The sequence below is a fragment of the Aegilops tauschii genome, chromosome 3 (assembly GCF_002575655.3).
Source record: "Aegilops tauschii subsp. strangulata cultivar AL8/78 chromosome 3, Aet v6.0, whole genome shotgun sequence".
NCBI classification, from domain to species: domain Eukaryota; kingdom Viridiplantae; phylum Streptophyta; class Magnoliopsida; order Poales; family Poaceae; genus Aegilops; species Aegilops tauschii.
This window is the reverse complement of record NC_053037.3, coordinates 295,637,424-295,709,512: the sequence shown is the minus strand read 5'-3', so window position 1 is coordinate 295,709,512 and position 72,089 is coordinate 295,637,424. Positions and strand designations below refer to the sequence as shown.

At 44.1% G+C, this 72,089-nt stretch overlaps 1 protein-coding gene across 2 annotated transcripts; it reads left to right on the top strand.

Annotated features, from left to right (window-relative positions):
* The first annotated feature begins 33,628 nt into the window (after positions 1-33,628).
* On the top strand, positions 33,629-48,066 carry LOC109757483 (myosin-17). Of its 2 annotated transcripts, none has more exons than XM_020316303.4 (39): positions 33,629-34,040; positions 35,495-35,623; positions 35,903-36,046; positions 36,137-36,282; positions 36,383-36,539; positions 36,641-36,699; positions 36,820-36,979; positions 37,091-37,240; positions 37,322-37,458; positions 37,560-37,706; positions 37,801-37,902; positions 37,983-38,040; positions 38,126-38,227; positions 39,990-40,024; positions 40,175-40,301; positions 40,394-40,564; positions 41,795-41,926; positions 41,994-42,103; positions 42,220-42,280; positions 42,786-42,963; positions 43,112-43,317; positions 43,474-43,593; positions 43,679-43,777; positions 43,870-44,091; positions 44,414-44,553; positions 44,706-44,820; positions 44,913-44,966; positions 45,060-45,140; positions 45,309-45,479; positions 45,737-45,889; positions 45,967-46,173; positions 46,262-46,402; positions 46,477-46,547; positions 46,626-46,725; positions 46,792-46,848; positions 46,939-46,995; positions 47,082-47,162; positions 47,326-47,408; positions 47,498-48,066. In XM_020316303.4, exons 1-39 carry the CDS (start codon positions 34,038-34,040, stop codon positions 47,619-47,621), a joined length of 4,590 nt encoding a protein of 1,529 aa, XP_020171892.1. In that variant the 5' UTR covers positions 33,629-34,037; the 3' UTR covers positions 47,622-48,066. The 2 variants fall into 2 exon arrangements, with proteins under 2 accessions (XP_020171892.1, XP_073366538.1); XM_073510437.1 differs by having other exon boundaries at positions 33,635-34,040; positions 44,913-44,951.
* The last annotated feature ends 24,023 nt before the right edge of the window (positions 48,067-72,089 follow it).

Here is a 72,089-nt window from a genome sequence, read left to right as displayed (position 1 = left end):
TTATACTATGTCACTGACAGCATTTGTGTAGTGCCATACTATGACACCCAGTCGTATTGTATGAGAGGAGCAGCTCCACGTTGTTTCTCTAGTGTTTCCACTAAACAAGACATTTATTTTCATTCAATAGATGAAGTACTCTACGTATTTCCAAGAAGTCCTTTTCAAATGGAAGCCACACGTAGCAGAGAGTGCGGAGATATTTGTTTAAGTAACTATTCCTGTACTGCATATGCTTACCTCCATGGCAGAATATGCTCACTATGGTTCTGGGAACTGCCCAAAGTTGTGACAAAGTGACACGGATCTTGCCTCTCGAACTAGCTAGACTACGGATTAATCTCTCGAATTCAGGATACAAGTCTTTGGGTAGCAGCAAGAAGGGGGATCTGGGAAGGAAGAGCCGGAGGTGGGAGGAGAAACACGCCACAGGCGGCCGGGTCGGGGTTCACTTCTTTCGTGCCCCTCACACACACACCAACCACGCGCTAAGTAAGGGCAGGCACGTTCGCTGCGTCACTGGCTCCAGTCTGGCCCGGCGTAGCGCTGGTTGGGCTGCTTGCTGCGCTGCGGCCTGGTGGGCTTCACTTGGGCCGGCTCACTCTGGTTGCTTGGTGTAGTTCCCGTGACATTTCCCCTTCCTTTACGCTTGGCTTGACCCCAAGCCAGCGCTCGGGGAAAACGAGACCGCAGCGGAATCTTGTCCTCCCAGGTTGCCAAGGATGCAGGGAAGCCCGACCATTGCACTAGAACTTGCTTCACTTGCCGAGCTCCGCGTTGGACACGACGTTTCTTGAGGATAGCTTCGGGTACTTGTAGTGGAAGAAGATCCTCGTCGAGTACTGGAAGTTCTGGCATCGCACTCGTGGCCGGGGGAAGGCCGGCCCGCAGCTGTGAGACATGGATGACGGGATGGATCCTGGAGTGCTCTGGGAGTGCAAGCTTGTACGCCACTTCACCCACACGTTGCAGCACCTGAAACGGTCCAAAGTATCGAAAGGCAAGCTTGTGGTTAGCGCGTGCTGCCACCGACGATTGTGCGTATGGTTGCAGCTTGAGGAACACCCAATCTCCCACAGCGAACACTCGGTCTGACCGTTTGCGGTCTGCCTTCACTTACATATCCTGCCGAGCTCTGTTAAGGTGCTGACGCAGCAAAGCCACCATGGTGGCACGTTCTTCAGTCCACTGAGCCAGATCAGTGACCGCGGCATCAGCCACATTAGAGATGCCGAAGAAGCGAGGCTTGTGGCCATAGAGCACTTCGAAAGGGGTAGACTTGAGAGTGGAGTGGTAGGAAGTGTTGTACCAGAATTCCGTGAGGGAGAGCCAATCCATCCATTTGCTGGGACAGTTATGGACAAAACAGCGGAGATAGATTTCCATGCACTGGTTGACACGCTCCGTTGTGCCGTCAATCTGCGGGTGCCGCGCAGATGAGATGTTGAGGGTCGTGTGTGTCAGCTTGCACAATTCTTTCCAGACCCGACTGGTGAAGACTCTATCGCGATCGGAAACCATGGCGTCTGGAGGTCCGTGTAGTTTGAAGACAAAATCCATATACGCTTTCGCCACTTGGAGAGCGGTGAAAGGGTGGCGAAGGGGAATGAAGTGAGCATACCGGCTGAGCTTGTCCACCACCACCAGGATAGAGTTGAAGCCACGGGAGGTCGGTAACCCTTCCACGAAGTCAAGAGTGACCACTTGCCAGGCTTGCGTAGGTACCTCCAGCGGCTGCAGCAGCCCAGGGTACTTTACATGTTCCGGTTTAGCTTGCTTGCATACAGCACAGAGCGCCACGAAGTTCTTGACAGTTTGCTTGAGTTGCGGCCACGCGAAGAGGCGAATGATGCGGCTGTAAGTAGCCTGTGCATTGTCAATGTCGTCAACAACCGAGAGGAACAAGGAGATGACTGTACGTGGAGAGGATGATAGTAGGGACCCACCAGCGTCATGGCAGTACGCAAGCAAGTGCCTCGTTATTACAAGCCCAAAAAAATGGTTCCTCCTAATGGTTGGACATCTGGGGCTCACGCCATTGTCAGCGTAGTCAATAAACGAGAGAATTACACAACGAGCGGCTGAGACGAGGGACCCAGCAGGTCGCACAGTTGTTATTTACTTTTTTTAGGAACAAGCAGTTGTTATTTATACTAGTTTTAGCGATGGATCAGGGTAACAACGGGGCTATGCGGGGGCTGTGGCCCGTCTAGCCAGGGTTTTATTTATCTTTACCTCATCATGAGCCCAGTTGTGTTTTTTTCTTGCTGAAAATGGCTAGCCCAGTTCTATTTTTTTAAGAAATACCCAAACGATGCCTACTTGCTTTATCAGCCCTGCTGGGCTGCAAATCTTTCAAGACAAGGAGAGTTTCATTCGGTTTGCCCAGAAATGGGCTGTACATTTTTTAAACACATCAAACCGGGAATTAGTTTCATTTTTTCATTACAAGATTTTAAATTCCATTAATTTTTATGCCTGGACAATTATTTGGATTTTATATTTATATAAATTATTTTTCAAAATAGTTTGAATGTGACTCGATATTTCGGGATTAAAAACAGTTGACCGCACCAAAATATGCAAAATTTCGTATAATTTTTAACCGTGGCCACAATATGGGGTGTAATGCTAACAAAAAGAAGATGGACTCCAAAAAATTTATTAAGAATTGGCAAATGGGCTGTAAATTATTAGAAATAATGGCAGATGGGTTGTATGTTGTTTTCCACAGATTTGAGGCTGACTTGTGCGCCTACTACAGGTTGATGCGTATACTTTCCTAAAAAAAGGTTGACGCACACGCAACGCCGTGTCAACTTAGTCAACACACGAGAGCAGTGACTGTTGGATGTCCATCCAACGGCCATCGTGCTTCTTCAATCTCTGCTCTTCCTGCTCCAGCCGCTCAAACAAGCGCCGGCGGGACTGCCTGCTCCCTCCTCCCGCGGCCGGCTATGCTGCCGCGCAGGCCTCACCGCCTCACCGCCCCATCGTTCTCCATCCCTCTACTCACCCACACCTGACGTTATTCTCCGGCGACGACAGACGAACCAGTAAACCCTCATACTCCCCTCCGCGTGGGAAACAACTGCCGAGTCTTCCCTGGCTCCGTGTCGTTCCCTTCCTAGGCCTCGCCGTCGTCCACCGCCCTGGTGCTCTCGGCGCGACGTGGTCAACGTGGTCAACGAATGACATGCATCGAAAGTGGACTGTACGTGGAGAGGCTGACAGCTGGGTCCACGACCACACGCGAGGAAATGCCTCCTTATTACGCGCAGAATAATAATTCCTCCACCTGACAGCTGGGACCCACTGGAAGGGCCTCTGTATTTCGCGAAAAAAATGTTCCCCCGCTGACAGGTCAGACCCACCAGCTATATCTTCGCACGCAAGGAAGTGCCTCCTTATTACACAAAAAAAAATGAATACTCCCCCTGCTAGCTGGGACCCACCATAGTGGGAGGCTGACTTGTGGGCCTACTAAGATGACGGGGACGGAGGGCTTTGTCAACTTAGTCAATATGAACGATTCTAGCTCCATTGACCGTACGATGTCCATCCAACGACCGTAGTGCTTCTTCAACCTCTGGTCTTCTTGCTCCAGCCGCCCAAACAAGCGTCGGCCGTGCCGCCTGCTCCTGCCTCCCGTGTCGATTGTGCTGCCACCGCTGGCCATGCCATCCCTCTATACTCACCCACACCTCCTGTTATTCTCCGGCGACGGAAGCCTCACACCGCAGCCGAAGCAGTCAACCCACGTAGTCCCCTCCGCGTGGGCATCCACTGCCGCGTCTTCCCCGGCTCCGCGTCATCCCCTTCCTAGGCCTCGCCATCGTCCACCGCCCTGGTGCTCTCGGCGCGGCGTGGTTAATGTGGTCAACGAACGACTTCCATCGGAAGAGTACTGTACATGGAGAGTCTGACAGCTGGGTCCATGGCAGCAGCAAGGAAGTGCATCCTTATTACGCGCAAAATAATTATTCCTCCACCTGACAGCAGGGACCCACCGGACGGGCCATCGTATTTCGTGAAAAAACGTTTCCCCCTAACTGCTGGGACCCACCAGCTACATCTTCGCACGCAAGGAAGTGCGTCCATATTACGGGCAAAAAAATGATTCGCCCCCTGACTACTGGGACCCACCAGCTACATCTTCGCACGCAAGGAAGTGCCTGACAGTCGGGACCCACCTGGTCGAAGCGTACGTAGCGTTGTCATTCTGGTTGCGAACGTGTACGTACATACAGGTCGATCGGTCGCTTTGCAACGATGAACCGTGGTCGAGTAAGTAGCGGCACATGTCATAGTAGAGCCCCCCACGTAGCAGTTCAGGCTGTCCCGTCTAAACTGTGTACACGTACATACAGCCACACGCCAAAAAATACGGCCACGTACGTACATACGGGCAGGGTCTCGAACGCCTACTCACGCATACGTACGGCCAGGGCTCGTGTACATGGCTAGGTCGGAACGGAGAAACTACGTCGTCGTCGTGTTCATGGGGAGCCAACCGGCTGGGTCGGAACGGAATGCGTCGTCGTGTTCATCGGGAGCCAACTAGCTTGGACGGAACAACCGATGGAAACGAGGCATGGTGTACCGCAGAACGGAGGAAACGACCTTGTGTTTGACCGGCCACGGTCGAAATGGTATCCTGTTCATCAGGAGGGGTCTGGCGTACCGCAAAACGGAGGAAACGGACTTCTCTTGGACCTCCTACGGTCAAAACGGGGTCCTGTTGATCAGGAGGGGTGTGGCATATCGCAAAACGGAGAAAACAAACTTGTGTTGGAGCGCTACGGTCGAAACGGGGGTCCTGTTCATCGGGAGGGGTGTGGCGTACCGCAAAACAGGACTCCACGGGACACTGTTCATCTCCACCGTTGACCTCCTCCACGGGCTACTGTTCATCCACCGTCAACCTCCTCCAGCCTCCACCTGCGACTGTTCATCCACGGGCTCCTGTTCATCCAGCCTCCACCGCGCGCTCCTCCACCAGCTACTGTTCAACCAGCCCTCTCCACGGGGTCCTGTTCAACCACCCCTCCATGGGCTACTGTTCATCCAACCCTCCACCGGATACTGTTCAACCAGCCCTCCACGGGGTCGTCCTGTTCATCCAGCCCTCCACGGGGTCGTCCTGTTCATCCAGCCCTCCACGGGGTCGTCCTGTTCATCCAGCCCTCCACGGGGTCATGTTCATCCACCCCTCCACCGGCTCAATCGATCGGGGTCCTGTTCATCCAGCGGCAACGACCTCTACTACCACGGGGTCCTGTTCATCCAACCCCCCACCGGGAACTGTTCATCCAAACCCCCCCAACAACGCTCACTGTTCATCCAGAGGCAGCATCGATCGGCTTCAGTTAGCAGCAGTAGCAAAGGAATCACTCAGGTTCAGTTAACAGCAAGGGATTGATCGATCGCTCGGGTTCAGTAACGCGTAGCCTGCAGTGAATCACTCGGGTTCATTTAAAGCCCAACGCCTCGCTTGGGTTTAGTTAGAGCGCAACGCCTCGCACACACGCGCGTATGTACGAGAGAAACGCGCATCGCTCGGCCCCCGACCACCCACCGTAACTGGGAACTCCCCCGATATTTTCCTCGCCCTTGCTTCTACCACGATTTTTTTCCGTCATGGACGGCCCAAAGAATGTCATGCAGCTACGTCTCCGGCCCGCCCAGGATGAAAAGCCCATTTTCTGTCATGATTTTTTGTCATAGAAGTAGGAGCCAACCACATCTATGATGATACCGGGTTTTGTCACAATTATCGTCATAGAAGTGTCATAAGCATGACAGAAAAAATTTCGTTCGGCCCAAAATGTCACGGATGTGTCTTTTTTTTGTAGTGATAGTTCGTAGGTTCGTCATGGTCTAGTAACATGACTTCCAGAACAGGATTATCGTACCACTCTGGTACGGAGTATACTCTGGTTGACCTATGAGGTTCGGTAGTAACTTGATCTGAAGTTTCATGATCATCATCATTAACTACCTCACTAATTTGTGTAGGCATCACCGGAACTGATTTATGTGATGAACCATTTTCCAATTCGACAGAAGGTACAACTACCTCATCAAGTTCTACTTTCCTCCCACTCACTTCTTTCAAGAGAAACTCCTTCTCTAGAAAGGATCCATTCTTAGCAACAAATGTCTTGCATTCGGATCTGTGATAGAAGGTGTACCCAACAGTTTCTTTTGGGTATCCTATGAAGATGCACTTCTCTGATTTGGGTTCGAGCTTATCAGGTTGAAGTTTTTTCACATAAGCATCGCAGCCCCAAATTTTAAGAAACGACATCTTAGGTTTGTTGCCAAACCATAGTTCATACGGTGTCGTCTCAATGGATTTAGACGGTGCCTTATTTAACGTGAATGCAACTATCTCTAATGCATAACCCCAAAACGATAGTGGTAAATCGGTAAGAGACATCATAGATCGCACCATATCTAATAAAGTATAGTTACGACGTTCGGACACACCATTATGTGTGGTGTTCCAAGTGGCGTGAGTTGTGAAACTATTCCACATTGTTTTAAATGAAGGCCAAACTCGTAACTCAAATATTCGCCTCCGCGATCAGATCATAGAAACTTTATTTTCTTGTTACAATGATCTCCAATTCACTCTGAAATTCTTTGAACTTTTCAGACTTGTGTTTCATCAAGTAGATATACCCATATCTTCTCAAATCGGCTGTGAAGGTCAGGAAAAAAAGATACCCGCGCGAGCCTCAACACTCATCGGACCGCATACATCGGTATGTATTATTTCCAATAAGTCAGTGGCTCGCTCCATTGTTCCGGGGAACGGAGTTTTAGTCATCTTGCCCATGAGGCATGGTTCGCAAGCATAAAATGATTCATAATCAAGTGATTCCAAAAGTCCATCCGCATGGAGTTTCTTCATGCGTTTTATACCAATATGACCTAAACGGCAGTGCCACAAATATGTTGCACTATCCTTATCAACTTTGCATCTTTTGGCATCAATATTATGAATATGTGTATCACTATGACCGAGATTCAGTAAACCATTTACATTGGGTGTATGACCATAGAAGGTTTTATTCATGTAAATAGAACAACAATTATTCTCTGACTTAAATGAATACCTGTATCGCAATAAACATGATCCAATCATATTCATGCTCAACGCAAACACCAAATAAAATTTATTTAGGTCCAACACTAATCCGGAAGGTAGAGGGAGTGTGCGATGGTGATCTTATCAACCTTGGAATCACTTCCAACACACATCGTCACCTCGCCCTTAACCAGTCTCTGTTCATTTTGCAACTCCTGTTTTGAGTTACTAATCTTAGCAACTGAACCGGTATCAAATACCCTGGGGTTACTTTGAATACTAGTAGAGTACACATCAATAACGTGTATATCAAATATGCCTTTGTTCACTTTGCCATCCTTCTTATCCGCCAAATATTTGGGGTAGTTTCGCTTCTAGTGACCATTCCCTTTGCAATAGAAGCACTCATTTTCAGGCTTAGGTCTAGCTTTGGGCTTCTACACGGGAGTGGCAACTTGCTTGCCATTCTTCTTGAAGTTCCCTTTCTTTCCTTTGCCCTTTTACTAGAAACTTTTGGTCTTGTCAACCATCAACACTTGATGCTCTTTCTTGATTTCTACCTTCGCTGATTTCAGCATCGCGAAGAGCTCGGGAATCGTTTTCGTCATCCCTTGCATATTATAGTTCATCACGAAGTTCTAGTAGCTTGGTGATAGTGACTAGAGAACTCTGTCAATCACTATCTTATCTGGAAGATTAACTCCCACTTGATTCAAGCAATTGTACTACCCAGACATTCTGAGTACATGCTCACTGGCTGAGTCATTCTCCTCCATCTTGTAGGCAAAGTACTTGTCAGAGGTCTCATACCTCTCGACAAGGACATGAGTCTGAAATACCAATTTCAACTCTTGGAACATCTCATATGCTCCGTGGCGTTCAAATTTTTTTGAAGTCCCGGTTCTAAGCCGTAAAGCATGGCACACTATACTATCAAGTTTTCATCATACCAAGCTTGCCAAACGTTCATAACGTCTGCATATGCTCCTGCAATAGGTCCATCACCTAGCGGTGCATCAAGGACATAATTCTTCTATGCAGCAATGAGGATAATCCTCAGATCACGGACCCAGTCCGCATCATTGCTACTATCATCTTTCAACTTATTTTTCTCTAGGAACATATCAAAAATAAACGGGTAGCTACATTGCAAGCTATTGATCTACAACAACATAGATATGCAAAAACTATCAGGACTAAGTTCATGATAAATTTAAGTTCAATTAATCATATTACTTAAGAACTCCCACTTAGATAGACATCCCTCTAGTCATCTAAATGATCACGTGATCCATATCAACTAAACCATGTCCAATCATCACGTGAGATGGAGTAGTTTTCAATGGTGAACATCTCTATGTTGATCATATCTACTATATGATTCACGTTCGACCTTTCGGTCTCAGTGTTTCGAGGCCATATCTGCATATGCTAGGCTCGTCAAGTTTAACCCGAGTATTTTGCACATGCAAAACTGTCTTACACCCATTGTATGTGAACGTAGAGCTTATCACATCCGATCATCACATGGTGTCTCGGCACGACGAACTGTAGCAATGGTGCATACTCAGGGAGAACACTTGTACCTTGAAATTTAGTGAGGGATCATCTTATAATTCTACCGCCGTACTAAGCAAAATAAGATGCATAAAAGATAAACATCACATGCAATCAAAAAATGTGACATGATATGGTCATCATTATCTTGTGCCTTTAATCTCCATCTCCAAAGCACCGTCATGATCTCCATCGTCACCGGCTTGACACCTTGATCTCCATCGTCGCGCCGTTGTCGTCTTGCCAACTATTGCTTCTACGACTATCGCTACCGCTTAGTGATAAAGTAAAGCAATTACATGGCGATTGCATTTCATACAATAAAGCGACAACCATAAGGCTCCTGCCAGGTGCCGATAACTTTTACAAAACATGATCATCTCATACCACAATTTATATTTCATCATGTCTTGACCATATCACATCACAACATGCCCTGCAAAAACTAGTTAGACGTCCTCTACTTTGTTGTTGCAAGTTTTATGTGGCTGCTACGGGCTTCTAGCAAGAACCGTTCTTATCTACGCATCAAAACCACAATGATTTTTTGTCAAGTGTGTTGTTTTAACATTCAACAAGGACCGGCCGTAGTCAAACTCGATTCAACTAAAGTTGGAGAAACAGACACCCGCCAACCGCCTGTGTGCAAAGCACGTCGGTAGAACCGGTCTCATGAACGTGGTCATGTAATGTTGGTCCGGGCCGCTTGATCCAACAATACCGCCGAATCAAAGTAAGACATTGGTGGTAAGCAGTATGACTATTATCGCCCACAAGTCTTTGTGTTCTACTCGTGCATATCATCTACGCATAGACCTGGCTCTAATACCACTTTTGGGGAACGTAGCATGCAATTTCAAAAAAAAATCCTATGCTCAGGCAAGATCTATCTAGGAGATGCATAGCAACGAGAGGGGGGTAGTGTGTCCACGTACCCTCGTAGACCGAAAGCGGAAGTGTTAGGTTAACGCGGTTGATGTAGTTGAATGTCTTCACGATCCAACCGATCCAAGTACCGAACGTACGGCACCTCCGTGTTCAGCACACGTCCAGCTCGATGACGTCCCTCGAATTCTTGATCCAGCAGAGGGTCGAGGGAGAGTTCCGTCAGCACGACGGCGTGGTGACGGTGTTGGTGATGTGATCCGTGCAAGGCTTCTCCTAAGCACTACGACGCTATGACCGGATGAGTAAACTGTGGAGGGGGCACCACACACGGCTAAGAGAACAATTGATGTGTCTTTGGGGTGCCTGTCGGTTCTATATCCGGCGTATCTCGTAGTAGGGGTCCTAAGCTAGGCGTCTTGGAGCGATGGTAACATGGACACGGGATTTTACCCAGCTTCGGGCTCTCTCGAAGAGATAATACCCTACATGCTGCTTTTGATTGTATTCATATGGGTGTAGTACAGAATACATGCATCTACCACGAGATTGTAGTAATGAATATGGGATTGTTCATTGACTAGCCTGGCCTCGGTTTATATATGCACCATAGGCCTAGGGTTCTTTTCTTGTGCGCCAAGTCTTGTGGAATCCTCCTTGTATTCGGCATGGGCTGCCCGAAGTGGCCCATTAGTGAATCATCATGGGGGTCCTCGGCCCGATCCAGCTGGTCGGGAGACGACGCGTGAGTATCCCCTAGTCCAGGACACCATCAGTAGCCCCCTGAACCGGTCTTCAAGTTGGGGACGCTCCTCGATTCTTCCGAACTGTTCTCCATCTTCGGTCGTCGGTCTTGAAAACTGGTTCAACGAATCTTCTCATCTTCGATCTTGAGGATCGCCGAAGTGAATCCGAAGAGTTTACACGTTGGGTATCCAAGGAGCCCCTTTAAATTCTCGGCCTTTATCAGTGCCTTGTTATTTTTTACGCCACATCCTGGGTTTGAAGTTGTTCCCATGTGGCGGTGTCCTGTTGCATCCGAGCTCCAACGCCGGACTGCATTCGAGATATCTTTTGCAGCCGAGCACCAACGCCGGACCGCTTCCGAGCTCCAACACCGGAATGTATCCGAGCTCCAACACCAGACTGTATCCGAAGAGTCTTTTTACATCCGAGCTCCAACGCCGGACTGCATCCGAGCTCCAGCGCCGAACTGTATCCGAGGTGTCATAGATTACCTCGGTCTTGAAAAAGTTAAAAGGGTTCCACCGAACTTAATGCCAGAGATGCCCTCTATAGAGCCAGCCACTTGCAACCGAGCTTTATACCGGATAGGTCCAGATGGTACCTATTGCTGTCCGAAGACGCGTTTGCCTATAGTTCGGCCAGGCCGAACATTGAGCACTTTTGAATTTTCTACATTGAATATGCAATGCAGTAGCCCCCGAGACACTTTTCGGATGGCAACACTAGATCAGGGGATCGTTGTGCTCCTTTAATATTAGTAAATGATAAGCCCGAAGCCCAGTAGCCCCCGAGCCTTAATGCGGGTGTGGGTGGCCGAATTAAGGATCGATATCCAGAGTAAAATAACAGATTATGTGTAATGATTCTATGTATCCAAGTACTTTACATCATTAATGCTCGGATCCACATTGTACAAAACTTTGTTGAATGACCATTGGTTTCCACCTCCTCGGCCAGTAGCCGAGGAGTGTTTGTCCTACTTCATAAAGCCTTTATGAGGGCAAAGATTTACGACAAACAAGGCAATCCGGCCATATGGTTTTATAAACAAAGGTATGCAGAGAGAATGTTATATTACTTTGTAATGTAAAAAATATCTTCCAAAGAAAATAGTCTCGCTATCCGTTCCTTTATTTGGGTTGTCATGCCGACCATGATCATGAAACCTCACCTCCGATCAATGCGGGAGAAAAATATTGACGATTTAGTTTGGGGAAAGTTCCCGAACTATGTGGTCTTTAGCGAACCTAAATTTTCACTTTCGTCGTTGCCGACCAATTATATCCTTTAAGATCGCTAGCTTTCGGCTTCACCTAGTCTGAGGTACTAACTCGGATGACCCGATAGTAACAATCACAGAGGTGCTCCCTTTATCACCTAGCCGAACAATCGGGAACGTAGGGGTAAGCACAGGAGCCAGGCAACCCAGCTTGGCCAAAATCTTAAGTCAAATTGATGCATATTTATGGCTTTATAACGATATTTACGGAAGGCAGTCCTCGTATATTAAATACAAACGCCGATGATATGTTTATTTTGACTCCGTTGCGACCGTTTATCAGTTGAAAGTGGCCCATCGTCGGCTTCCACCCCCTTGTAGATGCTACGCAGGGTGTTTCCGTAATAACAAAGCAACCCTTAGCCGATGTCTCGGTGCCCGAAGGCGGTTGTGTTAGCGGAAATGAGGCAATCAAATATGCGGGCTTTATAACTTTCACTAAGTCATAGGAGCTTAGAGTTGGGAGGCCAGTTACTAGCCCCCGGTTAGTGTTCGGCGACAGCCAAGGTCAAGCCGTAAACACTTCGGCCAATGTTATGAACGGGCCGTCATTTAACACGGGGTGACCTCTATCGATCTTATAGTTTAACACAGTCATCGGATCGCTGAACAGTTTGCGCTTATTGTGACAGTCAGTTTTTGGCTTTCTCCATTGAGGTGCTTTAACCATGCGAGCTGGAAGCACAATCGCAGTGGTTCTCCCTTTGCACACCTAGCCGAACAAAGCGGAATGTAAGAAGCAAGCACAGGAGCCGGGCAACCCAACTATTGACCGAAGACACAATTCGAAACTGATGCATATATAGCAATATCTGAGAATGTTTTTGCCGAATCTCTAAAGGTGTCTGGCGTTTGCACTGCGAGACTTATGCTGGAAACACATCAATAGTTTAAAAGTGCCATAGGCTTGGAAAACCAAAAAACTTCAGTGAAAACTTGACGTCTGAACTAGATCAAGTGTTCGGTGCCAATACGAGAATTGGTCTTAGAAAAAAATTGTGCTTCTGTCGTGCTTTAACATGACACATCATATCTCAAGACTTCAAGCGGGTCGGCCTACGGCTTCATCCTCCTATCCCGAAGGCGCAGTACTTCTCGTTAGGCCAGTTTAGCAAACTAAACTCTAGCGGTTTTGAGAGAGAAATTAGGCTCCCCGGTGCTACCTCTTGAGCACTGCGTTGGTTTTCCCATGAAGAGGAAAGGGTGATGCAGTAAAGTAGCGTAAGTATTTCCCTCAGTTTTTGAGAACCAAGGTATCAATCCAGTAGGAGGCCACGCCCAAGTCCCTCGCACCTACACAAACAAATATAAACCTCGCAACCAACGCAATAAAGGGGTTGTCAATCCCTTCACGGTCACTTACGAAAGTGAGATCTGATAGATATGATAAGATAATATTTTTGGTATTTTTATAATAAAGATGCAAAGTAAAATCAAAGGCAATAAAAATAACTAAATGTTGGAAGATTAATATGATGGAAAATAGACCCGGGGGCCATAGGTTTCACTAGTGGCTTCTCTCAAGAGCATAAGTATTACGGTGGGTGAACAAATTACTGTTGAGCAATTGATAGAATTGAGCATAGTTATGAGAATATCTAGGTATTATCATGTATATAGGCATCACGTCCGTGACAAGTAGACCGACTCCTGCCTGCATCTACTACTATTACTCCACACATCGACCGCTATGCAGCATGCATCTAGAGTATTAAGTTCAAAAGAATAGAGTAACGCTTTAAATAAGATGAGATGATGTAGAGGGATAAACTCATGCAATATGATATAAACCCCATCTTGTTATCCTCGATGGCAACAATACAATACGTGCCTTGCTGCCCCTGCTGTCACTGGGAAAGGACACCGCAAGATTGAACCCAAAGCTAAGCACTTCTCCCATTGCAAGAATGGTCAATCTAGTAGGCCAAACCAAACTGATAATTCGAAGAGACTTGCAAAGATAACCAATCATACATAAAAGAATTCAGAGGAGATTCAAATATTGTTCATAGATAAACTTGATCATAAACCCACAATTCATCGGTCTCAACAAACACACCGCAAAAGAAGATTACATCGAATAGATCTCCACGAGAATCGTGGAGAACTTTGTATTGAGATCCAAAAAGAGAGAAGAAGCCATCTAGCTAATAACTATGGACCCGAAGGTCTGAGGTAAACTACTCACACATCATCGGAGAGGCTATGGTGTTGATGTAGAAGCCCTTCGTGATCAATGCCCCCTCCGGTAGGACGCCGGAAAAGGCCCCAAGATGGGATCTCACGGGTATAGAAGGTTGCGGCGGTGGAATTAGGTTTTCGTGGATGCCTCTGTTGGTTTGGGGGTACGTAGGTATATATAGGAGGAAGAAGTATGTCGGTGGAGCAACATGGGCCCCACGAGGGTGGAGGGCGCGCCCAGGGGGTAGGCGCGCCCCCTGCCTCGTGCTCTCCTGGTTGATGTCTTGACATGGACTCCAAGTCCTCTGGATCACGTTTCTTCCGAAAATCACGTTCCCGAAGGTTTCATTCCGTTTGGACTCCGTTTGATATTCTTTTTTGCGAAACTCTGAAATAGGCAAAAAACCAGCAATTTGGGCTGGGCCTCCGGTTAATAGGTTAGTCCCAAAAATAATATAGAAGTGTATAACAAAGCCCATTAATCATCCAAAACAGAATATAATATAGCATGAAGCAATAAAAATTATAGATACGTTGGAGACGTATCACCCGGCTATTGACCACACACTCGCGTCGAAGAAAGGAGTGATAATAAAAGACTTTGCAATGACTAAGAAGAAGAAGACTTATTATAAAACGACTCACATAAATTTAAGAGCCCCCGGTTAACATGGAAAGGAAGTGTTTTTAACAACCAAAGTTTTTGTTTAACATAAATATAATGCATGGTCAAACCGAACAAAAATTAATCATTAAAACAAAGTGAGCATGAAAGGGACTTAGCTGGTTAATGTGTTCGGCATTGATGACGCAGTCCAAGCTTGGTGGAGGACAAGGTCCCGGCCACCAAGCCGGTCCTGAGGTAGCAGAGCGAAGAGGTCGGCACTTCGAAGTGGTGACATAGCACGGCCAATCTGGCGAGGTGGAACCCCCAGTCCGACCGAGGCGACGGAGCAGGCCGGTAGTATGACGCCGAAGCCCCCGGCGTGGGTTAATGAAGTGATGACGAAGCCCCTGGTCAGCCGAGGTGACATGGTACGTCGGTACACCGAGGTGACAGCGCTGCCCAACCCGGATCATTTACCTATGCACAAAAAATAGTGCAAGCCGGAGATAATAATAATAATAATAATAATAATAATAATAATAATAATAAATCATAGCATAATTAATAATTTATGCAAAGTGAGTAATAAAAAAATATGACCCGTGTGCCGAACACTCGATGAGGTAGAGCTCTCTCAACGATGCCAAAGTCCCCGAGGCAACCGAGCATGTCTGTATGACAATTCGACCAACAAGGTGATCATGCGAGCCGATTTATGCCGATTGGGATGACGACGTCGGCTTGCCGAAGTGACCACGTACGCAGTCGAAGTCGATTACCTACACATGTAAAATAGTGCGGTCCAAAAATAATAATATAAATATAAAAAATCCTCGCATAATTAATTTACGCAAAATAATTTATTTAAAGAGATGTGGCCTGGTGCTGAAGTCAATGTCGATGCGGGACATCGGCGTGATGCGGTAAAGGCGTGACAAAGCCTGAATTCACAGGTCGGTCCGAGTTCCGGATGTGGCGTTCGCCGAACTGTGTACGAAAACTGATCGAACCACCAAGCGACCGTCGTTAATGCGGCCACCATTTGACAGACCTGTGTGTAGAGAATGGAACAGACCAGAGTAATAATTCCTCAGAGAAAATAAACTCACGTAAGCAAAAATTGCTAGGATTAATAGCACCTAAGGATCTTAATAAAGAAAAGGAAGGATTGATCTCCCTATGGGTTGCCGAGGAGGAAAATTCATGCTGGGCCGCCTGTACTCTTCCGTATGTGCAGTATTTGCTCGCGCGAACTCCTCGGCTGGATCACCACAGGTTGTCTAGAAGATAGCCAGGTTGGAGCGGCACGGAGGAGCTTTTTTAATGATGAGCGGTACTTCCCAGAACGAGTTTGCACAATGATCAGGCCTTGAAAATCAGGAAACAATTAGCATCATGCATGTAGTACGTATCCGAAGATAGACTGTTTATTAAAGTAGTCTATTTCCTCAATGCTTATAATTAAATAAGGAAGAAAGAGAGAGAAAAGTTGAATCTCCCTCATGATCTCCTAGTGCGTTGGAATGTATCAAAATCAATAAGATGAAAGATGTACAATCCAATTTCTCGATTCAATAGAAGCCCAAAGAGGTGCATATGGTACCCAAATAAGAATAGGATAGATATGTCAAAAGCAGGTCTGATTACACTTATTCCTAATCCTAAATAGAATGTAAGGACGTAGGGATTTCTATGTAAACAGAGTATCCTATTTCCATAGGCTCGAATGACCCCTTCTCATAATAAGAATGTGCACGGTCTGGAAGGGGCTTGACTTCATTAGAAAATGTGCTGAAAGCAACAAAGTGGCACATAGCAATTTTGGAGAGAAAAGTAGGCTTTGGATAGTCTGTCAGGTGAAGTTGCAGCCACGCCCTTGAAGTAGGAGCGCCAGATTTGACTTCTTCGTCCGCTGCCAAACAAAATTGATTTGTCCGAAAACCAGCAATATGTGTTGCTGTGTGGACGCAACCAAACTTAGATCAGAATCATTCTCGGACGAACCTGCTAAATAAAATAGCGAACCGAGAATAATAATTTTCAAAGAATTTGATCTGTGTGGAATAAATCAAGCTGGAAAAAATTATTTATGCGAAATAAATTATTAAAATAGGTGTGGCCTGGCGCGAGGCCGATGTCAACACAGGGCATCGACGCGACGAGATAACAAGATCCAAATTCGCGGGGTCGCTCGAGTGGCGGACACAACGCGCGTGGGACAACAACAACATATCGGATCGCCCTGTAGCATAAACTGGATTGCAAAACCTGCAAAACCAGACATCATGGACCAGCAGAAAACACTCTTTGGAGTTTTATTGATATACGTACATGAAAAATAACTAGAACAACTGCATCTGATGATTTATCCGATGATATGTGAACTAGTAGCAGACAAGACAGGGACGCATCAAGGCTTTGTCCGGGCAAACCGACGTCCAGGACGGCCGATCTGAGAGAAAAAGTACTGCTTGTACTGTAGTAGCACATCTAGTATTTTACGTGGAGTGTAACACGTGTATCAACTAGTATTTGGATCGTAGTACTAGCACATGCACCATCAATTTTTAGGTGACAAAGGGTAGCCATCCCATCAGACGTGGGATTCCTTCGAACTGCTCCATCGATCATGAGAGCTTTTGGTTGGGCCTGCCAGCGTCCGCACGCATGCCTCCTGCCGCCCCTGACCAAGACATGCATATATTGAATTGACCTAGACGAATCGTCATCGGACAACTGCATGTTCTAACCCCCGATGTATTGACTGCGGTTCTTCCTGTCGGTTTCAATCTACAACACATCTGCGAAGAAAATTACGCAGACTGACAAAGAATAATTTTCAAGAAATTGATATGTACAAAATAGATCTAACTGAAAAAATATCACCTGATCATCCCATTGATCCGTGACGAACACCTAGCAGGCTCTCAATGAAAGCACCAATGTCGGTTCTATATCCGGCGTATCTCGTAGTAGGGGTCCTAAGCTAGACGTCTTGGAGCAATGGTAACATGGACACGGGATTTTACCAAGCTTCGGACTCTCTCAAAGAGATAATACCCTACATGCTGCTTTTGATTGTATTTATATGTGTGTAGTACAGGATACATGCATCTACCACGAGATTGTAGTAATGTATATGGGATTGTCCATTGACTAGCCTGGCCCCGGTTTATATATGCACAGTAGGCCTAGGGTTTAGAGGAGTCCTTGTCTTGTGCGCCAAGTCTTGTGGAATCCTCCTTGTATTCGACATGGGCTGCCCGAAGTGGCCCATTAGTGAATCATCATGGGGGTCCTCGTCCCGATCCAGCTGGTCGGGAGACGAAGCGTGAGTACCCCCTAGTCCAGGACGCCGTCAGTGCCCCCCGCCCCCGTATATAAAGGAGGGGAGGAGGAGGTGGCCGGTCCTAGGGGTGGCGCGCCATGGGGGGAGTCCTACTAGGACTCCACTCCTAGTAGGATTCGCCCCCTTCCTTCCAACGAAGAGGGGAAAGGGGAAAGAGGGGAGAGGGAGAAGGAAAGGGGGGCCGCATTGGGCAGGAGGGAGGCGCGCCACCTCCTGTGGCCTACTTCCCTCTCTCCACTATGGACCATGAGGCCCATTAACTTTTCCGGGGGGTTCCGGTAACCTCCCGGCACTCCGAAAAATCCCCGAACCTCTTCGGAACCATTCCGGTGTCCGTATACAACCTTCCAATATATCAATCTTTACCTCTCGACCATTTAGAGACTCCTCATCATGTCCGTGATCTCATCCGGGACTCCGGACAAACTTCGGTCACCAAAACACACAACTCATAATACAAATCGTCATCGAACGTTAAGTGTGCGGACCCTACGGGTTCGAGAACTATGTAGACATGACCAAGACACATCTCCGGTCAATAACCAATAGCGGAACCTGGATGCTCATATTGGTTCCTACATATTCTACGCAGATCTTTATCGGTAAAACCGCATAACAACATACGTCATTCCCTTTGTCATCGGTATGTTATTTGCCCGAGATTCGATCATCGGTATCATCATACCTAGTTCAATCTCGTTACCGACAAGTCTCTTTACTCATTCCGTAATGCATCATCCCGCAACTAACTCATTAGTCACATTGCTTGCAAGACTTATAGTGATGTGCATTACCGAGAGGGCCAGAGATACCTCTCCAATACACGGAGTGACAAATCCTAATCTTGATCTATGCCAACCCAACAATTACCTTCGGAGATACCTGTAGAGCATCTTTATAATCACCCAGTTACGTTGTGACGTTTGATAGCACACAAGGTGTTCCTCTGGTATTCAGGAGTTGCATAATCTCATAGTCAGAGGAATATGTATAAGTCATGAAGAAAGCAATAACAATAAAACTAAACGATCATTATGCTAAGCTAACGGATGGGTCTTGTCCATCACATCATTCTCTAATGATGTGATCCCGTTCATCAAATGACAACACATGTCTATGGTCAGGAAACTTAACCATCTTTGATTAACGAGCTAGTCAACTAGAGGCATACTAGGGACACTCTGTTTTGTCTATGTATTCAGACATATACTAAGTTTCCGGTTAATACAATTCTAGCATGAATAATAAACATTTATCATGATATAAGGAAATATAAATAACTACTTTATTATTGCCTCTAGGGCATATTTCCTTCAGTTCTCGTTCTTGATGGAGATTAATTCGATGTAATCGGTGGTGTGTTTATTGGGATATGGTGAATTGTCACTTTATGATCAGATTGTTCTGAAATCAATTTAATCTATTTTGTTTTGGTTGCTGCATAATTAAATAGCTTTGTATGCTCTTCGATCTGTCTATCTTCTTTGGCTAAGTTTGATTGATTTATCTTCAGAGGAAGTTGTGCTTTTGTCACGACCGGTTTTTCAATAAAATAATTATTGAGAGACCAATCCCTTTTACGGACCAGCGAGGAAGAATCCCTTCTCACTGGTAGACAATATCTTGGTCACAGAAGAACAATACCAGGAGTACTAAATATAATACAAGGTTGAGCAAAGACTGCCTAACAAAATATTACATGCACGCAGCTAAAACAATACGGCGAATAGGGTGGCAAACTACTAACTCACGATAATAACGGTGGTGGAAATATCATCACGAATGAGTGATATGATTCCAGAAGACTACAGCTCATCGAGCGTCGGAGTGAGGCTCGAGAAGACTTATTGCGGGTGGCGGGAGCGTAAACAATACAAGTGACCAATATCCGGGATCGCGTAGGACTGACTGGGACTCCTCTAGGCGTCGGACGCGCTATCAAACTCTTCATCCAAGAGATCGCCTTCGTCAACATCTGGCCAAATCAACAAGCCAGGTGAGTACTATGAAAGTACTCGCAAGACAGATCGGACATAAGGTATAACAAATGCAGACATGAAGTACATGAATAAGTTAACCAGTGCGATCAGACATAGTGATAATAAATACTGGGTGCCAAGCGAGGGTCTGAATGACGCCTCGAGCGGAAACTGCAGAATAGTAATGCTGGTGCCAAACGAGTGTCTGAAAGACTCCTCGAGCGGAAAATGCGGAATAATAATACCGGTGCCAAACGAGTGTCTGAAAGACTCCTCGAGCGGAAAATGCGGAATAATAATAATACAGGTACCAAACGAGTGTCTGAAAGACTCCTCGAGAGGAAAATGCAGAATGATAATGCCACAGTCGGGCGTCGGGGCGAGACCACATAAAGGGCTGATAACAGAAAATAAAGACAGTGCATGCCGCAGTCGGACGTCTGAGCGACATCACATAAAGGGCTTATATTTAAAGTGAGAAATGAAAAACACGCCACAGTCGGACGTCTACGCGACGTCACATAAAGGGCTTATATCACAGTTCAATAATACAACAGTTTGGGAACATAATTTATCACGAGCATGAAACAAATATAAAGTTAGTCCATCCACAGGAATAACAATAAATCTGGATTACCACTTGAGCTTGTTCGCCGGGAACAGGTTTTCCAATGCGGATAGATATGGATAATAATGTTTTTCATTACTTGATCATGGATACGATGATTTGGAAAGAATTGACTCTGCAGAGTTTGTACTTAACCACAGCCAACGGATTTCAGTAGTCACAGGGACTAGTTTCGTCTACGGTGTTTTGGAAGAAACACGTCTAACCAGTACACACCCAATTCAACCATCCGAAGCCAGGGATCACCCTCGGCAACGTTCAAGAAAAACCTTGAGACGGGGAGGCTACAACCTCGCATAGCATGGGATCAAATTTATATATGCGCGCTCTAAGGGGGTGCCCCCCCTCTCGGTCCCAACCGGAAACACCCATGCCCCCTGACCGGATGACTGGCTTTAATCCTGGGCCAAGGTACCATCATCCCGGCCTCTCTGTTTGGTGTGTACACGGAAAGAGGTTACCAACTTACTAAACCGCATCCTGGCAATGAGACATGTGGTAGCACGGAAGGGGAAAGAACGGTAACACGGCTCCAACCATGTTAACGTCGGAAAAGTCGGATGACGCAAGGCTGGTATGCTACAACAGTACCACCTTGCTGCCCTTCATGTCACCACATGATTAGGCCATCTCTCATCAGAGACCATCGCAACTTTGGAACATGCGGAAAGAGAACGATAACGTGGCTCCAACCATGTTAACGTCGGAGAAAGCCGGATGACGCAAGGCTGGCATGCTACAACAGTACCACCTTGCTGCCCTTCATGTCACCACATGATTAGGCCATCTCTCATCAGAGATCATCCTGACTTTGGGACAACCGGGTAGTTGCCTTACAAGCAACGGGGTATTTACCGACACTCATATGCCACGCACAAACTTTCACGAGAACATGTAAAACATCTGTCATATCAAATGTTCAAAACATGCTTGCCTGGTTCGGAGAAGTCGGAGTCTAGCTCGGCGAAGTTCGCGGCTCCGTCACCTCTCCCGGAACCTACGGCAATCACGAAACGGATACTAACGTGAAAACCAACACATACACATAAAATTTTCCAAATATTTTTCAAATAAATCCCATAAAAAACTAGACAAAATTTGAAGATTGTCAGAAAAAGAATCACTCAAAAATACCCTTTTATTAAAAAGTTATAAAGGTTTCTGTCCAGGGACTTATCTGTAATGAAACAGAAAAGTTCCAGGGTTTTAACTGAGAAAACAGAAAACGCTTCGGTTGGGAATGCGCAAGCGCAAAGGAGAAAACGTATTCTGCCCGAAGGCGCCAACAGAAAACGGTTCGCGAATAAAAGAACAGAGGCTGACACGCGGGGTCCACATGTCAGGTTTGAAAAGCTCGCCGGCGCCCGAAGACTGCGGTGGACGCCGGCGTCGAACCACGGCGAGTTAGGAGGAACGGAGGGTACCAAGAGCTTCAGCATCCTCTTCCGCGTCGGTGGGTGGTGGACTCGTCCAACGGGGAGCACCACGTCGACGGCGACACTTTCTCCGGTGGACGGCGGCTCGGGTGAGGATGGGGAACTCCGGTGGAGGGCTGCAAGCTTCAAATTGAAGTGCGGGTCAGAAAGAGGGATGCATGGTGAAGCTACTGGCAAGAGAATGGAGGCGGAGGAGCACACACGGGGGCGAATCGGGCTGGATCCCGTGGCGGGTCGCGGCGGCCGGAGTTGAGGAAGGAGACCTCCTCGGGGCTCTTCCAGTGGCTAGGCGTGCTCTAGGGGGAGTGCAGTGCTGGTGGGTGCTCGAGTTGAAGCTCGGGGCCTCTATTTATAGGCAGATCGACGGGGTGGCCGTGAACGGAGAATCTCCGGCGAGCGATTACGGCGGAGCAGTGGATTGGCAGGGGGTTTGAGCGGCCGGGCAGCATTAGTGGAGGTTACTGGTTTCGTTTTGCAGCTAAACGGGGTCGGTCTTGGCGTAATGGCGTCGGTCCACGGTGAGGTGACCGCACGGGCTCAACGGCGGCAGAGAGCACGCTCCGCGCCCTGCGGTTCACGACGAGAGCGGCAGCGCGTTCGGGGGAGTGGAAGGCCACGCGGCGGGCTCCGGTGGTTTGGGCGGCGCTGGGTGGCGTCGTCGGCGCCGTGTCTCCTGCTGGCGTCCGCAAAGCCGCCGCCGGCGTCGGTCACGGGGCGGCGCACCTTCTGCTGCTCGTCGCCGACGCCCGCAAGGCGCCAGGCGTTCGTGTGGTGCAGGAACAAGAGGGCGGGGACGAGGAGCAAGGCGACGCGGTGGCACTGGCGAGATCGACGTCCTTCTCTGAAGAAAACGACAGCAGCCACTGCAGTGTTCTCTGAACTTTCTGAATGTGACAAAGACAGTGCACTGCAGGTGTTCGACAGAAGGTTTTTGCTATGAGATAAATTTTTCTGGAGCTGTAACTTGGTGAGATGACCACTCATTGCACCCAGAGGCTGCCTGATTTTACCTGGAATTTTTGGAGAAGGTTTTGAATGAATTTCACCAAATTTGACAAATCTGGTCCAAACTTGCAGCAGGTGTAGTTTGAAAATTTTGAACTGAAGACCAGTGGATCTTCATGGTTCTAGGTTGAGGGTTCAAAGGACTAGGAGGGGAAAAAGGTTTGGTGGCAAAAATCAAGACAGAAAGTGGAGTTCCTTTGTAAATCTCCAAGTGCATAGAAAAGAAGGCAGAAATTTATTTGAATAGAATTTGAATGGGAATAATCACATGGGGAGGTTCAACTTGCTGGATTTGATGCAAATCATGATCCAAAGGTGAGTAAGTGGTTAGGAGAGAGGATTTGCACTAATGCCATGGCAAGGAGGAATTGTTGAAGGTGGCAAAGGACTTTCCAAAAGCCATAGTGCAATTTTCAAAAAGATTTTCAAAAGTTATTTTCCCAAATGAAAAACATTTTGTCTTGAGTCCAAATGAAAAGCAAGAACTTCCAAGACCAAAGGCAGATCTTGGGTGAATCCAAGCAACACTTTTGCCATAAAAAAAATATATGAGAGGGAGAGTTCTCTTGAAGAAAATTTTTAAATCACTCCCCTCAAGTCCAATAAAATCTTTTGAAAAATCCAAATAAAAACTTGGGTGTCACAACACCTACCCCCTTAGGAAAAATCTCGTCCTCGAGATTTCTGCTGATCCTCAAATAGATATGGATACTCTGCTCGGAGGATATCTTCCCTTTCCCATGTGGCTTCATCCTCAGTGTGGTTGCTCCACTGAACCCTGAAAAATCTTGTTGTTTTCTGACGGGTCCTCCGTTCAAACTCTTCTAAAATCTTTACTGGCCTTTCTCTGTAGGTGAGATCTGGTTGCATATCAATGTCCTCATGAGGTACATGTTTTTCTGGGTTGCTCACACATTTTCTTAACTGTGAGACGTGGAACACGTCATGGACGTCTGACAGCTCCTTGGGGAGGTCTAGTTGGTAGGCCACCGTGCCTCTTCGTGCCTTTACACAAAATGGTCCAATAAATCTTGGGGCTAGCTTCCCCTTTATTTTGAACCGTTGCAGACCCCTCATAGGAGATACTCGGAGGTATACGGAATCACCAGGTTCAAAGCTGACCTCCCGATGCTTCTGATCATAGTAGCTCTTTTGGCGGCTCTGTGCTGTCTTGAGTCTGTCCCTGATTTGTTTAACTTTCTCCTCGGCCTCTTTAAGCATATCTGGGCCGAAGATACGGCTGTCACCTGTCTCTGACCAATTCAATGGGGTACGACACCTTTGTCCGTACAATGCTTCAAAGGGTGCCATTTGCAAGCTGGCTTGGTAACTGTTGTTGTAAGCAAATTCGGCATACGGCAAACTCTCTTCCCAACTGGACCCATAGGTGAGCACACAGGCTCTTAGCATATCCTCTAGGATTTGGTTTACACGTTCTGTTTGTCCATCAGTCTGAGGGTGGTATGCTGTACTGAAAGCTAGTTGCGTGCCCAGAGCTTGTTGTAGGTGATCCCAAAATTTGGAGACGAATTGGGTGCCTCGGTCTGATATTATAGTCTTTGGGACTCCGTGCAAGCAAACTATACGGGAGAGATAAAGTTTTGCCAGTCTTTGTGTGGAGTAGGTAGTCTTCACGGGAATGAAATGAGCAACCTTGGTTAGTCGGTCTGTGATGACCCATATGGCGTCATTTCCGCGTTGTGATCGGGGTAATCCGACAATGAAGTCCATTCCTATTTCATCCCATTTCCACTCCGGTATCCTGTTAGGTTGAAGTAGCCCTGCTGGCTTTTGGTGCTCGGCCTTGATGCGCTGACATGAATCGCAACAAGCAATGAATGTGGCTATATCTCTTTTCATACCGTGCCACCAAAATCTTTCTTGGATGTCCTTGTACATTTTGGTTCCTCCAGGATGGATTGAGTATGGGGCGGTGTGGCTTTCTGTCAAGATCTGTTGCTTGAGTTCCTCAATGTTAGGTACGCAAAGTCTGTCTCGGTACCATAATGTTCCTTCACTGTCTGTGACGAACTCTGAAGTCTTACTAAGATTCATTTTCTTCTTTATGCCTTCGATGCTGGGATGTCCCTGTTGAGCCTTCTTAATTTGTTCCACCAGGGTGGGTTGTATCTCCAGGTTCGATACGGTGCCCTCAGAGACTAACATCATGTTGAGCCTAGTGAACTCTCGCTGAAACTCAGGCCTCAAATTTTGCGGACCGTCACTGTCCGGGCTGGGGTTTCGACTAAGGGCATCGGCCACTACATTTGCTTTCCCTGGGTGGTAGTGAATACCGACGTCATAGTCCTTGACTAGTTCCAACCAGCGTCTTTGGCGTAAATTCAGCTCTGGCTGTGTGAAAATATATTTGAGGCTCTTATGGTCCGTATATATTTCACAGCGATTTCCCAACAGAAAGTGCCTCCACTCCTTGAGTGCATGTATAACTGCTGCTAGCTCCAAGTCATGTGTTGGGTAATTTTCCTCATGTTTTCGCAGCTGCCTGGAGGCATATGCGACAACTTTGCCATCCTGCATTAGCACACATCCGAGACCTTTTCGGGACGCGTCACAATACACTTCAAAGCTCTTGTGTATGTCTGGCACAGTTAAGACCGGTGCGGTTGTCAGCTTCTTCTTGAGTTCTTGGAAGCTCTGTTCACATGCTTCCGTCCATACGAATTTCTTGTCCTTCTTGAGTAACTGTGTCATAGGTTTGGCCACAGTGGAGAATCCTTCAATAAGAGAGGGGGAGAACATTGTATTGATATCCAAAAAGAGAGAAGAAGCCATCTAGCTACTAACTATGGACCCGAAGGTCTGAGGTAAACTACTCACACATCATCGGAGAGGCTATGGTGTTGATGTAGAAGCCCTCCGTGATCGATGCCCCCTCCGGCGGAGCTCCGGAAAAGGCCCCAAGATGGGATCTCACGGGTACAGAAGGTCGCGGCGGTGGAATTAGGTTTTTGGCTCTATATGTGGTAGTTTGGGGGTACGTAGGTATATATAGGAGGAAGAAGTACGTCCGTGGAGCAACGTGGGGCCCACGAGGGTGGAGGGCGCGCCCAGGGGGTAGGCGCGCCCCCTACCTCGTGCCCTCCTGTTGATGGCTTGACGTAGGGTCCAAGTCCTCTGGATCACGTTCGTTCCGAAAATCACGTTCCCGAAGGTTTCATTCCGTTTGGACCCCGTTTGATATTCTTTTTCTGCGAAACTCTGAAATAGACAAAAAACAACAATTCTGGGCTGGGCCTCCGGTTAATAGGTTAGTCCCGAAAATAATATAAAAGTGTATAATAAAGCCCATTAATGTCCAAAACATAATATAATATAGCATGGAACAATAAAAAATTATAGATATGTTGGAGACATATCAAGCATCCCCAAGCTTAATTCCTGCTCGTCCTCGAGTAGGTAAATGATAAAAACAGAATTTTTGATGTGGAATGCTACTTGGCATAATTTCAATGTAATTCTCCTAATTATGGTATGAATATTCAGACCCGAAAGATTCAAGATAAAGGTTTAATATTGACATAAAAGTAATAATACTTCAAGCATACTAACTAAGCAATTATGGCCTCTCAAAATAACATGGCCAAAGAAAGTTTATCCCTACAAAATCATATAGTTTAGTCATGCTCCATTTTCGTCACACAAGAATGCTCTCATCATGCACAACCCCGATGAGAAGCCAAGCAATTGTTTCATACTTTAGTAATCTCAAACTTTTTCAACCTTCACGCAATACATGAGCGTGATCCATGGATATAGCACTATGGGTGGAATAGAATATAATGATGGGGGTTATGTGGAGAAGACAAAAAAGGAGAAAGTCTCACATCAACGCGGCTAACCAATGAGCTATGGAGATGCCCATCGATTGATGTTAATGCAAGGAGTAGGGATTGCCATGCAACGGATGCACTAGAGCTATAAATCTATGAAAGCTCAACAAAAGAAACTAAGTGGGTGTGCATCTAACTTGCTTGCTCACGAAGACCTAGGGCATTTGAGGAAGCCCATTGTTGGAATAAGGAATATACAAGCCAAGTTCTATAATGAAAAATTCCCACTAGTATATGAAAGTGACAAAACAAGAGACTCTCTATCATGAAGAACATGGTGCTACTTTGAAGCACAAGTGTGGAAAAAAAAGATAGTAGCATTGTCCCTTTTTATTTATATTATTTTTGGGCCTTCTCTTTTTTATTTGGCCTTTCTCTTTTTTTCTTTTTTTCTTTTTTTATTGGGACAATGCTCTATGAATGATGATCATCACACTTCTATTTATTTACAACTCAATGATTACAACTCAATACTAGAACAAAGTATGACTCTATATGAATGCCTCCGGCGGTATACCGGGATAGCAATGAATCAAGAGTGACATGTATGGAAAATTATGAACGGTGGCTTTGCCACAAATACGATGTCAACTACATGATCATGCAAAGCAATATGACAATGATGAGCGTGTCATAATAAACGGAACGGTGGAAAGTTGCATGGCAATATATCTCGGAATGGCTATGGAAATGCCATAATAGGTAGGTATGGTGGCTGTTTTGAGGAAGATATAAGGAGGTTTATATGTGAAAGAGCGTATCATATCACGGGGTTTGGATGCACCGGCGAAGTTTGCACCAACTCTCAATGTGAGAAAGGGCAATGCACGGTACCGAAGAGGCTAGCAATGATGGAAGGGTAAGAGTGCGTATAATCCATGGACTCAACATTAGTCATAAAGAACTCACATACTTATTGCAAAAATCTACAAGTCATAAAAAACCAAGCACTACGCGCATGCTCCTAGGGGGATAAATTGGTAGGAAAAGACCATCGCTCGTCCCCGACTGCCACTCATAAGGAGGACAATCAAAGAACACCTCATGTTTCAAATTTGTTACATAACGTTTACCATACGTGCATGCTACGGGACTTGCAACCTTCAACACAAGTATTTCTCAAATTCACAACTACTCAACTAGCACAACTTTAATATCACTACCTCCATATCTCAAAACAATCATCAAGCATCAAACTTCTCTTAGCATCCAGCACACTCATAAGATAGTTTTTACTAGTCTTGAATACCTAACATATTAGGATTAATTTCTCAATTTAAGCAAATTACCATGTTGTTTAAGACTCCCAAAATAATATAAGTGAAGCATGAGAGAATAATAGTTTCTATAAAACAAAACCACCGCCGTGCTCTGAAAGATATAAGTGAAGCACTAGAGCAAAAACTATATAGCTCAAAAGATTTAAGTGAAGCACATGGAGTAATCTAATAAATTCCGAATCATGTGTGTTTCTATCAAAAGGTGTGTACAGCAAAGATGATTGTGGTAAACTAAAAGGCAAAGAATCAAATCATACAAGACGCTCCAAGCAAAACACATATCATGTGGTGAATAAAAATATAGCTCCAAGTAAAGTTACCGATGGAATTGACGAAAGAGGGGATGCCTTCCGGGGCATCCCCAAGCTTTGGCTTTTTGGTGTCCTTAGATTATCTTGGGGTGCCATGGCATCCCCAAGCTTAGGCTCTTGTCACTCCTTGTTCCATAATCCATCAAATCTTTCACCCAAAACTTGAAAACTTCACAACACAAAACTCAGCAGAAAATCTCGTGAGCTCCGTTAGCGAAAGAAAACAAAACACCACTTCAAGGTACTGTAATGAACTCATTATTTATTTAAATTTGTGTTAAACCTACTGTATTCCAACTTCTCTATGGTTTATAAACTATTTTACTAGCCATAGATTCATCAAAATAAGCAAACAACACACAAAAAACAGAATCTGTCAAAAACAGAACAGTCTGTAGTAATCTGTAACTAATGCAAACTTTTGGAACTACAAAAATTCAGCCAAAATAGGACGACCTAGACAATTTGTTTATTGATCAGAAGCAATTGGAATCAATATTTTATCACGTTCTGGTGATTTTTAACAATTATTTTCGTGAACAGAAAGTTTCTGGAATTTTCAGCAAGATCAAATAACTATCATCCAAAAAGATCCTATAGGTTAAACTTGGAACAAACACTAATTAAAACATAAAAACACATCTAACCAGAGGCTAGATCAAATATTTATTCCTAAACAGAAGCAAAAAGCAAAAAAAACTAAAAATAAAATTGGGTTGCCTCCCAACAAGCGCTATCGTTTAACGCCCATAGCTGGGCATAATAGCAAGGATAGATCTAGGTATCGCCATAATAATAAGATAGATCATTAAAACTCATTTCATATTCTCTACGTTCAGCAGCAAGTTTTCTTTGAGGCAAGCAAAAGTAATCAAAAGGGCTAAATTTAATGGGACAAAAATCCCCAAGATCAACTTTAGGAGGTATAGGTTCCTCCTTTGGCCCTTCGTATTGCACAACCAATTCATCATTATAAGGATTCTTTTGACAGAACTTTGTGAGCCTATATTCGAGAGAATATCCTAGCTCATTATTTCGAATAGCAAAATCATTATTAAGTTCAGAGATTCTATCAACTAGAATATTGGTAGGAACCTTTTTTCTAAGGTTTTCATTAAAAGCAACATAGTCTAGAGATTGGAAACGCATTATTTCCTCTTGATCAAATAAAACAGTTTCTATGGGAGGGCGGCCAGCGTCCACCCTATAATGCGCAAAGATTTCTTTGACCTCTTTTATTATAAATCTGAACTCATGAGCCAAAAAGATAGTAGCGGCACGCTTAACAGAAGAATGCTCAATATTAGAAAATTCTAGGAAAATCCTTTGTATGCAAGGATGCATGTGCATAAATTGTCTTTCATGTTCAACTACAAGCATGGCGATAGCGTCCGCAAGACTAATAGTTCTATGAAGAATAGAACTACCCATAGAAGGCAAAGCACCGGCACAAGTAAAGAAATCTTGGATAACTCCTTTTCCAATAATATTACCACTACCAATTCGGAATTTTTTTGTATGAAAGGTAGGGGGTTCTTCAGCAGGAGCATCATAATTTTCCATGTTATTACTATTGTCCATATCGACAATAGTTTCCCCAATTTCAAACATAACGGCAGAAAGTGCGAGGAGAAAAAAGGAAGAGGGAGGCAAAATGAAAAGAGAGAGGGCGAATAAAACGGCAAGGGTGAAGTGGGGGAGAGGAAAATGAGAGGCAAATGGCAAATAATGTAATGCGGGAGATAAGGGTTTGTGATGGGTACTTGGTGTGTTGACTTTTGCGTAGACTCCCCGTCAACGACGCCAGAAATCCTTCTTGCTACCTCTTGAGCACTGCGCTGGTTTTCCCTTGAAGAGGAAAGGGTGATGCAGCAAAGTAGCATAAGTATTTCCCTCAGTTTTTGAGAACCAAGGTATCAATCCAGCAGGAGACCACGCACGAGTCCCTCGCACCTACACAAACAAATAAATCCTCGCAACCAACGCAATAAAGGGGTTGTCAATCCCTTCACGGTCACTTACGAGAGTGAGATCTGATAGATATGATAAGATAATATTTTTGGTATTTTTATGATAAAGATGCAAAGTAAAATAAAAGGCAATGAAAATAGCTAAGTGTTGGAAGATTAATATGATGGAAAATAGACCCCGGGGCCATAGGTTTCACTAGTGGCTTCTCTCAAGAGCATAAATATTATGGTGGGTGAACAAATTACTGTTGAGCAATTGAAAGAATTGAGCATAGTTATGAGAATATCTAGGTATGATCATGTATATAGGCATCACGTCCGAGACAAGTAGACCGACTCCTACCTGCATCTACTACTATTACTCCACACGTCGACCGCTATCCAGCATGCATCTAGAGTATTAAGTTCATAAGAACAGAGTAATGCTTTAAGTAAGATGACATGATGTAGAGGGATAAACTCATGCAATATGATATAAACCCCATCTTGTTATCCTCGATGGCAACAATACAATACGTGCCTTGCTGCCCCTACTGTCACTGGGAAAGGACACCACAAGATTTAACCCAAAGCTAAGCACTTCTCCCATTGCAAGAAAGATCAATCTAGTAGGCCAAACCAAACTGATAATTCGAAGAGACTTGCAAAGATAACCAATCATACATAAAAGAATTCAGAGAAGATTCAAATATTGTTCATAGATAAACTTGATCATAAACCCACAATTCATCGGTCTCAACAAACACACCGCAAAAGAAGATTACATCGAATAGATCTCCATAAGAGAGGGGGAGAACATTGTATTGAGATCCAAAAAGAGAGAAGAAGCCATCTAGCTACTAACTATGGACCCAAAGGTCTGAGGTAAACTACTCACACATCATCAGAGAGGCTATGGTGTTGATGTAGAAGCCCTTCGTGATCGATGCCCCCTCCGGCGGAGCTCCGGAAAAGGCCCCAAGATGGGATCTCACGGGTACAGAAGGTTGCGGCGGTGGAATTAGGTTTTTGGCTCCGTATCTGGTAGTTTGGGGGTACGTAGGTATATATAGGAGGAATAAGTACGTCGGTGGAGCAACGTGTGGCCCACGAGGGTGGAGGGCGCGCCGCGCCCCCCTACCTCGTGCCCTCCTGGTTGATGGCTTGACGTAGGGTCCAAGTCCTATGGATCACGTTCGTTCCGAAAATCACGTTCCCGAAGGTTTCATTCCGTTTGATATTCTTTTTCTGCGAAACTCTGAAATAGGCAAAAAATAGCAATTCTGGCATGGGCCTCCGGTTAATAGGTTAGTCCCAAAAATAATATAAAAGTGTATAATAAAGCCCATTAATGTCGAAAACAGAATATAATATAGCATGGAACAATCAAAAATTATAGATACGTTGGAGAAGTATCAGGACCCCACTTAACAGTACGGTGGTTCCTATGACTCAACAAAGAAGAAAAGGAAACAACGAAACAACGAAGTCTTCGCGCTCCATAGTCTTCACACGATGTCTTCTCTAGTCATAGTCTTCAATGTGAATATCTTCACATACCACCATTGTCTTCAATGTCTTCATACATTTTTAGGGGTCATCTCCGGTAGGTAAACCGAATCAATGAGGGACTACTACCTGTGTTATCCTGCAATTCTCACCAACACATTAGTCCCTCAACCAGGCTTGTCGTCAATACTCCAAAACCAACTAGGGGTGGCACTAGATGCACTTACAGTTAATCCTTATGCTTTCAGTTGTCGATTTCACCAGATCAACGACTGTGTCAATAGTCTATTTAACTGTTATTGACACTGACCACCCTATCTCTACACGCCTTCTGACGTTTCTTTCAGTCCACACTGCCCAACATCCACATAAAATCATACTCACATCCTCCATTGCTTGCTTCCCCTCAATTAAATCAATTGGTCAAGTCTCAAGATGTAAACCCGGGATGTTTACGTTCTTTAACTCATGCCAGGACACTTTCTCCCAAGTACATTCAAACCGTGCAAGCAACATCCTCTCTTTACCACCACATATTTCACATAAGGGAATTTTCTCTCAATATGGCGGCAATCACGTATAATCTCTCGATATGGAATTACATCATGCATAACTCTCCAACAAAAACTATGTTTTTGGCTCTCCCACACACAATAAGAGCTTTTAGTGGTTGTGTTCAGTTGTAGGCGTGGTGGCTTGATCCCTTGCTGTTTAGCTGTAAGCAACAATATGTACACAAAACGAACATAAAACCACCCTCCTTTTCTAGCTCCCATGACCAAAATCATTGTGAACATCTCTATTGGAATCTCACATATATGGCATCCACATCGAGCCTCATGAAGTTTACAAGAATCTTCTCTCGATCCAATTCAATGCTTCATCTAAGAATTCTTCCATCATCATGATGCTAGCATCCGCGAGATTGAGAATGGGCTTCTACTATAATTGTCAAGGATCCATGGGTCTTCCCAGTTATGAATTGTTGAGCCATCTCTCACCCTATTGATTAAGCCGCCCCGAAGGGCTTCCCTACCATGAAGTATAAACCTCCAGGTACAGGTACAGAGGTGTTCCTCCCGCTTCTAGTTGATATGAAGTCTCCTTGATGGAAATATTTGCCCCGTAACACTCTTGCACATACTGAATCGGGTTCTTTCATCAACCCCATCCCTGTTTGGCTAACATGGCTTGAGTGAATAATTAGAAATCTTTGAAACTCATACCCCCCTTGGGTTTAGCATTTTTTGTTTAGTTTCATCGCCTCCCCACCGAAACCTTACCATTTGTGACTGTTATTTTCTTACTCATTCCTTTAGGCAACATAAAACAACTCATCGAATACGTTGGAATTGCTTGAAAGACCGACTTAATCATCACCTCTCGGCCCGCACTAGTAAGTAATCTCGAGCAACCCCAATCTTTCTTCTTTTATCTTTGCCACGATGAGTTCAAATTGATCATCAATATATCTTCTCAAAGAGGTTTGCAGACCCAAGTATTTTTTTCCCTTCATATCGGATGTGTAATTGACACTATAAAATACACTCACTTCTCCTTCTTTACTAGCAGATAGGAACCCCTTATATAAATCTCCAGTATCTCCTGCAGTCTCTTTGCCCCCTCTCCGATGCTAATGTGAATACTGAGGAATCGTTAGCAAACAGTAGGTGGGGCATGCAAGTTGCATGAATCCCCACTTAGACCCCTCTGATCAAATGATTATGTCCATATGGTTTCAACAAGTTTTTGACCAAGGCAGTGAAGACTACTTTCATTGCGATTGGAAAAGAGAGTTATAGGGTGTTACACGTAAACAATATACGAGATTTAGAGGTTAGAAACAATATATGGTAACACTTGAAGGTTCATTTTTCTAGAGGACGAAAATGTAAATGCTACAAGGGCCTTGAAGAAAATTGACTAAACTACAGGCCCTTGAAGCAATGAAATGCAAACATTTAACTGCCTAGCCGTCCGGAAACAGCGCATTTCAGGACCAAGAGCAGAATTCCTCGGTTGTTTCAAACGGAAGAAAACTAGAACAGCGCGTAATTACCATTTCTGCCCTCCCTCTCCCTCCCCAACTCGCCGTCGCGACGGCGACGCACGAAGCCGCCGCGTCGTCATCGCCGAGGGCGAAGCCACTCGCGGTCCTGGCAATCACGAAGCAAACTGCGTGAATCGCATACAAGAGAAGGGATAGGGGCGGAGGAAGCCGACAAGTTACAGCAACCAGCTAGCAAAGGGGTAGGTACGAAGCGGGGAGGCGGCCGGGCGGAGCCAGTCCAATTGGCAGACCTGACGGCCGCCGACCACTCGGGCGGCGGATCCCTCTACCGGAGCTGAGGAATTCGTGGTCCCCTCCGATCCTAGCCTGATCTGCCCATGGTACTGTTCCGGATCGTATACTTGTTTGGACTAATTTTGCTTTCCTAATTACTAGCTTAGGTGCCGTGTGCCTTGCTTCAAGTGCCTGCGAATCGAATCATATTTTACTAGGGTTCAAGTTTTGGATTGGTCCCAAAGCCTTGGATGAGTTCTGGAGGATTCGGGCATCCAAATTGATAGGTTTACTAGCCTAGTGCTTTTTCCTTTTTTTTTTTTGGTAACATGATATGCCATTGCCCACATTAGACTTACAAGTATTGAGCTGACCTTGGCCCTATTTTTAGTCTTTGCTAACTTGCTTAGTGAGCCACTTCCGAAGGAGCTTGTTTCCCCTAAAATCTGTGTAGCTAGCTAGTATTTTTGGGTGGTGAATTATTTGCTGCAATTAGTCAGGGCCTTGCTATTCTTAGTTCACTTCATAGCCAAAAGGCCATCTCCCACGAACGACACAGATGCCATCAGTTATTACCCTAGCTCTCATTTGCAGCAAAGTTTCTTCAGCAGTAATGTGATGGATGCGGAATAAAGTACCGCCACCCCTCTGTTGATACGTTAGTGCGAAACAAGTTCTAATGTTTTACCTTATATATGGCACTTCTCTATGTGTGCAATTGATGTTGGTGCTGGAAATGGAGCCATACTTTTCATATGTCAATGCGCATTTTGGGGGTTATGTGCTTTTAGGCTCTATTGTCTCCGTAAAATGGACGACCGAGCTTTGAACTGATATCCGTTAATGAAGCTCAAACTAAACTTGTTTAGGAATTCCTACATTTGAAGTGTCTCAACCAATTAATGTGTGTTTGTATTTGTTTTACACGTAATACCCTTGATATCAAAATATAATTAATCTACATAGTTAGAATCTGTCCCCAACGAAATAACCTGTTGGAGTATGAATATTGCCACCTTCCCATAGCAGCTAAGCTTGTAGGTAAAATGTTCGGTGCATGAAACTCAATATCGAGGTCCTGAGTTTGAGGTCCCGCTGGCACAATTTTATGAGAAAATAGCAGTGTCCCTGTTTGAGTCCACGTTAGAACCATGAATTCTGGGGAAATATAATTGTATCCTCAGCTTGGATGACTACATAAATTTGGAGGAGCCTAGACACTATAGAGAGTGTTTAAGTATGAATATATTGCTCACCTTCCCTTAACAGCTTAAGAGTGAGTGTACTGGTTGGTGCATGAATCTAATACTCCCCACCCTGCATGTTCAAAATAGGTGGGTAACTTTTAGCTACCCACCCCCGTGAGAGAAATAGCGAGGAGTACAACATATTATTTTCTTATCCATCTCTCACCAAACATGTATGTCAATTCAACAAGATATGTCACAATTCACTGGCACGAGTGCGGAAGGCGGAGTAGATTACCCATTAAATCTCAGGATACTCATAATTCTGCTATGCCTTGACATCTCTCTGATTACTGCATCATTTCGTTTTGCAGGGAACTCCAGCTAACATCATTGTTGGTTCTCATGTTTGGGTGGAGGATCCAACTCTAGCATGGATAGATGGCGAGGTTCTCAGCATAAAAAACAATGAAGTTCATGTGCAGACATCAAATGGGAAAAAGGTAGTCTTTTCAATTTCTTATGCATTCTGTAGATCTTTATCTTGTTATGAATGTGAATTCATATTATGAAGACATAGTTTTCTTAGTATATTCTTCTTAACCTCCCTGAATGGTATTATCCTGCTCTGTTTTAATCTAGAAAAGGGGTATTAGGCTGCAAAAAGAACTTCACGGCGCTGTTGACTGTTCACTATTTTACACATGTTGTGGCTAGGGCTTTCAGTTTTATCTTTTTGACAGGAAATGGATTGTGAATTACATTACAATGCTTTTGCACAGGTTACTACAGACAGATCAAAAGTTTTCCCCAAGGATATGGAAGCTCCACCAGGAGGAGTGGATGATATGACAAGATTATCATACTTACACGAGCCTGGGGTTCTACAGAATCTTGCTACGCGTTATGAACTGAATGAAATATATGTGAGTTCATTATCTCTTGGGTAAATGTCATGCGTTTAATCAATTGCATAACTTGCAATGCAAATAATAACCATTCTTTTGCATTCACAGACTTACACTGGGAGCATTTTGATTGCGGTAAATCCGTTTCAAAGATTACCGCATCTTTATGATACCCACATGATGGAACAATACAAGGGTGCAGATTTTGGGGAGCTGAGTCCACACGTCTTTGCAATTGCTGACGTTGCTTATAGGTGAATTTCTGCTGTATAGTATTCATATAGATAACCATGCATGATCCAGAATCAATACCCAAGCATTGCCCTTATGTGATTTATTAATGTGGGAAACCAGGGAAATGATAAATGAAGGGAAAAACAACTCTATTTTAGTCAGTGGTGAAAGTGGTGCTGGCAAGACTGAAACAACAAAGATGCTTATGAGATATCTAGCACACTTAGGTGGACGATCTGGAGTAGAAGGGCGAACTGTAGAGCAACAAGTTCTAGAGGCAAGGGCGTTCAACTCTTCTCCTTATTTGCTTACAAATTGTAGCTTTCAAATGGAAAACATATGCATTGGTTGATTGTCTTATATCCAATAATATTTCAGTCAAATCCAGTCCTTGAAGCTTTTGGTAACGCAAAAACTGTGAGGAACAATAACTCAAGGTAATGGTTTGCATGATTCTTTTTCTTTTATTTTCCTTCGGTAGATTTGTTTCTTCCCTTTATTTGAATATCACAAGGTGATTGTTTGGCATTCTCATTTGTTTGTAATTCATGGTGAAGTCGCTTTGGCAAGTTTGTGGAGATCCAATTTGACAAGACTGGACGAATCTCGGGAGCTGCTATAAGAACTTACTTGCTGGAAAGATCCCGCGTATGCCAAATAAATACTCCGGAAAGAAATTATCATTGCTTCTACTTTCTTTGTGCGGCACCACATGAGGTAGGTTTTCACATTGACTCAATGTTACTATCTGATTATTTGCCTTTTGGATATGGAATTTAATGTAGTACAAAAGGTCCACTTCTTAATACGGCTTTCTGTAATTTGCAGGATACCCAAAGGTATAAGTTGGCTGATGCTAGATCTTTTCACTACCTCAATCAGTCAAGCTGTATTGAGGTCGAAGGAATTAATGACGCGGAAGAGTATTTAGCAACACGGAGGGCCATGGACATAGTTGGAATCAATGAGGAAGAACAGGTTTGTTTCGTGTTATCCTAAAGCTATTAAAATACTAGTTTTAGGAATAAGGACCGACATCATTGTTAATTTATTTTACAGGAAGCTATATTCCGGGTTGTAGCAGCTGTACTTCATATTGGAAATATAAATTTCGCCAAGGGAAAAGAAGTTGATTCATCTGTGATTCAGGATGATAACTCGAGGTTTCACCTTAACACTGCGTCAGAGCTATTGGAGTGAGTAAATTATCTCCCTTCAAATAATGTTTTGTACCTTCTATTTTCTATATGTTCATTGTGACCATAAACCAAAATGCTGACTGCTAAGTTTCTTGCAGGTGCGATTGCAATAATTTGGAGAAGGCACTGATAACACGAGAAATAGTTACTCCTGAAGAAATAATTACTAGAACACTTGATCCTGAGTCGGCACTTGCCAGCAGAGATGCATTAGCCAAAACAATATACTCCCGATTGTTTGATTGGTAATGATCCTCTGGCAGAAAACTCTAATTAGATTTACCTTTTTACTTCTCAATCTTGACATTTTACATTTTAACTGTGATCCTGTATGCACAGGATCGTGGAAAAAATTAATGTCTCCATTGGACAGGACCCAAACTCTAAACAACTGATTGGTGTTCTTGATATCTATGGATTTGAGAGTTTCAAAATTAACAGGTTAGTGTTTTTCCAACTTTTTGAACTTTATGAACGACCCAATTCACAGAATGTGCTAAAACAAATGGTCATCTGAACAGTTTTGAACAGTTATGCATCAATTATACAAATGAAAAGCTGCAGCAACATTTTAATCAGGTACTTCATGAATTTGGTTTCGACCATAGTTGTTACTCTATAGATATTTCCTGTCCATGATTTAACATGTGATGCTGTCTTGCAGCATGTGTTCAAAATGGAGCAAGAGGAATATACTAGGGAGGAGATAAACTGGAGTTACATAGAGTTTGTTGATAATCAAGATGTGCTAGACTTGATTGAGAAGGTGCTTATTTCTTCATATTTTTCGTACTATGACAGGTCACATAAAATGCAAGGTAGTTATGATGTCACTTCGAAAGCCAAATAGAGACTGAAAATTGAACTGTCTAGGTTATTTATGTTTTCCTCTGAAGTTGGTGGATCGAGTGTCAATTAAAGAAAGGATGAAATTCTTCAGAAGCCCTTCTCATTCTGTAATTGGTGGTTGGGGAGGTGATGGTTTGTTCCCCTGGGTAGGGATTTAAATGGCGCAATAACGGCGCCACAAGGCCCGTTTAGTTAGCTTCTAGTTAGCCTGATAGTTCATTTTCACCGAAAAATACTTTATTGAACTGTTAGACCAATAAGTGGGCTTAAACAGGACCCAGTTTACATCCCTACCCTTGGGGTTATATTGTTTCTGATCCTGTCATCATCGGTTCATCACTGTAAATAATGAGAAGTCCTTAGGAGAATGACCTAATTTATTGTGCTCCGGTAAACGATAAACAGATAGCACTTGACGTTTTGCTTCTGCTCTATGTGTCTTTTCACAAACATGACTTGAAATAGCTTAATTTAGGCTAAAAGAGGAACTTTTGTTCTGTCATTTGGAACCCCTTTGGGCTCCTCCATCTGGGAGTTCGCTAGTTTGTTCTACACTCAAACTGGACAAAGTACACCTGTTAAATATGTGTCGAATTTAGTGTGAGTTATGTTACAGCTGGACTTTGAGTCATATGGTGTGTGGATAGGGGTACGGAGTCATGTTCGAGTAGGACACTTATATCCTAGGCTTCTATATAATGTAATGTAACCTATGCCAACATAATAACACAAGTATGCGGGGGAGTCGGCGGCATGTGCTGGTGTCTGGGTGACCGATGTGCGGTATCAATTGGAAGGAGCGCCGGTAGTCATGCCCCGGGGATGTAGCCGATGTTAGGCATACCGCGTTAACAAATGTTGGTGTCGTTGTGCTTGTGTGATTGTTTGATTCTCAGTAGATCGATATGCGCCTTGGATTTCGAACAACACTCTTACCCCTTAATACCGTTTACCCACCCATTGGCTGGTTCCATAGATGGTTTAGCTGCCAGTGCAATAGCCTTCGATGTAGGGGCACAGGAGGGGGCAACTGTAGGCATAGGTACTTGGGCATGTAGAGGGAGGGAAAGAGGGTTGGAGGAGGGTGAGGCAGGAGGAGTGCGGGTAGGAGTGGACAGCAGTGGCTGGCTATGTTGGAAGGGGGAGGTAGAGAGAGTGAAATTTGGGTGGGAGGCCGGGGGAATGAAGCATCAAGGAAGCGATTTGCCTTATATGATGTTGTAACATATTCTGACATGGATGCCATCATAGATGTCACATCTGCTAAAATGGACAAAATGGGTAAAGTTACTAGGAGTTTAGAGTGTTTTGCCTGGTTTTAGAGTCAAGGAGTGAAACTTGCTGTGAAAAGAGCTAAGGGTTATATAATGGATTGGTGAGAGTTTGTGCTTAAAATTTTGAAGAGGCTTAGTGCTAAATTAACCTGTTCTGTGATGCTCATAACGTTCTAACGTAGTGGAGTGAAGGAGCTTACGTTGATATAAATAAATAAATAAAGTAGTCATATTGGCCTTTACAAACTAACAAGTTGTGACGCTTGTAATTCTATGATGAGCTAAGGGGTGGCTAAACAACCATTAGTATTGATCATGAACACTAGAATGGACATATTGGTATTGCAAGTATTCTGTATATTTCGTTATATACAATAACAGTAACATGTTTTCTGCTATTTTCAGAAAGGTGGATTGATTGCGCTTCTGGATGAAGCATGGTATGTTTTGGAATTTCCAGTTACCATTCCAGCCCACTTGCAAGCAACATGGATTGCTTCAATTGCCATGATGTCTAGTATGATTGTGTGTTGTCGTGACTGATGTGTGACATCTTGTGTCTTAACAATGTTTTCCAATATCATGTGCAGTATGTTTCCCAGATCAACACATGAGACATTTGCACAGAAGCTGTATACAACATTTAAGAATAACAAGCGATTCGTCAAACCAAAGCTTTCACGTACAGACTTTACAGTTGTCCATTATGCTGGCGATGTGAGCTTTCTTCATCAAACGATAAGCATGCTCAATTGCTCATATAGAATATAATACCATACTAATTAGGCACTTTTTTTTATCATCCGCAGGTGACATACCAGGCTGATCATTTCTTAGACAAGAACAAAGATTATGTAGTGGCGGAACATCAGGATTTGCTGAATGCTTCTTCATGTCCTTTCGTAGCTAGTTTATTCCCTACACTCCCTGAAGAATCATCAAAGTCTTCAAAATTTTCATCTATTGGGTCACGTTTTAAGGTGAAGTTCTACTTGATTTAATTTTTATTGGTGTATATCACTTTGTTGCGTTAAATGAAATCCTCGTTTCTTTAGAAGCTATTTAGGGTATAATTCATTAAGCACCAGTTGCCGGTAGATTATCTTAGACTCTGAAGAACCTATGGATGCCACTGTCACTTTGTCACTGTTAAAGATGATATCCACGTTGCACTCTCATCTGTATTAACCTTGGACATGTCCCTGCTGAATTTCTTGCAGCTGTTATACTTGGCAGTATGAAGTTGTTTTGGGCAGATTTGACAGCCTTTTCATGCAAGATGGACTTTTTTGCGATTTGATATGTTACTTTGAACTAGAGCTGGACAAAATTTTGATCTGGCTGGGTTTAGGCCTGATTTGATTTGGGGCACTTGAGCTGCCAGGCTATCCTGTTAAGGTAGTTGGATAGGTAACCCGCAGGCTTGTACCCAAAAATGAATAAACTGTACCAAGATGGGCTAATAGAGATGTTGTCCCCAACATTTTTTTGCCCATGCTCGGTCTAAACCTGGGCCTGGGCTGGGCTGGGGCTGGGCCAAGCCTGAAGGGCTGGTTCACTTTTTCTCAGGTCTACTGCGAGCAGCTGAGCACATATGACTATGAAACTGTTAACTGTATGTGCTGTACTCCTATGGGTACATGTCATGAATTTGGTCTATATTGAAATATTAAGTGCATGAAAATTTGTAAGCTTGTGAACATTGAATCTGGAATGCGCATCAAAATATTGTAATTTAATAAATCAAGTACTATACCTGCACAACACTTAGAACTTAATGCATGTGGGCGTGTTTAAAATGTGTATATCTGTACCACTACATTGGTGCTGTTTATCGGAAGGTTTGGTGTATTGTATACGATCTTGTATGTCCATTGTTGCTCAGATGCCCTTCATACATTTGTTGTACTTGATCCTTTGGTTGCCTTGATTGCTGCGTATGATGACGCCCCTACATAGTTCCTCCCTTCCTGAGTTAGTGACAGAAATGTTGGTTTGCATGTATTTAGTAGCGCCAATTAGAAAGTTCAAAGTGTCTATGCGACTATAACGAGTGCCTAAGTCTTTATTAACTGTTAACTCTTCGAAAATAGTAATAATTTCTCATGATCCAGTCCTTTAAATAGAGATTGTAAATATCTTGATTCTCCTTAGTCCTTATAGTGCTCTTGACTTCCTTTCCGTTGACATTCTTTCTGTTTGATTCTCAGCTGCAACTTCAGTCTCTCATGGAGACCTTGAGCTCTACTGAACCCCATTATATTAGATGTGTGAAGCCAAACAATCTCCTCAAGCCAGCCATTTTTGAGAACACAAATGTTATACAACAACTACGATGTGGAGTAAGAGTCGTATACTCTTTTATTATTCTTATTGTTACCATATGTTGAACTAATACCTACTTTGCAGGGTGTTCTTGAAGCTATCAGGATAAGCTGTGCTGGATACCCCACAAGAAAAACATTCTATGAATTTGTTAATCGCTTTGGTGTTCTTGGCCCCGAACTTCTAGAAGGAAGGTAAGCAATTCACACAGAAATCACAATAGAGCCTTCTACTCATTTATTTGTCATTTAATTCTATTTTCAAGTTATTGATTAGTATATGATTTTTGCTTGTACATTCTTATGTCCAGTAACGACGATAAGATTGCATGCCAAAAGATTCTGGAAAAAATGAAGTTGGAGAACTACCAGGTAGGACATGGAACCCGAACTACTACTAGTATCCATCACCCATTTCATCTGACTTTGTGATATTTAGTACTACCATTTATCTTAGGATTTCAATCAGGGGACATTTTAGCACGACACGATGGTGTTGGTGAACTGAAATATAATTTCCCTTTATATGACTCAATGTTCTTTCATTTACATAAAATTTTGAAATTGAACTCCAAGAACAATATCTGAGACGTTTCTTATGTGTGATCCTTATTTACTGTCCTCTCTGTGGCAACATCTTGACATCATGAAAAAGGATCCATCTTCCAGATGTGGATTGCAGCACATGGGTGTTGGCATATTGAATGAATTCACTTTTCTCAACATTACTAGTCTTTTCATCGTTTAGCTAAACACTGTTGCTATAGATTTGATTGTATTATCTACTTCAATTTCAGAAATTTTGTCAAGTAAAATAAGTTGTACGTAGACTCAAGCCGTTCTTAATTCTTACACAATCCATTTGGTTGACTTTCAGATAGGAAAAACAAAGGTATTCCTGAGAGCTGGACAAATGGCTGATTTGGATGCACGGAGGGCAGAAGTGTTAGGGAAAGCAGCAAGAATTATACAGAGACTAATGCGTACATATATTGCACGGAAACAGTTTGTTTTGGTTAGAAGATCAACAACACATCTACAATCTTTTGTTAGAGGTACCACCCTTCTCTCTCTTATATGTGTGTGTGTGCGGGCGCCAGTGGTTATGTAGAGCAGAGTGATGCTGGTGCCATATCCTGTAATGGAGTTGCTGTAGCATTCTACAGATCTCATGTGCTCTTCATTTTCCCTGTTGTAACTCAGGGACCTTGGTTCGTAATTTGTACGAATGCATGAGGCGAGAAGCAGCAGCAGTCAAAATACAAAAAAATGTGCGTCGTCACAAAGCACGCGAATCTTATTTACTACTGCAAGCAGCTACAGTCACGCTGCAAACTGGCTTAAGGGCAATGTCTGCTCGCAAAGAATTCAGATTCAGAAAGGAAACCAAAGCAGCTGTCCATATCCAAGTACGTTCTGTTTTGATCAAATTGCTATTAGTTATATTCTTCATTTTTTACGAAGCATTTCATGGCTTGTGGTTCATCAAGTTTCCAAAACTTCACAATTCTTTACCCTGCCTCGTTAATATAAAAGCAGCTTATAACATTCCATTTTGAACACAGGCTCGATGGCGCTGCCACAGAGACTATTCACATTACAAGAATATGCAGCGAGCAGTTCTTACTTACCAGTGTGCGTGGAGACAAAGGCTTGCAAGAAGAGAGCTCAGAAATCTCAAGATGGTAATACCCCTTACGCTTTGCGTTCTTTCAATGCTTTTACCATGGCCCATATGTCATTTTTGTGTTATCCATGAATCATCTGCAGGCCGCAAGAGAAACTGGAGCCCTCAAAGAGGCCAAAGATAAGCTTGAGAAGCGCGTTGAAGAGTTAACATGGCGCTTAGGACTGGAGAAGCGATTAAGGGTACCTGTGATTTGTTCATTTCGGTCATAGTACCAGTGACCCTATTTGAACGTTGATAACATGTGATTTATGTTTAATGTTCCTTTGTGCAGACTGACCTTGAGGAAGCAAAAGCTCAGGAAATTGCTAAGCTGCAAGAAACATTGCATGACCTACAGCTTCAAGTTGAAGAAGCAAAGACCATGGCCACTAAGGAAAGAGAAGCAGCGAGAAAGGCAATTGAAGAAGCACCTCCAGTAATCAAAGAGACTCCTGTATTGGTCGAAGACACTGAAAAAGTTAACTCGCTAACAGCTGAAGTTGATCAACTGAAGGTATGGTGTCAGCTGAATTATTTCTACACTTCTCATGCGGTTGTTTTATTTTATCGGGTACTTGGTCTGTTGGTCTTGAACAATTATGGAGAATCAGTCCATGTAAAACCTACCGTGTATTTTTACCCTAATGTTTTGGAAACATGGTCATCATATGTTACGACATTTTTCATTGACAACATTGACATGTGAGTTCATTTTTAAGTTAATGGAAACTTTTATTACCCCGTGGCCTCTGCACTAAAGGGCGATGCAGGCTTGGAATCGGAAATCATGTTATTGTATGACAAAGTCAAAGTTAAGCTGTATCTTGATTTTACAGGCTTTGCTGCAAACTGAAAGGCAAGCCACAGAGACTGCAAAGAAAGAACATGCTGAAGCTGAACGGAGAAATGAAGAACTAATGAAGAAATTCGAAGGCGCAGAGAAAAAGATTGAGCAACTTCAGGACACTGCCCAGAGGTACAATCGAAATAGAACTACCAGTTACTGTTGATTCATTTGGCTGTATTTTAATGTTTTGCTTGTTAAGGATGATCTCTGTTTAGTGGTTCAGTAGTGTTTGTTTTATTCTGCATAACTATTTAATAGCATTGTCTTGAAAACGTAATCAGGCTGGAAGAGAAAGCAACTAACATGGAGTCGGAGAACAAGGTGCTTCGTCAACAGGCTGTTGCAATTTCTCCTACTGCGAAAGCATTAGCTGCCTATCCCAAGTCTCCTTTCCAAGTATGTCATATCCCTGGCACTTGCATTCTGTACAAATATACTCTTATTTTCATCAAAATGACATAATATTCCAAATTAACTGACTTTGTCAGCTGAGAACTCCGGAGATTGTGAATGCTCCGAATGGGGAGGTAAAATCTTCACCAGTAAGTGGAAAGAACATAATCATATAGATGACTTGTACTTCAAAAAGTAACTGCTATAATAAATAACTTTCCTATGTTAATATCTTTGTGCAGGATGTAACCCCCATCTCACTGAATCTCAAAGAGCTTGAGGCTGAGGAGAAGCCTCAAAAATCACTTAACGAGAAGCAACAGGTGTGCTACTTGTTGACCACTTCTTTCTTTGTTTAATCTTCCCGAGTTATGTACCTTTTTTTCTTCTTTGATCCTGAAATTGTATCATTTATGTTTCTAATGAGATTTCTTTTTCATCATGAATATTTTTTTGGTTAACATCATATATATTTGAATTTTATGCTCCAGGAAAACCAAGACCTGCTAATCAAGTGTGTATCACAAGATTTGGGATTCTCCAGTGGTAGGGCTATTGCAGCTTGCGTTATATACAGGTGTCTTCTGCACTGGAGATCATTTGAAGTTGAAAGAACTGGTGTTTTTGACCGTATTATTCAAACAATAGGCTCTGCTATAGAGGTAGGTCATACCTATCTCTTGTGTTTCTTTAAGAACCCTTCTTTCTGGGAGAAATACTCACATTTTGTTTAGTTTGATTTAATGAACTGATATCTTAGGCCTTCATGATAGACCTTGAATAACACATATAAATAGAAGGGGCAATAATAAAAATTAAAATCTAAAATGCTGCAACAACATAGGTTTATATATTCCTTGTTCGTTTATTCTCTATGTGTACTGCTATATAGTCATGTTCGAATTGTTCCTTTCCAAAGGTCCAGGACAATAACGACAAGTTAGCGTATTGGCTCTCCAATTCATCCACATTACTCCTACTTCTACAACGGACACTGAAAACGACTGGAGCAGCTGGACTCACTCCTCAGAGGCGAAGGTCAACTGCTGCATCGTTTGGGAGGGTTTTTTCGGTAAAACATCTTTATCCTGCCCTCGCTGGTTTTATAGTCTGAACAAATCTTAATTTTGTTGTTTCTGAATACACAAGGGGATTCGAGCTTCACCACAAAGTGCCGCGCGACCTTTTCTTGGTAGCCGCTTGATTGGAGGACTAGGTGATCTTCGTCAAGTTGAAGCCAAGTATCCTGCTCTGCTTTTCAAGCAACAACTTACAGCTTTCCTCGAGAAGATATATGGAATGATTAGAGACAATCTGAAGAAAGAGATATCTCCATTGCTTGGTCTTTGCATCCAGGTATGATTTATTGGCACTATAATTTCTCTTATTTCGCAGAAAAACAGTGAACTTCAGGGTTTATTTTTTACTTTTACTTATTGTGCAGGCACCAAGAACATCTCGTGCAAGTTTGATAAAAGGATCTCGTTCTCAAGCAAATGCCTTGGCCCAACAAACTCTGATCGCACATTGGCAGAGTATTGTGAAAATATTAACAAACTACCTGAATGTTTTGAAAGCCAATTATGTATGTAAGCTAAAACCCTAAATGGACACACTATTTTTGAGTATGCATTAACATGTATTTTATTGATACGCCAGGTCCCTTCATTCTTAATCAGCAAGGTGTTCACTCAGATATTTTCGTTTATTAATGTCCAGCTGTTCAATAGGTAAGAGATGACTCTTGCTCTATTGGCGGTACTTTTTACTTCTTCATGTAGGATTTTAAGATATCCTGTATCTTGCAGTCTTCTCCTCCGACGTGAGTGCTGTTCATTTAGCAACGGAGAATATGTCAAAGCTGGATTGGCTGAGTTAGAGCAGTGGTGCATTTATGCCACTGAAGAGGTAGGTACTGGTGATTTTTTCCCTTGGTGATATTTAATTTGTGTGCTAATTTTATGTGGTGTACAGTATGCAGGTTCTTCCTGGGAAGAGTTGAAGCATATTAGGCAGGCCGTTGGATTCCTTGTATGTGTTCTATACTGATTAGATGTCTATTTGCAACTTTGTGAGTAAAAAATGTATGTAACCTAATGAGACGTGTACTTGTATTATTAGGTAATTCATCAAAAGCCAAAGAAAACATTGAAAGAAATCACCAATGATTTGTGCCCTGTAAGTGACTTTGAATTCACTTAAGTTTCGGCAATCATTAAAGCATATATTAGTTGTGACTTAACACATACTTCAAAAACTTTCAGGTCCTTAGCATACAACAGCTATACCGAATCAGTACAATGTATTGGGATGACAAATATGGCACCCACACTGTTTCGTCAGAGGTAAGCTTGTTATACTTGATGTGTCAAAAACGCTCTTATATTATGGGACGGAGGGAGTAATTACTGGTTTATTCAAGTTTCATATGTTACTGTGTCAGCAAGTGGTGCTATCTATGTTCCATTACTAGTTCTCGTTTCTGACAGTGAACCAAATTGGTTGTAGGTCATCTCAAGTATGAGAATAATGATGACAGAAGACTCGAACAATGCAGTGAGCAGTTCTTTCTTGTTGGATGACGATTCAAGGTTATTTCGTGTTACAAGTTCAATAGTTAGTTTACCACAGTAATTTTGTGTTCCCGATCTAACATTGCTCATGATACTTCAAACCACAGCATTCCATTCTCGGTGGATGACATCTCAAAGTCAATGACAGAAATCGAGGTAACGGACGTTGATATGCCACCTTTGATCCGGGAGAATTCTGGATTTACTTTCCTACACCAAAGAAAGGACTAAGCGGGTGGTCCTTTCGCTTGCGACTTCCACATTCCTTTCTCCACTCGATCTGTGCACAAATCATGTATATACTCGTGGCTTTTCTTTCTACCAAATCAAATCTAGTCTGGTCAGGTTATTTGGTAGATCTGTTTGATATTTTTTGTTAGGTCCTCGGTTTGATCGATTGGTTATTTCTTCAGTTTGGCTCCCCTTTTTGTTGGGAGGTCAAATTTATATTGCAATGCCAGGGGTCGGATGCCCTTGGTCAGGATGCCGAGCTGCCATTGGAAAAGCTCGTCGTCCTTTTATCGTCCCTTTAGCGTCTGGAAAGGTTTTCCACGGCTACTAGTCAGTCATTTGTGTCGTTCATTTCTATCTTCGACATGTTGTAAATTGCAACGAAGATCATAGTTACAAGGAATTGCACACTGATGACTGATATTTTTGGTGTACCCTGAATCTAGATGTTTATCGTCTGTTTGTACTCCCTCCGTTCCATATTACTCGTCGCTGATTTAGTACAAACTAAATCAGCGACGAGTAATATGGAACGGAGGGAGTACATCAGAATCATACATCTGTCACTGGGAGAACGCCTAAAGGCCTGTTGTGTGATGCCAAGTTTCACATAACAAGAGTCTTCCTAGATAAGATAGCGGAACAAAAATATTTATTTGAAAGATGTCGCTGTAGGACGACGAGCGACATAGGTTATTCCTACTGTAGATTGCATATATGAAAAAAGCAAACCAAAAGAACCAATACTGAAAAACATAAAAAGTAACTCGCCAGACAACACACCGAATGTGGCCGTCACATTGGACCCGAAAGTTTTGACTCGAGATATTGGGGCACATCAAAATTGGTTTTCTTTCCCCTCGTGTTTGGGTTTGGAGTGATTGGTTGGGTTTGCGTGCGCCGACTTGTACAAAGTGAGCTGTATGTAACTATACATCCAGGAAACGAGGAAAGAAATTTGGGGTTTTGATGAACGGTGAGGAGGTTGATGCTTGCAAGCCACGCATACCCTGCTGCATATGTATACATTGCCACGTGTGCTGTTACACCTCACCGTTGAGCACCCGTCACTTGAGGCTGACGCCTGTGAGACGACCATTGCTTCGTAACCCTGACAATGTGATCGATGTAGAACCGGCCAGCGCATAGATAAGTGATCACGATCCCCCAAAAAAGAAAAGGAAAAAAGATAAGTGATCATGATAACAGGAAACCAGCAAGCACTCATTGGGTTAATCAGAGGAGACTAGAGCATGACCTGTGACAGCGATGTAACAGTGATGCAGATGAAGAATAGCGACACCTGCTCCATCATACTACCATCTTCAGCTTAGCCTTCATGTCATAGTACGCGCAGCTTTTGGTAATTACTGTGCTCCGCGCAACCACCCAAAGATAGGTAGTAGCAGCAGCACTGCGTGATGCACGTGCCCAGTGGGCTGAGAATCAAGTCGTAACAGTACAGATAGGTCTGATGCTTGGGTTGCTGTCCGTCATCGCGGGGTCACGTGGATGTGGCGAGGGCAGCGTGCCCCAGTGGCGGAGTCGATCGCCGGCCTGGATGGCGGATGGAAGTGGTTCGCCCCGTGTGCCCCAACTCCCATGGCTCCATCGATATGGCTCCGTCACGCCATGCGATCTTGTATAAATCATTTCTACTCCTCGCGACCTCGCTCCCGCCTGGGATCAATCTCGAAATTTTTGAAGAAACGTACTGCCCATGAGATCAATTGCATCGACACATGCGTGCTATGGAACCTAATTTTTTTTAATTGCTATATAAGTGAAGAAACATTTTGCGTTTCGGTATCCAAGCTAACCTCTGTAATCGTCTCTCCCTCACGGCAGAACAAGAGCTTGTGTCGCTTGTGGCTATTTTACAGGATTTCATGCCCTCAGCGGGGGAAGATCAACGGTTCCGACGACATGGCATTGCCTTCTCCACCAAGCATGCATACGGCGCCCTCATGGCTCGGCCAGATAACGATCTCATTGCTCCTCTCATATGGAGTGCCAAGGTTTCTCGGAAACTCAAAGTCTTCGCCTGGCTACTCTTCAAAGACCGCCTCAACACCAGGGTCAACCTTGCACATAAGCATATAATCGATTCAGATATATGCCCCCGATGTGCTAGGCTATCCGAAGACTCCAGCCACCTCTTCATCACGTGCCCTTTTGCTAATAGGATTTGGCAACGACTTGAGCTCCTGCCACAAACCAACGACATCACAGACCTATGGGATGTCACTACTCCTCCTCACCTCTCTACCACGGCATGGCCTTCGGCCCTCTTGGCTTTATTGTGGATGATATGGGCAGCACGTAATGACATGGTATTTAGGACGGTCGATCAAAGCTCTGTAATAACCCTTAGGAACCTTATTTCTGCTTTGGACCTCTGGTCTCATCGTCTTGTGCAAACACAAGACAAGGAGGACGTTTTCTCGTGATGTTCCTACCTTTCTGCACGTTGCACCGTGCCTATGTAATTCTGTACTTACTGCCACGGCAGTTCTTTGAGTAATATATTCAGGTGGGGGAGCTCCCCGGTGATTCTAAAAAAAGTGAAGAATCCTGATTATGGTGACTCTTGCCTGTACTAAAAGAATTGTAGTCACCCTAGTCAATATATGATGTGTCTACGCATGAAACAATTAATTGTTGTAAGTCAGCTATGATTGACACTTATGATCTAGTGTAGCAAATGTTAGAGCATCCACAGCCGGACTTGCAAATCCGGCCCCTCAAACGCCCGCGGGTGCGCCCGGGCGCATCCGCGGGCACTGACCGGACACGTCTCATATGTTGGCTTCCACGCCCGCGTCCCTCATATTCGAAACCTCAAAACCATTGAACGCCACGTATAAAGTATAAAACACGATCAATTGCATCACCGGACAAAACCACATGGTTCATCGGCGGACGGTGCAAATTCGTAAAACGGGGAAGGGCGGAGGAAATCACCATTTCCTTGTCGGCCCCTTCCCCTTCCAGCCATCGGCACGGCTATGCCCCTCCTCCATGTAGGCGTCGGCGTGCGGAGGTGTGTCGTCATCAGAGCTGGAGCCGTCCGTCAGGTTGGAGGAGCCGGAGCTGCACCTTTTGCCCGACAGCGTATCTCATGGTGGGCCGCCTTCGTCTCCTTATTTGCCTCGCGCTTCGACAACTCTATGGCGAGCCGGAGCGTCTTGGCATTCTTGCGGCGGAGGCGCCGTGCATCTGTCTCCGCTGCCGTGAGAGAGTGGCAGAGGACCGACACGAGGAGCGCGGCCTCAGGATTGACCTGCGCGCGCGCGGACATCGCCTCCCCTGCCGTTGCCCTTTCCATCGAATGGGTTCGGAGGGGATCGAAAGTGGAGTGGACGGAGAGGGGGCTGAAATGGAGTTCGGATTGACTACAATCTAGGATTTTTTGGATGGAGATTTTGTGGGCCACGCGTGGGCCAGGCTGGGCCAAGGCGACGTGGCGCACGCGCCCGGGTCGCCCCATATCCGCCCCATATTTGGGCTGGATATGAGGGGCGCCGAACAACCCAGGCGTTTGAGGATGGTTTAAAGCCCCCGTCTGGGTCGGGTTTTCACGACCGGTCAGTGACGCACCATCTGCCCGGGCATTTGGGAGCGGTTTGGGATGCCCGGCTGTAGACGCTCTTAGTAGCACAAAATAGGCCCAATACACATGTTTGATTCTGAGTAATAGACCATATGTACTCTTTGTAATTCAGAAATTTTTAAAAAATTGGTAAATGAAGAAATGTGTTAGGATATAACACCTACCAAATCTGAAGAAAGAGAGATAGTTTACACATACTTGTGTTCCTTGATTACAAGATGATGTCTCCTGAAAACAGGATTAACCACTAAGTTGCGCGAATTTCTTTATGAATCGTCAGTTTAACTTGATGATCAATCTTATGGTATTATAATGATGTTGCAAAAGATTATCTTAAAGGCATTCAGAAGTTTCCTTCCCGGTAGACGATTTCAACGACCAGAGTGAATAAAAAATATATGTATATTGAGTATTATCTTGATCTTTATATTAAGGGGCCCAAATTTTAGTTTCGCACCAGGCCCCCAAAATCTCAAGACCGACCCTTCCCGCCAGTCCTCTGACCCCTGCCACTCGCTCATCCCTCTATACTCCTCCGGTGATCCCCAATATTCCCCTGGTCGGCGTTGTCATGAAGATGAGTTGTGCCGGCAGCTTGAGCATGAGTGGGACAAGGGCGACCGTGATCCCCACGGCAGAAGAAGCAACTCCTAGTGGGATGGCCGCGCCCACTGCCCTTCGCTCTGCGGTGGTCACCTTGGTGTCACTCCTCGTTGTGGCCTCGTCCCTGCGATGGGAGGAAGGGGGTTGGAACACCAACCCTAACCACCCAAATATTGCTCTTTGGAATAACTGTTGCCACCTCCTTACAAGTCACCTCGGAGGCAACCAACACGGGGGAAGAAGACAATTGTTACAAGTGTGGCTTACCAGGCCAGTACCAGGATGTGTTTGGTTCGGCGCGTCGAGCATCTGATCGAAGGTGACTTGGGCTGCCATTGCCTCCCGCCGGTTCGCTGGTGCCGGCTGCTGCCCTGATCAGCCGGCTGCTCCTCCTAGACGGCTGGGACTTGCCGACTGCTGCAGCAGTTGTCCGGCTGCTCGCCCTTCCGCTTGTTGTTGTCGTTCTGCTGCCGCCTCGAGGAACCAGAGCCGACGTCTCCAACTGGCCAGGGGTTAGCCGGCTGGTCCTAGATCGCCTTGCTGACTGCGTCGAGCCAGATCTGCGCTCGCATCGCGGAGTTGGACGTAGCGTACTTGTCCGTTGTGGCCATGAGATCTGCCATGGTCGTCGGCTTCGAGCGCATGAGCTTGTGCTTGAGCATGGTGCTGTCTCGGCACCCTTCAGTGAAGTACTGGATCGCTTGTACCTCATGGACTCCTTCGTAGGAGTTGCATGATGCGGCTTGAACTACGTCGGTTTTTCCCCAAAGAGGAAGGGATGATGCAGCACAACTACGGTAGGTATTTCCCTCAGTGATGAGACCAAGGTTATCGAACCAGTAGGAGAACCACGCAACACCACGTCAACAACTCCTGCACACAAAGAACAAATACTTGCAACCCGGCGTAAGAGAGGGGTTGTCAATCCCTCACGGGTAAAAGGATAGGTAAAATTGTACTAGATTGGATAAATAGATCTCGCGGGAACGCGAAATCAAATAAATGATAATAAATTGCAGCAAGGTATTTTTGTATTTTTGGATTAATAGATCTGAAAATATAAGCGAATAAAAATAGATCGCGAAGGCAAATATAATAAAGAAGAGACCCGGGGCCGTAGATTTCACTAGTGGCTTCTCTCGAGAAAAATAGCATGCGGTGGGTAAACAAATTACTATTGGGCAATTGATAGAACTTCAAATAATCATGACGATATCCAGGCAATGATCATTATATAGGCATCACGTCCAAGATTAGTAGACCGACTCCTGCCTGCATCTACTACTATTACTCCACACATCGACCGCTATCCAGCATGCATCTAGTGTATTAAGTTCATGGAGAAACGAAGTAATGCAATAAGAACGATGACCCCGTCTTGTTACCTTTAATAGCAACGATACATACGTGTCGGCTCCCCTTCTGTCACTGGGATCAAGCACGTTAAGATCGAACCCATCACAAAGCACCTCTTCCCATGGCAAGAAAAATCGATCTAGTTGGCCTAACTAAACCAAAGATTCGAAGAAGAAATACGAGGCTATAAGTAATCATGCATATAATAGATCAAAGAAGACGCAAATAACTTTCATGGATAAAAACATAGATCTGATCATAAACTCAAAGTTCATCAGATCCCAACAAACACACCGCAAAAAGCGTTACATCAAATAGATCTCCAAGAGACCATTGTATTGAGAATCAAAAGAGAGAGAGGAATCCATCTAGCTACGAACTACGGACCCGTAGGTCTACAATGAACTACTCACGCATCATCGGAGAGGCACCAATGAGGATGATGAACCCCTCCATGATGGTGTCTAGATTGGATCTGGTGGTTCTGGAACTTGCGGCGGCTGGAATTAATTTTCGTCGACTCCCCTAGGGTTTCTGGAATATTGGTGTATTTATAGAGCAAAGTGTTGGAAATATGCCCTAGAGGCAATAATAAATGGTTATTATTATATTTCTTTGTTCATGGTAATTGTCTATTATTCATGCTATAATTGTATTATCCGGAAATCGTAATACATGTGTGAATACATAGACCACAAAGTGTCCCTAGTAAGCCTCTAGTTCACTAGCTCGTTGATCGACATATAGTCATGGTTTCCTAACTATGGACATTGGATGTCATTGATAACGGGATCACATCATTAGGAGAATGATGTGATGGACAAGACCCAATCCTAAGCATAGCATAAAAGATCGTGTAGTTTCGTTTGCTAGAGCTTTTCCAATGTCAAGTATCTTTTCCTCAGACCATGAGATCGTGCAACTCCCGGATACCGTAGGAGTGCTTTGGGTGTGCCAAACTTCACAACGTAACTGGGTGACTATAAAGGTGCACTACGGGTATCTCCGAAAGTGTCTGTTGGGTTGGCACGGATCGAGACTGGGATTTGTCACTCCGTGTGACGGAGAGGTATCTCTGGGCCCACTCGGTAATGCATCATCATAATGAGCTCAATGTGACTAAGGCGTTAGTCACGGGATCATGCATTGCGGTACGAGTAAAGAGACTTGCCGGTAACGAGATTGAACAAGGTATTGGGATACCGACGATCGAATCTCGGGCAAGTAACATACCGATTGACAAAGGGAATTGTATACGGGATTGATTGAATCCTCGACACCGTGGTTCATCCGATGAGATCATCGCGGAACATGTGGGAGCCAACATGGGTATCCAGATCCCGCTGTTGGTTATTGACCGGAGAGGCGTCTCGGTCATGTCTGCATGTCTCCCGAACCCGTAGGGTCTACACACTTAAGGTTCGGTGACGCTAGGGTTGTAGAGATATATGTATGCGGAAACCCGAAAGTTGTTTGGAGTCCCGGATGAGATCCCGGACGTCACGAGAGGTTCCGGAATGGTCCAGAGGTGAAGAATTATATATAGGAAGTCCAGTTTCGGCCACCGGGAAAGTTTCGGGGGTTACCGGTATTGTACCGGGACCACCGGAAGGGTCCCGGGGGTCCACCGGGTGGGGCCACCTATCCCGGAGGGCCCCGTGGGCTGAAAGTGGAAGGGAACCAGCCCTTAGTGGGCTGGGGCGCCCCCCTTGGGCCTCCCCCCATGCGCCTAGGGTTGGGAACCCTAGGGGGGGAGTTCCCCCTTGCCTTGGGGGGCAAGGCAACCCCTTCCCCCCTTGTGGCCGCCGCCCCCCTTGAGATCCCATCTCTTGGGGCCGGCGCCCCCCCAGGGGGCCTATATAAAGGGGGGGAGGGAGGGCAGAACTACTACAGCCTTGGGCGCCTCCCTCCTCCCCTGCAACACCTCTCTCTCTCTCGCGGAGAAGCTCGGCGAAGCCCTGCCGGAGAACCGCTACATCCACCACCACACCGTCGTGCTGTTGGATCTCCATCAACCTCTCCTTCCCCCTTGTTGGATCAAGAAGGAGGAGACGTCGCTGCACCGTACGTGTGTTGAACGCGGAGGTGCCGTCCGTTCGGCACTCGGTCATCGGTGATTTGGATCACGGCGAGTACGACTCTGTCATCCACGTTCATTGGAACGCTTCCGCTCGCGATCTACAAGGGTATGTAGATGCACTCCCTTCCCCTCGTTGCTAGTATACTCCATAGATGCATCTTGGTGAACGTAGGAAAATTTTAAAATTATGCTACGATTCCCAACACAAAGAGGTGATGTCTACTACGCAACCTTCTTCTTGTAGACGTTGTTGGGCCTCCAAGTGCAGAGGTTTGTAGGACAGTAGCAAGTTTCCCTCAAGTGGATGACCTAAGGTTTATCAATCCATGGGAGGCGTAGGATGAAGATGATCTCTCTCAAACAACCCTGCAACCAAATAACAAAGAGTCTCTTGTGTCCCCAACACACCCAATACAATGGTAAATTGTATAGGTGCACTAGTTCGGCGAAGAGATGGTGATACAAGTGCAACATGGATGGTAGATATAGTTTTTTGTAAGCTGAAAATATAAAAACAGCAAGGTAACTAATGGTAAAAGTGAGCGTAAACGGTATTGCAATGCTAGGAAACAAGGCCTAGGGTTCATACTTTCACTAGTGCAAGTTCTCTCATCAATAATAACATAATTGGATCATATAACTATCCCTCAACATGCAACAAAGAGTCACTCCAAAGTCACTAATAGCGGAGAACAAACGAACAGATTATGGTAGGGTACGAAACCACCTCAAAGTTATCCTTTCTGATCGATCTATTCAAGAGTCCATAGTAAAATAACACGAAGCTATTCTCTCCGTTCGATCTATCATAGAGTTCATACTAGAATAACACCTTAAGACACAAATCAACCAAAACCCTAATGTCACCTCAAGTATCTGTGGGTATGATTATACGATATGCATCACACAATCTCAGATTCATCTATTCAAACCAACACAAAGTACTTCAAAGAGTGCCCCAAAGTTTCTACCGGAGAGTCAAGACGAAAAAGTGTGCCAACCCCTATGCATAAGTTCACGAGCGGAACCCGCAAGTTGATCACCAAAACATACATCAAGTGGATCACGTGAATATCCCATTGTCACCACAGATTAGCACATGCAAGACATACATCAAGTGTTCTCAAATCCTTAAAGACTCAATCCGATAAGATAACTTCAAAGGGAAAACTCAATCCATTACAAGAGAGTAGAGGGGGAGAAACATCATAAGATCCAACTATAATAGCAAAGCTCGCTATACATCAAGATCGTACCATCTCAAGAACACGGGAGAGAGAGATCAAACACATAGCTACTGGTACATACCCTCAGCCCCAAGGGTGAACTACTCCCTCCTCGTCATGGAGAGCGCCGGGATGATGAAGATGGCCACCGGTGAGGGTTCCCCCCCGGCAGGGTGCCGGAACAGGGTCCCGATTGGTTTTTGGTGGCTACAGAGGCTTGCGGCGGCGAAACTCCCGATCTATTCTGTTCTCTGATGTTTTTAGGGTATATGGATATATATATATATATATATATAGGCGAAAGAAGTCGGTTAGGGGAGCCACGAGGGGCCCACGAGGGTGGGGGGCGCGCCCAGGGGGTAGGGCGTGCCTCCCTGCCTCGTGCCTTCCTCGAAGCTTCCCTGACGTCTACAGCAAGTCTCCTGGATTGCTTCCGTTCCAAAAATAACTCTCCCGAAGGTTTCATTCCGTTTGGACTCCGTTTGATATTCCTTTTCTTCGAAACACTGAAATAGGCAAGAAAACAACAATTTGGGTTGGGCCTCCGGTTAATAGGTTAGTCCCAAAAATAATATAAAAGTGTTTAGTAAAGCCCATAAACATCCAAAATAGATAATATAATAGCATGAATACTTCATAAATTATAGATACGTTGGAGACGTATCAAGAGGCGGTCCGGGAGGCCACCGAGGTGGGCACAACCCACCTGGGCGCGCCTGGGCCCCCAGGCGCGCCCTGGTGGGTTGTGCTCCCCTCGGAGCACCTCTCAGGTACTTTCTTGGCCCATCTGGTGTCTTCTGGTCCAGAAAAAATCCACAAAACATTTTGCTGCATTTGGACTCCATTTGATATTGATTTCCTGCGATGTAAAAAACAAGCAGAAAACAGCAACCGACACTAGGCACCATGTCAATAGGTTAGTTCCAAAAAATGATATAAAGTTGCTGTAAAATGATTGTAAAACATCCAAGAATGATAATATAATGGCATGGAACAATAAAAAATTATAGATACATTGGAGACGTATCAGCATCCCCAAGCTTAATTCCTGCTCGTCCTCGAGTACAGGTAAATGATAAAAATAGAATTTTTGATGTGGAATGCTGCCTAACATGTTCATCACATATTCTTTTCTTTGTAGCATGGACATTTGGACTTTTATATGGTTCAAAGCAATAGTCCAGTTTTGACATGACTTTAATACTCAAGCATATCAACAAGCAACCACGTCTTTCAAAATATCAACGCTAAAGCAAGTTATCCCTAGCCCATTATGCTCATTCATTGATCCATTCATGAAACACACTCGCATATTAGCTACACCCAATGCTCAAGTATGATCATAGTGCCCCTTAGTTGGTGCTTTATAAGAGAAGACAGAGAATCAAAATTAAATAAAAATTGCATAAAGTAAAAGAAAGGCCCTTCGCGGAGGGAAGTAAGGATTTGTAGAGGTGCCAGAGCTCAAAGAGAAAAAGATAGAGATAAAAACATTTTGGGTGGCATGCTTTTCCTGTCAACGAAAACGATCGAGTAGTTCCCAATACTTTCCATGCTAGATATATCATAGGCGGTTCCCAAACAGAAAATAAAGTTTATTCCTTTTTCCATCATACTTTCACTTTCCATGGCTAACCGTATCCACGGGTGCCTTCCATACCAGCACTTTCCAAGGAATTTAATATTTGACAACATAAAGTAAATTCATTTTTCATTTCAGGACTGGGCATCCCTAATACCTTTGTCGTACTCTCATGCAATGACAAGTGAATAAACACTCATCTTGAGAATAACATATCTAGCATGGAAATATATCAGCCACCCCCTACAGTTTCATGAGCGGTACGAGCACACAAAAGAGAAATTTATTTTGAAAATTAGAGATGGCACATACAAATTTGCTTAGAACGGCAAAAGAATACCACATATAGGTAGGTATAGTGGACTCATGTGGCAAAACTGGTTTAAAGGATTCTGGATGCACAAGTAGTGATCATACTTAGTGCAAATGAAGGCTAGCAAAAGATTGAGAAGCATCCAACCAAGAAACGAAAAAGCTCATAAGCGAGCATTAAGCATAACTAACACCGAATAATGAACCACAAGTAGTATGTAATTTCATTGCATAACTATTTACTTTCGTGCTTGCATAGGGAATCACAAACCTTAACACCAATATTCTTACTGAAGCATAATTACTCATCAACATGACTCACATATCACTATCATCATATCTCAAAACTATTACAAAGAATCAAGTTTATTTTGTCCAATGATCTTCATGAAAGTTTTTATTATATCCTCCTTGGATATCTATCACTTTGTAACTAGTTTCATATGTTGCTTTTGATAAACTCACACAAATATAAGTGAAGAACATGAGCATCATATTTCTTTCTCTCGAAATAATTTAAGTGAAGCAAGAGAGAATTTCTAACAATTTACTAACTCTCAAATAAATCTAAGTGAAGCATGAGAGCATTTCTTCAAAAATACTAAAGCACACCGTGCTAAAAAGATATAAGTGAAGCACTAGAGCAATTCCATAGCTCATAAAGATTTAAGTGAAGCATAGAGAGCAATTCTAACAAGTCATAGCATAATTTTGGCTCTCTCAAATAGGTGTGTCCAGCAAGGATTCATGACACAAAATAAAAAGGAAAACAAGCAAAGACTCATATCATACAAGACGCTCCAAGCAAAACTCATAATATGTGGCGAACAAAAATATAGTTCCAAGTAAAATACCGATGGTTGTTAGAAGAAAGAGGGGATGCCACTCGGGGGCATCCCCAAGCTTAGTTGCTTGATACTTCTTGAATATTATTTTGGGGTGTCTCGGGCATTCCCAAGCTTAGCCTTTTTCTAATCCTTATTCCTTCATCCATCGTAATATCACCCAAAACTTGAAAACTTCAATCACACAAAACTCAACAAAACCTTCGTGAGATCCATTAGTATAAGAAAACAAATCACGACTATAGGTACTGTTGTAAACCCATTCATATTTTATTTTTGCATTATATCTACTGTCTTCCAACTTTTCTATGGCAAAAACTCTTCAAAGGAAACCACAGAATCATCAAAACAAGCACACAACACAAAGAAAACAGAATCTGTCAAAAATAGAACAATGTGTAGCAATCTGGATATTTCGAATACTTCTGTAACTCAAAAAATTCTGAAAAATTAGGACAACATGAGCAATTTGTATATTAATCTTCTGCAAAAAGAATCAACATTTTATCAGCTTCTTTTAAAAATGAAAATTATTTTCATGAGCGCAAAAGTTTCTGTTTTTCAGCAAGATCAAATTAACTATCACCCAACATGATCCTAAAGGATTTACTTGTTACAAACACTAATTAAAACACAAAAAACACAATCATAACAGTAGCATAATTGTGCAAACACTCAAGAATAGAAAGGAAAAGACAAAAATAAAATTTATTCATTGGGTTGCCTCCCAACAAGCGCTATCGTTTTACGCCCCTAGCTAGGTATAATGCAAAGATTCAAGTATTGTCATCTTTAGTTTTTGCAACTTTTGTAAGGGCCTTTTCAAACCCGGGAGGCTCTCTAAGCTTCCCCAGATTTTCAGGAAAATAGACCATCTTGAGATCCAAAATATCCAAACGCTTATTGCAAAGAGTAATCAGGGTATTCATTCGATACAGGTTCCCACTGATATGTTTCAGAGGTTCATGGTATTTTTGTAACTCAACCAAATGTTTATGCAAATCGCTCAACTTATCCAAAATTTGAGCACGTTCTTGAGCAAAAGAAATCCCCTTTTTTGGTAGGAGGAATTCCCCAAATCCCTTCTAGGATCTCATAGGCGGTATTTGCGTCAAGCTCAATAAAATTTCCTTTAGCAGCAAAGTCCAAAAGTTGTCTATGATGCAAGGCTAATCCTATATAAAAATTTCGAAGCAAAAGTTTTGCATCCCCTTTTAGATTGCAAATCCGATAGGATTCCATCAGCCTATACCAAGCATCTTTCAAATTTTCCCCTTGTCTCTGTTTGAAGTATAAAACTTCAAAATCTGGTGAGAAAGGAGGAGTAGTCATGCTGGCCATGGCAACAAAATTACGAAAACAAAGATAGATCTGACAAGAGAAACAACGAACGGAAAGGAGGGCGAATAAAACGACAAATTTTTATGAAGTGGGAGAGAGGAAAACGAGAGGCAAGTGGCAAATAATGTAAATTGCAACGAGATGAGATTTGTGATTAGGAACCTGGTAGATGTTGATGATGTCTCCCCGGCAACGGCGCCAGAAATTCCTTTTGATGTGGCTTGAACTACGTCGGTATTTCCCCAAAGAGGAAGGGATGATGCAGCACAACTATGGTAGGTATTTCCCTCAGTGATGAGACCAAGGTTGTCGAACCAGTAGAACCACACAACGCCACGTAAACAACTCCTACACACAAAGAACAAATACTTGCAACCCGACGTAAGAGAGGGGTTGTAAATCCCTCACGGGTAAAAAACAGGTAAAATTGTAGTAGATTGGATAAATAGATCTCGTGGGAACGCGAGATAAAATAAATGATAATAAATTGCAGCAAGGTACTTTTGTATTTTTGGATTAATAGATCTGAAAATATAAGCAAATAAAAATAGACCGCGAAGGCAAATATAATAAAGAAGAGACCCGGGGGCCATAGATTTCACTAGTGGCTTCTCTCGAGAAAAATAGCATACGGTGGGCAAACAAATTACTGTTGGACAATTGATAGAACTTCAAATAATCATGATGATATCTAGGCAATGATAATTATATAGGCATCACGTCCAAGATTAGTAGACCGACTCCTGCCTGCATCTACTACTATTACTCCACACATCGACCGCTATCCAGCATGCATCCAGTGATTAAGTTCATGGAGAAACGGAGTAATGCAATAAGAACGATGACATGATGTAGACAAGATCTATTTATGTAGAAATAGACCCCATCTTGTTATCCTTAATAGCAGCGATATATACGTGTCGGTTCCCCTTCTGTCACTGGGATCAAGCACCGTAAGATCGAACCCATCACAAAGCACCTCTTCCCATGGAAAGAAAAACCAATCTAGTTGGCCTAACTAAACCAAAGATTCAAAGAAGAAATACAAGGCTATAAGTAATCATGCATATAAGAGATCAAAGAAGACTCAAATAACTTTCATGGATAAAAACATAGATCTGATCATAAACTCAAAGTTCAACGGATCCCAACAAACACACCGCAAGAAGAGTTACATCAAATAGATCTCCAAGAGACCATTGTATTGAGAATCAAAAGAGAGAGAGGAGGCCATCTAGCTACTAACTACGGACCCGTAGGTCTACAATGAACTACTCACGCATCATCGGAGAGGCACCAATGAGGATGATGAACCCCTCCGTGATGGTGTCTAGATTGGATCTGGTGGTTCTGGAACTTGCGGCGGCTGGAATTGATTTTTGTCGACTCCCCTAGGGTTTCTAGAATATTGGGGTATTTATAGAGCAAAGAGGCAGTGCGGGAGGCCAGCGAGGTGGGCACAACCCACCTGGGCGTGCTTGGGCCCCCAGGCGTGCCCTGGTGGGTTGGGCTCCCCTCGGAGCACCCCTCAGGTACTTTCTTGGCCCATCTGGTGTCTTCTGGTCCAGAAAAAATCCACAAAAAGTTTGGCTGCATTTGGACTCCGTTTGATATTGATTTCCTGCGATGTAAAAAACAAGCAGAAAACAGCAACTGGCACTGGGCACTATGTCGATAGGTTAGTTCCAAAAAATGATATGAAGTTGCTATAAAATGATTGTAAAACTTCCAAGAATGATAATATAATGGCAGGGAACAATCAAAAACTATAGATACGTTGGAGATGTATCATTGCGGAGCTCCGTCCACCGTGTGAGATAGTCGCGGAGGGACTCGTACTTGTTGGGGAACGTAGTAATTTCAAAAAAATTCCTACGCACACGCAAGATCATGGTGATGCATAGCAACGAGAGGGGAGAGTGTTGTCCACGTACCCTCGTAGACCGACAGCGGAAGCGTTATCACAATGCGGTTGATGTAGTCGTACGTCTTCACGATCCGACCGATCAAGTACCGAACGTACGGCACCTCCGAGTTCTACACACGTTCAGCTCGATGACGTCCCTCGAACTCCGATCCAGCCGAGTGTTGAGGGAGAGTTTCGTCAGCACGACGGCGTGGTGACGATGATGATGTTCCACCAACGCAGGGCTTCGCCTAAGCTCCGCAACGGTATTATCAAGGTGTAATATGGTGGAGGGGGGCACCGCACACGGCTAAGAGATCTCAAGGATCAATTGTTGTGTCCATGGGGTGCCCCCTGCCCCCGTATATAAAGGAGCAAGGGAGGAGGAGGCCGGCCCTAGGAGGGGGCGCACCAAGTGTGGAGTCCTACTAGGACTCCCTAGTCCTAGTAGGATTCCACCTCCCATATGGAATAGGAAAAGAGGAAGGGAAAAAGAGAAGGAAGGAAGGGGGCGCCCCCCTTCCCTAGTCCAATTCGGACCAGACCAAGGGGAGGGGTGCGGCCACCCTTGAGGCCCTTTTCATTCTTTCCCGTATGGCCCAATAAGGCCCAATACGTATTCCCGTAACTCTCCGGTACTCCGAAAAATACCCGAATCACTTGGAACCTTTCCGAAGTCCGAATATAGTCGTCCAATATATCGATCTTTACGTCTCGACCATTTCGAGACTCCTCGTCATATCCCCGATCTCATCCGGGACTCCGAACTCCTTCTGTACATCAAAACTCAATAAAACTGTCATCGTAACGTTAAGCGTGCGGACCCTACGGGTTCGAGAACTATGTAGACATGACCGAGACACGTCTCCGGTCAATAACCAATAGCGGGACCTGGATGCCCATATTGGCTCCCACATATTCTACGAAGATCTTTATCGGTCAGACCGCATAACAACATACGTTGTTCCCTTTGTCACCGGTATGTTACTTGCCCGAGATTTGATCGTCGGTATCTCGATACCTACTTCAATATCTTTACCGGAAAGTCTCTTTACTCGTTCCGTAACACATCATCCCGCAACTAACTCATTAGTCACAATGCTTGCAAGGCTTATAGTGATGTGCATTACCGAGTGGGCCCAGAGATACCTCTCCGACAATTGGAGTGACAAATCTTAATCTCGAAATACGCCAACCCAACAAGTACCTTTGGAGACACCTGTAGAGCACCTTTATAATCACCCATTTACGTTGTGACGTTTGGTAGCACACAAAGTGTTCCTCTGATAAACGGGAGTTGCATAATCTCATAGTCATAGGAACATGTATAAGTCATGAAGAAAGCAATAGCAACATACTAAACGATCGAGTGCTAAGCTAACGGAATGGGTCAAGTCAATCACGTCATTCTCCTAATGAGGTGATCTCGTTAATCAAATGACAACTTATGTCTATGGCTAGGAAACATAACCATCTTTGATTAACGAGCTAGTCAAGTAGAGGCATACTAGTGACACTCTGTTTGTCTATGTATTCACACAGTATTATGTTTCCGGTTAATACAATTCTAGCATGAATAATAAACATTTATCATGATATAAGGAAATATATAATACTTTTATTATTGCCTCTAGGGCATATTTCCTTCAGTCTCCCACTTGCACTAGAATCAATAATCTAGTTCACATCGCCATGTGATTTAACATCAATAATTCACATCACCATGTGATTAACACCCATAGTTCACATCTCTATGTGACCAACACTCAAAGGGTTTACTAGAGTCAATAATCTAGTTCACATCGCTATGTGATTAACACCCAAAGAGTACTAAGGTGTGATCATGTTTTGATTGTGAGATAATTTTAGTCAACGGGTCTGTCACATTCAGATCCGTAAGTATTTTTGCAAATTTCTATGTCTACAATGCTCTGCACGGAGCTACTCTAGCTAATTGCTCCCACTTTCAATATGTATCTAGACCGAGACTTAGAGTCATCTAGATTTAGTGTCAAAACTTGCATCGACGTAACCCTTTACGACGAACCTTTTTGTCACTTCCATAATCGAGAAACATATCCTTATTCCACTAAGGATAATTTTGACCGCTGTCCAGTGATCTACTCCTAGATCACTATTGTACTCCCTTGCCAAAATCAGTGTAGGGTATACAATAGATCTGGTACACAGCATGGCATACTTTATAGAACCTATGGCCAAGGCATAGGGAATGACTTTCATTCTCTTTCTATCTTTTGCCGTGGTCGGGCTTTGAGTCTTTACTCAATTTCACACCTTGTAACACAGGCAAGAACTCTTTGTTTGACTGTTCTATTTTGAATTACTTCAAAATCTTGTTAAGGTATGTACTCATTGAAAAACTTATCAAGTGTCTTCATCTATCTCTATAGATCTTGATGCTCAATATGTAAGCAGCTTCACCGAGGTCTTTCTTTGAAAACTTCTTTCAAACACTCCTTTATGCTTTGCAGAATAATTCTACATTATTTCCGATCAACAATATGTCATTCACATATACTTATCAGAAATGTTGTAGTGCTCCCACTCACTTTCTTGTAAATACAGGCTTCACCGCAAGTCTGTATAACACTATATCCTTTGATCAACTTATCAAAGTGTATATTCCAACTCCGAGATGCTTGCACCAGTCCATAGATGGATCGCTGGAGCTTGCATATTTTGTTAGCACCTTTAGGATTGACAAAACCTTCTGGTTGCATCATATACAACTCTTCTTTAATAAATCCATTAAGGGATGCATTTTGTTTATCCCTTTGCCAGATTTCATAAAATGCGGCAATTGCTAACATGATTCGGACAGACTTAAGCATAGATACGAGTGAGAAACTCTCATCGTAGTTAACATCTTGAACTTGTCGAAAACCTTTTTGCGACAATTCTAGCTTTGTAGATAGTGATACTACTATCAGCGTCCGTCTTCCTCTTGAAGATCCATTTATTCTCAATTGCGTGCCGATCATCGGGCAAGTCAACCAAAGTCCACACTTTGTTCTCATACATGGATCTCATCTCAGATTTCATGGCCTCAAGCCATTTTGCGGAATCTGGGCTCACCATCGCTTCTTCATAGTTCGTAGGTTCGTCATGGTCTAGTAACATAACTTCCAGAACAGGATTACCGTACCACTCTGGTGCGGATCTTACTCTGGTTGATCTACGAGGTTCAGTAATAACTTGATCTGAAGTTTCATGATCATCATCATTAACTTCCTCACTAATTGGTGTAGGTGTCTCAGAAACTGGTTTCTGTGATGAACTACTTTCCAATAAGGGAGCAGGTATAGTTACCTCATCAAGTTCTACTTTCCTCCCACTCACTTCTTTCGAGAGAAACTCCTTCTCTAGAAAATTTCCGAATTTAGCAACAAAAGTTTTGCCTTCGGATCTGTGATAGAAGGTATACCCAACAGTCTCCTTTCGGTATCCTATGAAGACACATTTCTCCGATTTGGGTTCGAGCTTATCAGGTTGAAGTTTCTTCACATAAGCATCGCAGCCCCAAACTTTAAGAAACGACAACTTTGGTTTCTTGCCAAACCACAGTTCATAAGGCGTCGTCTCAACGGATTTTGATGGTGCCCTATTTAACGTGAATGCAACCGTCTCTAAAGCATAACCCCAAAACGATAGCGGTAAATCAGTAAGATACATCATAGATCGCACCATATCTAGTAAAGTGCGATTACGACGTTCGGACACACCATTACGCTGTGGTGTTCCGGGTGGCGTGAGTTGCGAAACTATTCCGCATTGTTTCAAATGTAGACCAAACTCGTAACTCAAATATTTGTCTCCGCGATCAAATCATAGAAACCTTATTTTCTCGTCACGATGATTTTCTACTTCACTCTGAAATTCTTTGAACTATTCAAATGCTTCAGACTAATGTTTCATCAAGTAGATATACCCATATCTGCTCAAATCATCTGTGAAGGTCAGAAAATAATGATACCTGCTACGAGCCTCAATATTCATCGGACCACATACATCTGTATGTATGATTTCCAACAAATCTGTTGCTCTCTCCATAGTTCCGGAGAACGGCGTTTTTAGTCATCTTGCCCATGAGGCACGGTTCGCAAGCATCAAGTGATTCATAATCAAGTGATTCCAAAATCCCATCAGTATGGAGTTTCTTCATGCGCTTTACACCAATATGACCTAAACGGCAGTGCCACAAATAAGTTGCACTATCATTATTAACTTTGCATCTTTTGGCTTCATTATTATGAATATGTGTATCACTACGATCGAGATCCAACAAACCATTTTCGTTGGTGTGTATGACCGTAGAAGGTTTTTATTCATGTAAACAGAACAACAATTGTTCTCTAACTAAATGAATAACTGTATTGCAATAAACATGGTCAAATCATATTCATGCTCAACGCAGACACCAAATAACACTTATTTAGTTTCAACACTAATCCCGAAAGTATAGGGAGTGTGCGGTGATGATCATATCAATCTTGGAACTACTTCCAACACACATCGTCACCTCGCCTTTTACTAGTCTCTGTTTATTCTGCAACTCCCGTTTTCGAGTTACTACTCTTTAGCAACTGAACCAGTATCAAATACTGAGGGGTTGCTATAAACACTAGTAAGTACACATCAATAACATGTATATCCAATATACCTTTGTTCACTTTGCCATCCTTCTTATCCACCAAATACTTGGGGCAGTTCCGCCTCCAGTGACCAGTCCCTTTGCAGTAGAAGCACTTAGTCTCAGGCTTAGGTACAGACTTGGGCGTCTTCACTTGAGTAGCAACTTGCTTGCCGTTCTTTTTGAAGTTCTCCTTCTTCCCTTTGCCCTTTTCTTGAAACTAGTGGTCTCGTCAACCATCAACACTTGATGTTTTTCTTGATTTCTACCTTCGTCGATTTCAGCATCACGAAGAGCTCGGGAAATACTTTCGTCATCCCTTGCATACTATAGTTCATCACGAAGTTCTACTAACTTGGTGATCTAGAGAATTCTGTCAATCACTATTTTATATGGAAGATAAACTCCCACTTGATTCAAGCGATTGTAGTACCCAGACAATCTGAGCACATGCTCACTAGTTGAGCGATTCTCCTCCATCTTTTAGCTATAGAACTTGTTGGAGACTTCATATCTCTCAACTCGGGTATTTGCTTGAAATATTAACTTCAACTCCTGGAACATCTCATATGGTCCATGACGTTCAAAACGTCTTTGAAGTCCCGATTCTAAGCCGTTAAGCATGGTGCACTAAACTATCAAGTAGTCATCATATTGAGCTAGCCAAACGTTCATAACGTCTGCATCTGCTCCTGCAATAGGTCTGTCACCTAGCGGTGCATCAAGGACATAATTCTTCTGTGCAGCAATGAGGATAATCCTCAGATCACGGATCCAATCCGCATCTTTGCTACTAACATCTTTCAACATAATTTTCTCTAGGAACATATCAAAAATAAACACTGGGAAGCAAGAACGCGAGCTATTGATCTACAACATAATTTGCAAAAATACTATCAGGACTAAGTTCATGATAAATTTAAGTTCAATTAATCATATTGTTGGGGAACGTAGCAGAAATTCAAAATTTTCTACGCATCACCAAGATCAATCTATGGAGTAATCTAGCAACGAGGGGAAGGGGAGTGCATCTACATACCCTTGTATATCGCGAGCGGAAGCGTTCAAGAGAACGGGGTTGATGGAGTCGTACTCGTCGTGATCCAAATCACCGATGATCCTAGTGCCGAACGGACGGCACCTCCGCGTTCAACACACGTACGGAGCAGCGACGTCTCCTCCTTCTTGATCCAGCAAGGGGGAGGAGAGGTTGATGGAGATCCAGCAGCACGACGGCGTGGTGGTGGAAGTAGCGGGATTCCAACAGGGCTTCGCCAAGCGCTGCGGGAGGAGGGAGGTGTGTCACGGGAGGGAGAGGGAGGCGCCAGGGCTTAGGTATTGCTGCCCTCTCTTCCCCCCACTATATATAGGGCCAAGGGAGGGGGGGGGGCGCAGCCTTGGCCCTTCCTCCAAGGAAGGGTGCGGCCAGGGAGGAGTCCTTCCCCCCAAGGCACCTCGGAGGTGCCTTCCCCCTTTAGGACTCTCCGTTTTTCCTATCTCTTGGCGCATGGGCCTCTTGGGGCTGTTGCCCTTGGCCCATATAGGCCAAGGCGCACCCCCTATAGCCCATGTGGCCCCCCGGGGCTGGTGGACCCCCTTGGTGGACCCCCAGACCCCTTTCGGCACTCCCGGTACAATACCGATAAAGTGCGAAACCTTTCCGGCGACCAAAATAAGACTTCCCATATATAAATCTTTACCTCCAGACCATTCCGGAACTCCTCGTGACGTCCGGGATCTCATCCGGGACTCCGAACAACTTTAGGGTTACCGCATACTAATATCTCTATAACCCTAGCGTCACCGAACCTTAAGTGTGTAGACCCTACGGGTTCGGGAACCATGCAGACATGACCGAGACGTTCTCCGGCCAATAACCAACAGCGGGATCTGGATACCCATGTTGGCTCCCACATGTTCCACGATGATCTCATCGGATGAACCACGATGTTGAGGATTCAATCAATCCCGTATTCAATTCCCTTTGTCTATCGGAATGTTACTTGCCCGAGATTCGATCGTCGGTATCCCGATACCTTGTTCAATCTCGTTACCGGCAAGTCTCTTTACTCGTTCCGTAACTCACATCATCCCGTGATCAACTCCTTGGTCACATTGTGCACATTATGATGATGTCCTACCGAGTGGGCCCAGAGATACCTCTCCGTTTACGCGGAGTGACAAATCCCAGTCTCGATTCGTGCCAACCCAACAGACACTTTCGGAGATACCTGTAGTGCACCTTTATAGCCACCCAGTTACGTTGTGACGTTTGGTACACCCAAAGCATTCCTACGGTATCCGGGAGTTGCACAATCTCATGGTCTAAGGAAATGATACTTGACATTAGAAAAGCTCTGAGCAAACGAACTACACGATCTTGTGCTAGGCTTAGGATTGGGTCTTGTCCATCACATCATTCTCCTAATGATGTGATCCCGTTATCAACGACATCCAATGTCCATGGTCAGGAAACCGTAACCATCTATTGATCAACGAGCTAGTCAACTAGAGGCTTACTAGGGACATGGTGTTGTCTATGTATCCACACATGTATCTGAGTTTCCTATCAATACAATTCTAGCATGGATAATAAACGATTATCATGAACAAGGAAATATAATAATAACCTATTTATTATTGCCTCTAGGGCATATTTCCAACACATATTACTTAAGAACTCCCACTTAGATAGACATCCCTCTAATCCTCTAAGTGATCACGTGATCCATATCAACTAAACCATGTCCGATCATCACGTGAGATGGAGAAGTTTCAACGGTGAACATCACTATGTTGATCATATCTACTATATGATTCACGCTCGACCTTTCGGTCTCCGTGTTCCGAGGCCATATCTGTTATATGCTAGGCTCGTCAAGTTTAACCTGAGTATTCCGCGTGTGCAACTGTTTTGCACCCGTTGTATTTGAACGTAGAGCCTATCACACCCGATCATCACGTGGTGTCTCAGCACGAAGAACTTTCGCAACGGTGCATACTCAGGGAGAACACTTATACTTTGATAATTTAGTGAAGGATCATCTTATAATGCTACCGTAAAACAAAGCAAGATAAGATGCATAAAGGATTAACATCACATGCAATCAATATAAGTGATATGATATGGCCATCATCATCTTGTGCTTGTGATCTCCATCTCCGAAGCACCGTGCTTGTGATCTCCATCTCCGAAGCACCGTCATGATCACCATCGTCACCGGCGCGACACCTTGATCTCCATCGTAGCATCGTTGTCGTCTCGCCAACTTATTGCTTTTACGACTATCGCTACCGCTTAGTGATAAAGTAAAACTATTACATGGCGATTGCATCTCATACAATAAAGCGACAACCATATGGCTCCTGCCAGTTGCCGATAACTCGGTTACAAAACATGATCATCTCATACAACACATTATATCACATCATGTCTTGACCATATCACATCACAACATGCCCTGCAAAAACAAGTTAGACGTCCTCTACTTTGTTGTTGCATATTTTACGTGGCTGCTACGGGCTTAGCAAGAACCGTTCTTACCTACGCATCAAAACCATAACGATAGTTTGTCAAGTTGGTGTTGTTTTAACCTTCGCAAGGACCGGGCGTAGCCACACTCGGTTCAACTAAAGTGAGAGAGATTGACACCCGCCGGTCACCTTTAAGCAACGAGTGCTCGCAACGGTGAAACCAGTCTCGCGTAAGCGTACGCGTAATGTCGGTCCGGGCCGCTTCATCTCACAATACCGCTGAACCAAAGTATGACATGCTGGTAAGCAGTATGACTTATATCGCCCACAACTCACTTGTGTTCTACTCGTGCATAGCATCAACGCATAAAACCAGGCTCGGATACCACTGTTGGGGAACGTAGTAATTTCAAAAAAATTCCTACGCACACGCAAGATCATGGTGATGCATAGCAACGAGAGGGGAGAGTGTTGTCCACGTACCCTCGTAGACCGACAGCGGAAGCGTTATCACAATGCGGTTGATGTAGTCGTACGTCTTCACGATCCGACCGATCAAGTACCGAACGTACGGCACCTCCGAGTTCTACACACGTTCAGCTCGATGACGTCCCTCGAACTCCGATCCAGCCGAGTGTTGAGGGTGAGTTTCGTCAGCACGATGGCGTGGTGACGATGATGATGTTCCACCGACGCAGGGCTTCGCCTAAGCTCCGCAACGGTATTATCAAGGTGTAATATGGTGGAGGGGGGCACCGCACACGGCTAAGAGATCTCAAGGATCAATTGTTGTGTCCATGGGGTGCCCCCTGCCCCCGTATATAAAGGAGCAAGGGAGGAGGAGGCCGGCCCTAGGAGGGGGCGCACCAAGTGTGGAGTCCTACTAGGACTCCCTAGTCCTAGTAGGATTCCACCTCCCATATGGAATAGGAAAAGAGGAAGGGAAAAAGAGAAGGAAGGAAGGGGGCGCCCCCCTTCCCTAGTCCAATTCGGACCAGACCAAGGGGAGGGGTGCGGCCACCCTTGAGGCCCTTTTCCTTCTTTCCCGTATGGCCCAATAAGGCCCAATACGTATTCCCGTAACTCTCCGGTACTCCGAAAAATACCCGAATCACTTGGAACCTTTCCGAAGTCCGAATATAGTCGTCCAATATATCGATCTTTACGTCTCGACCATTTCAAGACTCCTCGTCATATCCCCGATCTCATCCGGGACTCCGAACTCCTTCTGTACATCAAAACTCAATAAAACTGTCATCGTAACGTTAAGCGTGCGGACCCTACGGGTTCGAGAACTATGTAGACATGACCGAGACACGTCTCCGGTCAATAACCAATAGAGGGACCTGGATGCCCATATTGGCTCCCACATATTCTACGAAGATCTTTATCGGTCAGACCGCATAACAACATACGTTGTTCCCTTTGTCACCGGTATGTTACTTGCCCGAGATTTGATCGTCGGTATCTCGATACCTA

Bases quoted from the DNA above. Each gene is read 5' to 3' on its own strand.
- LOC109757483 (XM_020316303.4), top strand. The intron at 37,903-37,982 runs GTTAGTGTTTTT...TCATCTGAACAG, and splicing joins GAGAGTTTCAAAATTAACAG to TTTTGAACAGTTATGCATCA. The intron at 44,554-44,705 runs GTACAATCGAAA...AAACGTAATCAG, and splicing joins CTTCAGGACACTGCCCAGAG to GCTGGAAGAGAAAGCAACTA.